Source organism: Gossypium hirsutum, chromosome A08, assembly GCF_007990345.1.
Source record: "Gossypium hirsutum isolate 1008001.06 chromosome A08, Gossypium_hirsutum_v2.1, whole genome shotgun sequence".
Lineage (NCBI taxonomy): Eukaryota > Viridiplantae > Streptophyta > Magnoliopsida > Malvales > Malvaceae > Gossypium > Gossypium hirsutum.
Genome location: NC_053431.1, coordinates 106,105,014 through 106,165,961, shown reverse-complemented (window position 1 = coordinate 106,165,961; position 60,948 = coordinate 106,105,014). Strand labels below are relative to the sequence as shown.

The 60,948-nt window shown below is 32.6% G+C and overlaps 3 protein-coding genes, 1 long non-coding RNA gene and 1 pseudogene across 6 annotated transcripts; 1 reads left to right on the top strand and 4 right to left on the bottom strand.

The window, feature by feature from the left end:
• Nucleotides 1–15,022: 15,022 nt before the first annotated feature.
• LOC121203466 (type III polyketide synthase A) lies at nucleotides 15,023–16,466 on the bottom strand. Its single transcript, XM_041074343.1, has 2 exons — nucleotides 16,234–16,466; nucleotides 15,023–16,109 (listed from the first exon to the last, which is right to left on the bottom strand). The coding sequence occupies exons 1-2, from the start codon at nucleotides 16,424–16,426 to the stop codon at nucleotides 15,142–15,144; spliced, it is 1,161 nt and encodes a 386-aa protein (XP_040930277.1). The 5' UTR covers nucleotides 16,427–16,466; the 3' UTR covers nucleotides 15,023–15,141.
• Nucleotides 16,467–16,664: 198 nt separating this feature from the next.
• On the bottom strand, nucleotides 16,665–19,890 carry LOC121204492 (pentatricopeptide repeat-containing protein At1g02060, chloroplastic). Of its 3 annotated transcripts, none has more exons than XM_041074341.1 (3): nucleotides 19,759–19,890; nucleotides 17,476–19,669; nucleotides 16,665–17,106 (listed from the first exon to the last, which is right to left on the bottom strand). In XM_041074341.1, exons 1-2 carry the CDS (start codon nucleotides 19,842–19,844, stop codon nucleotides 17,524–17,526), a joined length of 2,232 nt encoding a protein of 743 aa, XP_040930275.1. In that variant the 5' UTR covers nucleotides 19,845–19,890; the 3' UTR covers nucleotides 16,665–17,106; nucleotides 17,476–17,523. The 3 variants fall into 3 exon arrangements, with proteins under 3 accessions (XP_040930275.1, XP_040930276.1, XP_040930274.1); XM_041074342.1 differs by having other exon boundaries at nucleotides 16,665–16,977; XM_041074340.1 differs by lacking the exon at nucleotides 16,665–17,106 and having other exon boundaries at nucleotides 17,233–19,669.
• Nucleotides 19,891–20,602: 712 nt separating this feature from the next.
• LOC121204491 (probable helicase CHR10) lies at nucleotides 20,603–27,094 on the bottom strand (annotated as a pseudogene).
• A 25,908-nt stretch (nucleotides 27,095–53,002) lies between these two features.
• LOC121204490 (uncharacterized) lies at nucleotides 53,003–54,383 on the top strand. The gene is made up of 2 exons (XR_005899409.1): nucleotides 53,003–53,163; nucleotides 53,624–54,383. It is a non-coding gene; the product is annotated as an uncharacterized lncRNA (long non-coding RNA).
• Nucleotides 54,384–58,002: 3,619 nt separating this feature from the next.
• Nucleotides 58,003–59,155, bottom strand: LOC121204489 (uncharacterized). The gene is made up of 2 exons (XM_041074339.1): nucleotides 58,907–59,155; nucleotides 58,003–58,521 (listed from the first exon to the last, which is right to left on the bottom strand). The coding sequence occupies exons 1-2, from the start codon at nucleotides 59,152–59,154 to the stop codon at nucleotides 58,245–58,247; spliced, it is 525 nt and encodes a 174-aa protein (XP_040930273.1). The 5' UTR covers nucleotide 59,155; the 3' UTR covers nucleotides 58,003–58,244.
• Nucleotides 59,156–60,948: the final 1,793 nt, after the last annotated feature.

Below are 60,948 nucleotides of genomic sequence, written 5' to 3'. Positions count from 1 at the left end.
CTTCCACCTTTCACGTATCCCACTCCATGCATGTGATATGGCCACTTCACTTTTTCACTTAAAAATCACTTTTCACTTTGATATGTGAGACATGCTCATTATACCAATTTTCAATTAAAATCACATAGGCATGCTTAACATGCAAATCACATATATACTCTTTATATCAATATTTCACATTTTATAAATAATGCGAAAATCACACATGTCATAAGATCACCTAACATGAGAATTAGATTTTCATACATTTCATATGAATAATAGTCATCAAGATCACACAACATACTTTTCACAACATATACGGTTTGGAATCACTTACTTGACATAGTCCATATCGATGGGTTTTATCTCTCTTATTGGATACTTAAAGTATCCTCATCAAACATAATTTAAATAATAATAATTTTAAACAATATAGATTTTTTTTCTTAATGTTAAAACCAACACCTGATCTTAGATCCGATGTGCAACCACTCTCTAAGAACGCCCACACTTGGATTTAATAATTAGATTACCTATTCAATCAACAAAGGTGATCCTAAATTAAGACTACAATTTTTAAAGTAGATGCAATAAGTTTCTTATCGATTACCATTAACACTTACCCTAAAAATAATAACTCGGATTAGTGATTTTGATCCCAACGTTAATGGTCTTTCGAGTTAGTGTTGATCGACCTTTCAATAAACATGACATAAGAGATGTTAATACACGAGAAAATATTTCACTATGACCCTTTAAAGTATTTAGCCAAGAGAAAAAGTAAGGAAGAACGAAATATTTCTACTCAACCCTTACACTTACATTATCACAATTGGAACGGAATGATCAATAGATCATTTTGATCATGAAACGGAAGGAAATGAAGATCTAAGAGGAGGACTATTATGAAAATAAATCTAAGAAATAAGTTTAGGGTTAAGAATTAATTAAAAATAAATAGTGCAAATTTTTTTATGACTAAAAATAATAATGAAAGTTGAAAAAAAATAAAGAAGAGAGGAGGAAGAATCCCGACCATCGGGGATGGTGCTACGGCAACGCTCCAGTAACAAAGGCGGTGGTTCGACAGAGGAAAAAGAAAAGAAGATATGGGTTTCAGTCACTCACGAGGAGAAGAGAAAATAAGAAAAATGAGTGGTGTTGCACAGTGGCGAGCGATGGTTGCCACGGTGGTGGAAGGCAGCGCTAGGTGCGACATTGGAGAAAAAGTAGAGGAGAGAGGTGGCAAGGTGGTGGTTCAAGGCTAAGAAATGGTGGAAGAGAAAGAAAAGAGAGTAAAAATGGGAGGTTGAAGGCTAAACAAAAGAGAGAAAAGGGAGAGAATGGGGAAGAGTATAAGGTGGTACGATAGTGAAAGGGAAAGAATGAAAATTAGATGAAAAGAATTGTGGTCAAACATGTCTAGAGTCATTAAATCCCTTCATATGGCAAAGATGGAGATAACGGTAAGTTAGGGGGATAAGGGAGTGAAAAGAGGATCATGTCCTCATAAGTACGGTATGTTGACTAAAAAAAAAAAGGAAAGAGTCTTCCCTTAGTATGGTAAGAAAGATTGGACGGAAAGTGGTATTTAGCACATGGAAAGTTCACAAAAAATTAATTAAAAAGGTAGTGATGAAGAGATTTGAACCTAAGACATACAGAATTTAATTAAGGCTCCTAACCACTTTACCATATTACTCTTTGTTTTCATTTTAACAGAAATATTTGAAAAATGGGATGTAACCTTTGCTAAGGTTGGAAACAAAATTTTACCATATAAAAAATAATGAAAGGGGAGGGATTCGAACATTGATCATTAAGGACAGCTCCACTATTACTCAATCATGAAAAAATTCGGCTTGGCCACTCTACTAACTCGATTTTTGGGATGTGACATTGTTTTAGGTTCATTTTCATCAAAATAAATAAATAAATTGATTAATAATAAAGTCTCTAAAATAATATGGTTATTCTTAAATTACCTCTAGTCAAGTATTATTGTGAGTCAAGACAATAGAAAGTCGAAACTAATTTGGGGTTGATTGATGACAAGAAGTTGTCATGGATATGTGATATCAAGTCAATGCACGAGTATATGTTAATAGAATAGTGTATTAGATTGACTCGCCATGAGAACAATTATTTGATTATTATGCAATAGTCATAAAAAATTCTCATAGTAATAATGATGCACGTAATTCTAAGATTTGAGGTCACTATTGTCCCCAACATTAAGAGTTGGGTACTTTGACACAGTATGTCTTCAATAATTGGTTGTAGTATAAATATTGTTACTAAATATTACACAAACTATGTAATGAGATATGAGTAATCAAGATATAATTTGTCCCTCTTATATAATGTTAGCGATATCTAATCTCGCTGATAAAATTAGACTAGACAAGAAAAAGAAAAAAAAAAGATGATAGCTTTGTTTTATCTTTTATTTACTAAAATACTACTTTACACATATTATTAATCAAAAAGTTGAATTAAACCTTGTCCATAACTTTCCACTAACTTAATTATGGTATAATTACCATCTAAGTACATTAATTTACCTTTCCATAGCCATTTAACCCTTTTAACTAATAAAAATCCACTTTTGCAACCTTTACGATTTAGTCACTTTTTTCCTAATTAACCATTTAAACTTCAAAATTTCTTTGCAAAACTTTAGTACGACTCTAATATAATCTCATAAAATTTAAATAAATATTAAAATATTTAATCTCACATCAAAATTGTGGTTCTAAAACTATTGTTTCCGACGCCACTAAAAACGGGCTGTTACATACCAATTGATTGGTGACGTCACAACGTCAACCCTGAATTTTCAAAACTATACAATTTGGTTCTATTTCATTCCCTGGTCAAAAAAAGAGCTTTCGTAAGCTTGATTAATGCTTGAATTTTATTTTGTATTATAATAAGAATGTGTTTACGACATGTTTGAATGTTTAGTTGATTTATTTACAGTTTATTTGACAGTAGTTGCTCCGGGAAGGACTGTAGCATCCTATAGCCCAGACTCGGTGATTAGGTCAGACGAGGGGTGTTACATTTAGTGGTATCAAAGCTGAAGAGGTAGCTCCAATAAATTGATTGAACCATTGGTTCATCATTTGGAAAAAGGCATTTCGCACCTCACTTCCAGGCCCTTGTTAAACGGGCACACAATTAGCAGCTCCTTGATCGAAAGTAGGAATATTACTGTGATTCAATTGACATGGTTTTTCTATAAGAAAAGCAGAGCCAATTTGAATTAGAAGGCATCACACTATCACAGGTTATTGTGGCATACCGAGAAACACAACATGACTAGATCATTCCCAACTCCTCTGTCCAAATGGACCAGAGATTTCAGAAGTAAATCTTTCGCTACTGTAGGGAATATGAGAAAATATGTCCAAGAAAAATTATCCGAGATCACAAGCTACGTTAGTAGCTAGTGCTGGCAATGTCCAGAATATTAACAAACCTATTTGTAAGCATTGTGGCAAAAAACATTTCAAGGAGTATAGATTGAAGAAAGGATCCTATTTCAAATGTGGTTCTTTTGATCATTTCCTGAGAGATTTCCCAAAGAAAGTTGTGACTGGTTTAGAACAGGTTGCAAAATCGGTGACAACTCAATAAAGGGGTAAAAGATTGGGATCTGGAAATAATGCTAAAGCTAACTGTGGTGGAACTAGTTGTAACAACTCAAAAGTTAATGGTGTCAAAAAATGTAATTTCGGAACCCCATTTTTGTAAATTGAGCCAATAAATATTATTATTAAATATTTACGGAGTTATATTATAAGTGAATTGAATTTTGAATAGGTAATTTTGCTGAATTAGTGATTAATTAAGGCTCATAGACTAAATTATGAAAGTCCAATCGCTATAGATTTTTAATTAGAAAATGGCTTAAGGACTTAAATTGCAATAACCAAAGATCTAAAATGGCAATTACACCATGACAAATCAAGCATTATTGGACGATTGTGTTTAAAACTAATTAATTAAACAAATATTAACTTAATTATCATAAACCTTAATTAACTTAAACTTAAACTAAGTATAAAAACCAAATTAAAAAGTGAAATTAATCATCTTTCCTCCACCTACAAACCAAACAAAGAAAGAAACAAAAGAGGAAGCCATTTTCGCTAGGGTTAAGCTTTTAGCTTCAAAAATCAAGTAAGTCTTTAGTTATTTTCTTGTAATTTTTATGTTTTTGAGGTCATGGGAGCTTGGTTTAGCTAGCCTATGTATCAATTAAAAGTTTTCCATAGTTGAGAATTGAAATTTTTAGGTGTTAAATGGATATATTTTAAGCTTAGATATGAGAAATGACTAAATCTAAAGCTTAATTGATAGTTTCGTACATTAGGGACTAAAATGAATAAATTGTAAAATTGGTTGTATAAATGAGAAATAGGAGAGCCCTAATAGATAATAGTGAAATTAAATTTTGAATTGGAGTTTTAGATCAAAAGTTATGTTAGTCCTGATTTTAGGGACTAAATTGAAATTTTGTATAAATTGGTAATTGATTGTTATTGACTATTTATTGATAATATTATATGTTTATGTTAATCCATAGCTAACGTCAACTCGGATTCGTCGAGAAAAAAGGAAAACTAAAGTCGTCGACGAATAATTTATAATTTCTTATTTGTATTTCTATGATTCGGTACCCAACTTATTTATTGCATATTCAATACATATTGCATTACATGGTAATGAGGTGAATTGGCAATGACTATTCAACTTGATTCATCATGATTGAGATTGAATACCGAAATAGGGACTAAATTGAATAAGATGCAAAAATTCTAGTTTATATGTTTTGTAATAATTGATATGAAATGATACTGAAACATGTTATAAATATGTTATAAAATTGTGAAATCCTGATTGATTTTGGATATTGGAATGTAAATTGATATATATATTGTATCAAAATAGGATACCCTATTAGTTGTTCGGATCGAGTCGGATATAGTTGGCATACCTTATGGTTAGAATATCGTTGTTAGCCATCATTTTCAGGCAACCTAAGATGGTAGATTATATTTATTAAGTCATCATTATCGGGAAACCCAGGGTGACAGTTATATCAAGTTGAGTAGACCATCGTTGTCGGGTAACCCAGAGTGACGGATCTGTGTATTCGTTCTGAGTCTATGTTGGTTAATAGGGTTATAAACGAAAGAAAAGTTTGATTGAGATGTGATATGATGTATGCCATGATATTTTGATATGTTAAGTGAATTGAAAATAAGCCTTGAGGGCCGATGGTGTTATAATGAGTCGATAGACTCGGGAACAATATGAAGTATGTTATAAAATGAAATATATAAGAATATGCATGTATGTTAAGGGTGAAAAATGAATGAAATTAATGGTATCTATATAAAGTAAATGGATTGAACCTAATGGTCTATGAAAAGGTTAAAAATTTGGTATGTGTCATTGGTTGTATATGTGCTATTGTATAAATGAAGATATATTGCATGAAATTGTATGATATTTGGTTGGAATTGAAGATATGCATTTTGCATATTTGTATCTGTTTTATCTTGAATTATAAATTTAATACTAAGCAATTTGCTCAGCGTACGGTTTGTTTTCTATGCACAAGTTAAGTTCAATTTGAAATCCCTAGCATGAACTTCAGCATCTAATTAAATTATCATTATTACTATATTAAGAATTTTATTAAATTCAATTTAATGCCAGTAATTTTTTTAATAATAATAAATGAATTCAAGCAACATAAAATTATGAATTCATGTTTCAGTCAAACAACCAATTATAAAATAACACACTTTATATATGTTCAATATTTTGTTTTTCCAAAATTAAACCAATTCTAGTCTTTCAAAAATATTTAGATCTTACCCCTTTTAGTACTTGTTATTAATGTGTGGGAATCTCAAACAATAGGAATATTGAAATTTGAAGGATTTGTGTAGCAAGATGATAGTAAAAACAAACACGTGGTACCTTCATGGAAACATGACACACACAACATCACGACAATAACGAAAACAATGAACATGAGTATCGACTACGCAGACTGTAACACCCCATATCTGACTTGATCGTTGAATCTAAGATATGAGATGCCACATTTGTTGCTAAAGCAACTACAATTTTATTTCAATATTTAATAGACGAGTCATACAAGCAATTTAGTTTCTATACTTAATAAAACACATTATATATTCACATTTCAGTTAGCGAGCTTATGAAAGCTTTCATACTAATTTGATGGTGAAAAAGGGACTAAAACGTAAAATAATCAAAATAATGGTGTATTGTCATGACACCAAGGAGTAACGTCACAACCCTGAGTGTAGAAGCTTAATTTCATTACCTTAAAAGTAAGATCTCATCATCGTGAATTCAATGGGGGAACGTCGTGACCTTAAGGTAGGAGGAATTCAATATTGCGAATTTAGCAAGGGAGAGTCGTGACTACAAGGACAGAAGCTCAATGTCGCAACACCAATAAGAGAGTGTCGCAACCTTGGGAGCAATTTCCCCAAATTTGTACTTCATTTAACTCAACTCATTACTTAGCATTGTTGTCAAAATGACCCAAAAACTCTTACTTAGCATTGTGGTCATTAATTCAAATACTAATTAATCATTCTTAACATTTCAATTACCTATAAGTGCAAAGTCTCAAGTTTATATCTATTCATTCTAACATCACAATTACTAACTTTGCATACAAGTAATGTTCTAAATTTTAACCATAGTATTACATATTTTTGGATAAGGAAACATATCACCATACCATTAGATTAACATTCATGATTGCTACCAACTTAAATGATCATGTCCAAGTATAACATTTCTGAACATAAGTACCAAAACGACAACTCAAAACTAAAAACCAACTCAACAATAAGCATATGCCACTTTCTATTAACATATCAAATCTATACAAACTTGCTAAGTCAAGGATTGAGTCTGGATGTAGTCGATCACTTCAAGATTTTGAATTTACGAAACCGACGTACAGAAATAAACAAACTACAAACTGAGTGATAAAGCTCAATGGTACTTTCATGATTTAAACCAATAATCAATAGAACCAAGAAATCAATACAATTAATATGTGATTCAACTATAAGCTAAATCAAATTGAATTTTCATGTCTCATGTGCATAATCTTATACCACATTTTATTAGGCATGTCATATATGAACATATAATCTCATTTAACATCATATCACTTTTCATATGTATTATAACATGTCACAAAGTCCATTTCATTTTATCATTTACATATTGAATCCACTAATTCGTTTTATATCAATATTAGCCCTTAGAACTCATTTTAATCGGTTCATATAATCTTTCACATGTCATCTTTTGTTACTTTAACATTAACATGAAAAATTCATCATTCAATATTAGCATTTCATATCAAAAGTCACATAGCATGGTATATATTTCATAATCCCTATTAATTGGACACAGACTCAAGATAGATACACAAATTATCTAACCATCACACCAATATATTTAACACTTAATGTCTCATCGGAACATCCGAAGTATAATTTGCACTTTACACCATATCGATATAAGCCAAAGTAATGTGTGCTTCACACCTAATCGAAATGTTCAAAGTATAGTATGTGCTCTATGCCTCATCAGTATAAATCGATGTATAATCCCATACACAAATCCTATGTCATGCCAACTATACCTGACTATACTCAAGATAGTTAATAGGGTAACCACTGTTTTCATACATATTTATATTCATGATCACGTATAATAGTTTCATATAATACTCATTTATACCATGCTCGTCTCAATTCAATTCATAACAACTCATATAATCATATACAAACCAAATCATGAAAAAAGTAGGATACTTACCTCAAGCAAGCTAGTTTATAACAAGATATATATGTATATATATTGAATTCAAATCATGAATGTACAAACCGTAATCGGTACTTGTATACTACTCTCCACTTTCATTTCTCTCGAGATGACTCGATGTCATTTTTAGCTTTGATAATTCAATTATAAAAATGGTATTAGTTTCCACTCAATCACATTAAAAACATATCAAACATATTTTGCATTTTATTCATTTTAGTCCCTATATCTGAAATACTCATATTTCTCAATATTTAAAATAGGATCAAAATCCAATTCATATCCTCTCATTAGGGACCTTGCACCTTTAATTTATAGTATAGTTTCTTAAGAACTTTCAATTTATTCAATTTAGTCCCTAATGTCACAAAAACTAACTATTGAAATTAGTTAAATTTGTAATAAATTCCAACACTTTTCTCTAGTTTTCAACTTAGTCCTAACATGCTCAAAGCTCATACCTTAATTTTTATCAAAATCAAACTCAATTTCATCAAATACTTACTAATGGCAAATTGATAAACATTTAACAATTAGCAAATCTAAGGCATGGGTAAGCATAATCAAGCTTAGATCATAATGAAAACATAAAAATTTTAAAGGAAAAACATATTTACTTTAAAGGTTTTGAGACCAAATTGTAAAAGGAATAAAAAGGAAATTTTTCTACTTTTCTTAGCTTTGGCTGGTTGCCTCAGGAGAAGATGATGATTTCATCTTTTTCCACTCACTCTTAATATATATACCTAGCTTAGGTTATAAGTAAAGCTTCATTAACTTAAAATTTAACCTTTAAATATGTTTAATTTTAATAATTAACCTTACTTAATGAAACTAAGTCCTTAAACATTTAGGTCCCTTGATTAATTACCAATTAAGTCCTCAAACATTTTCTAAATTAAAATTAAAATTAAATAGCGATTAAAATTTTATAGTTTAATTCATATACTTTAATTAATAATTTTCTTGATTTAATTACTCAGTTGTTCATTGATATGTTTTCATATTGACTTCGTAAACCTCTCTATTAATAATTTCACCAACTTGATTTACAGAATTAGACTCCAAAACTGTATTTTTTTACACTATTTAAAAATCGGGTTGTTACATAGACAACATCCAAATATCCCTAAGATTTGTTAGAAATCAAAGGTTTAGAAAAATAAAATTGCTGCTTGAGGCATGAATATCACTATCCTTAAGTATATTTCGTGGATTTGCGTATCCCCAAACTTCAACAAGCACTTTTGTTAACTAGTAGGAAAACAGGAAATAAGAAAAAATAAACCAATTAAATATTCAACTAAAATTGTAAAAGGAAACATTTGAGAAAACAGAGAGTGTTTGAAAAGATAATGTAAAGAATAAACTAGTTAAATAATTGTGAAGGCTGTCATATAGGGTATTTATAAGAATTTCACTGGTTAAATATAGCAAATGTAAGTTGATTGGATTAACTAAAAATAGTTTGAAAATGGTTCAATGAATTTGGACTTAACTAAAAATAACTTCAGTTGGTTAAATTATTTTTAATGTGACCAAATATAGGTGTTACAAGTTAAGTTTAAGAAGTTTACTTTTATTGGAATCTCAAAATCCAGTAAAAAATAATTCCAAAAAGCGAAAGGACTTAAATGTACATTATAATAACCTTTTGGCCCTGATGCACTTAACTTGAATCATATTAGTCTAATGAAGTATAATGGCTTATAAACAAGGATCTCAAGATCTTTCTTCAGCAATCAGGGATTTAGGGATTTGTGTAATTCTTTCAAATATATAAAACTTCAAACATGTTTCACGGATAAAAATTGTTTTACTAAATTTATTAAATATAGTATTTAATAAATTTTGGTTAAAGAGATTAGTTTAGAAATCAAACAACTATTGATTCGAATAAGATATCACTTTTGACTTTTATTCCTTAATATCCTAATTGATTTTTGATTATTCAAAATAGTTTTGAATAAAAAGATAAGTACATTATCCTATCTTTGACTTACTTGAAATTCTCAAATAGCATACTAGAGATTTTCAAGGCAACTCTTTGAAGAGGATGACGTGGAAATTCTATTCATATTCTCCAAGACTGTACAGTAGAGGCTGAAATGAAAGTTACGGTTGCAATTTGATTTTGCGTTGAAAGTATCCTATCATATTCAACTTGATATAGTTTGACGCTATATTTCGAACCTTTTTTATCTTGGATCCAATATCTCGCACGTGGGTCATTGATGTGAGACCATAAGAATCTGTTTTTTTCTAGCTATGTCGACTATTCTCCAACGTCTTGAAACTGGATGCATAGTGTTACTGAAGTTTTCAGCTGTTGAGGAGAATAGAGTTCAAGAAAATCAATTGGAACGAGTAGCAACTAATATTTATTAGGGCTTTAGATGATAATTTGAGTGGTATAGCTTGGCAAATAAAGTCTTCAGATGGTCATGTCATCATTAGAAGGAACTCTAAAAGTAATGCCAAATTGAACATCATTTTGTCATTTAAATTCTCATCGATGTTAATACCAATAACCTGTTAAATAGTAAACTATGGGGAGGAAACAAACATGTTCATAGTATCATAAAGTAGTGTATAGATGGGCATACTAGTGGTATCATATATTGGTGTACGCTATTAGAATCATGGTCAAGCGGAAGCATCCATTTCAAGGGTGGCTCCATGATTTGGTAGTTGTGGGAATACATGATATGGAGCACTAATTTGACTACTGGACTAGGGTTCTTATTATCTTTTAGGCTTAACTCACAAATTGTCTTTTAAAATATACTGATTTTTTCAGTTTGATATTTAAAGAACTTTGCATAGTTCTTTAAGATTCAAATTTAGTTTTCTTTGTTACACGTTAAAAAAAAAACTAGTTATCTCCTCCAGCCAACTAGAAACTGCCATGTGACGCGTCATGGTGGAATCACCTTTTTTTTTCTTCAAAATCATTTAAAAATTATTTAAAAATTATAAAAAAATTAAAATTTAATTAAAATGTAAAAAATACTAAAAATATATAAAATAATTTTCACCATTTTTACTCACTTTCAAGCTTTCTTTGTTGATATCCACTTCTATTCTTACTTTTCCTCCTCTTCAATTTTTAATTTTTGCATTCTTTTAATACAAATAAGAGCAAAGAGAGAATGTGACTTCGAATATTTTAACAGAAAAATGTGAGAATTTTTTCTTAAATTTGTTGTTTTTATTTAAGGGTAAATTGTACCAATAGTCACTCAACTTTGGGGTAGTTGACAAAATTGTCACTCAGGTTTCAATTCAGTCACTCAACTTTCAAAAAATAATAAAATTATCATCACTAACCATTTTTCGTTACAGACGTAACGAAGCTACCATTTTCTGTTACAATTCCATTACATACTTAACCAAACTACCATTTTCCATCCCCCTTCAATCTCTCTCCCTTTTCCCCACCATCCCTCCCCTTACTCTAATTTTTTCCCTCTCCCCCATCATCCCTTTGCTAACCCTCTCCCTCCGTCCCTTTCCCTCTCTACAAAGAAAAATGAAACTGCACCTAAACTAGTTGTAACCATTGCTAACGTAAAAAGCATGATTATGGACACAAACACTTTGCCATAACTATCCTTCCAGTCATTCATTGCCTTGTTATTATCCTTAGAAGTTATGACTTTCTCTTTACAGTGCCATCTATAATAGTATCCCAAACATTTTTATGGGGAGCTATAATCTTTTGTGAAATTACATTTTGGCCATCTATTGTAATGCATTCAAGGAAAGAAATGGTAACCAATAAACATGGAAGAAAATGCTTGAGTCTAAATCGCATTGCTTTTTATTATGACCAAAAATCTATCATCGATAATGAATGTTATTGATTAAATAGAATTCATATAGGTGGGGATCAAGAAAATTAGAAAACAAAACCAATCAAATATGTTTGAAAACACACTTGAGCAATATAAGATGCAATTAAAAAGCATAATTTTTGTGAAAACGAAGCTTTTGTCAACCAAATGACTAAAACATATTGAACATTCAACAATGACAATGATCGAAATAAAAGGCCAAAATCAATTGAAACAACCTCCCCAAAAAGCTATAGTCTAATAAATTTGAGATGATCATAAAGAAACAATAGATACAATCAAAACGATAATCATTTTAAAAAATCAAAAATAAAAATTCAAAACCCTAATTGATAATATAAACAATTACTGTAGGCATTGTCCTCATTTGCACAAAAAATAACCAACCTTAGCAAGACGCAAGAAGCTTAAGAATCCACAATTCCAAAATGAAAAAGAAAAGAAAAGAAAAGGAAAAGATTGGTTTTATTTTGGTTCAAATTAAAAGCTAAGTAAACTCTAAAATAGAATATGAAAGAGTGAAACAAATTCAATTGTGGAAAAGGGGTAGGAAAGCCCTAACTTTTGAAGTAAAAGAAAACAAGAATTTAATAGATTTGATTAAATTGAAAATAAATTATAAAAACAAATAAAATTGATGGAGAATCGAAATAATATAAAAACGCACCAAAAGTGAAACTTGAACTGACTTGTTGGTGCAGGGTTCCAAACAAAAACGATGGTGAAGAATTTGTTGTTAGATTAGTTTAAAATTGGTAACAACAAGCAGAAAGATTGAAAGAGGAGAGGGAAAGGGACGGTGGGAATCAGAGTAAGAGGAGGGATGGTAGGGAAGAAGGAGAGGGATGGAAAATGGTAGTTTGGTTAAGTTTGTAACGGAACTGTAACTAAAAATGGTAGCTTCATTACATTTGTAACAGAAAATGGTTAATAGTGACTATTTTATTATTTTTCGAAAGTTGAGTGACTGAATTAAAACCTGAATGACTGCTTTATCAACTATCCAAAAATTAAATAACTATTGATATAATTTACCCTTTATTTAATTTTAGCACAAAACTCCAAAACCAAAAGAACATATAATTTGAAAAAAGCAATGATTTTTTGCCGTCATTTCTTAAAGATGTCGGCATATATGGACTTTTATCTTATATCTATTACATTCAAATATCTATTTTACATTAGACCCAATAAATAATACCTTTTATTAATTTTAAATTTTTTATTTCTAAAATGTTATGTTCATTTTTTTTCATATTATTACTAAAATTTATAAAAAATAATATTATTTAATATATTTTAAGGGTTAGTATTTGATACATTGGCAACGTACTTTTTTTATTCTACAAGCAACCTTACAAAATTGCAATGTGTCTTATTTTTGAAAAAAATATCATGTGTTTTTTTAATATTTTACTATGTCTTTATAGGACATTTGTCAACTTTTTGATTTTGTTTATGGAGTCTAAAAACTCCACTATCAAATATTATTTCATATTTTAATTACGATAAAAAACTATTTATATAAATATAAAGAAAAATATTTAATATATTGTTAATGAAGTTTTTTTAATTCCACAAATAGTGTTATATGAATGACAAGTGTTATCTTTGACTAATTTTAATTTTTTTAATATTATACAAGAAGACATGATAGTATTTTACTGTTAGCTTAACAATGTAGAAAATAATAATTCATATCTAATAATATATGAAAAATGTTTAATTTTCTAAACGGAAAAGTACACTAGCACTCACTAAATTTTGATTAAAATAATACTTCAGTCACTAAAATTTTAAAAGTGGCATATCAGTTATTAATGTTTTCAAAAAGTAACAAATCAATCATCGAAGCCCATTTTTCATTATAGACCTAACGGGATAGCTGAGTAATCCATTAGAGTGTCACGCTTGACATGACCGGATGTCCATTTAATGGATAATTAATTTCCACTATGTGATCCAAAACAAAATTAACTTAATGTGCCAAAAAACTAATTAAAACATGAGAAGAAACTGAAGAGACAAAAACAATTTGATTAAAGAAAAATTTTCGTTCAGGAGAGAAATGGAAAACGATTGAAATTCTTAGAGAATCTTTGAAGAAGGGATTGAAAATATTCAAAATTGGGAAATTATTGTGCAAAATTTCAACATTGCCAGAATGGTTAATAGAAGAGAACTAGTTGAAGGTGTTCCATCATTATAATGGGTAGGAAAACACAATTACAACTAACAACAACATCATCCATATTTTTCTCTCGCAACTTGCATCCTCCATTGTCTTGACTTTTTTCAAAAACCCAACAAGACAATTTGTGAACGAGCATTAATGGTGGATCAAACCAAGCGAAAAAATGGCTTGCATTTCGAGATCCACTCTCATACTTCTTGCACCGAAAAAACCTTCTATTTGGGTTGTCATTGGATCAAGAAGTCCTTAAATTGGCTAGATTTTCATAGTAGCGCCCTGGAATCACAGTGGGCATCTCCATTTCTTCTTCTCCGTCTTCTTCCGGCTAAGGTTCTTCTATTTAGCTGGTAATCCTTATAAACTGATAAAAGGATCTGATATGGACATCATGTCATATCCAACGTGGCACCCTAACAGGTCACGTCAGCTGTCCATTACATCTGTAAAAGAAAATGGGCTCGAGTGACTGATTTGTCACTTTTCGTAAACGTTAATGATTGGTTTATCACTTTTAAAAATTTAGTGACTAGAATATTATTTTAATTAAAGTTTAGTCATTGTTGGTGTATTTTCATTTTTCCAGAAAAATTTGATAAATCTGAAATACTAACAGACATTTAACAATATGGTACTGGCAACTTTGATTCGACCAACTTTAATTATAAACTACTATTATTAGTTTTCAGTAATAGATGCTTTCGCCGTTGACGTTTTGATCTCTTAGTTCATATCGTTTTAGACATTGAGAAATAAAAAATAATTCATTGTCAATGCATAACAAATTACTATAATACAAGTACTCATTTGGTTATTTTTCAATTCTTGCTATGACATAAAATAATTGCTTTTGCTATGTAACATGTGTTCTAATAAATATTCATCATCATAATTGGGGTATAAAAATAAAATACACATTCAGTTTAAAAATAAATTCAATAAATTATTATGGATGAAATAAAGAAGAAATAGATCATAGATACCAATTTGAAAAGTTAATTGAAACTTGAGAGGAATTGAACATATGGTTATCAAAGATAAAGAACTCAATGTCATTTTCCATGTCATGTCAACTAAAACAAGCACAATATATGAATATATATATATATATATATAGAGAGAGAGAGAGAGAGAGAGTTAACAAGTTGCTGTTGGCATTATAAAGATTAGAAAACAAAGTAACAACTTCCCAATATGAATGTCATGTAGTTACAGGCTGCGAAGAAGAATGCCTTCAAAAGTAATTCCAGGACCAAATGCTAAGGCAAGCCCCCATTCTTCTCCTCCTCCTCTCTTCAACTCTTCCCTCATGTATTCCATCACATAGAAAATGGTATTGCTGCTCACATTTCCGAAGTCCTTCAAAGCTTTCCTGCTACATTCTAGTTTCCCCTTGTTCAGTTTAAGAGTGCTCTCCAAGCGGTTAAGTATCGCCGGTCCTCCAGGATGAACTGCCCAAAACATTTCATTGAAATCTGTCAAACTAGCCTTTGACATGAGTTTCCTGCAGAATTCCTCAATGTTGTCTTCGATCTTCTGGGGAAGGTCTCTGCCAAGTTTGAAGTTTATGCCTTCTTGAGTAAGGCACCCATCGATGACACTCTGTGTTCCTGGCAGAAATTGTTGTACCGCATAGCTGAGTTCCATGAAAGGAGATTCTTTTCCCGTTATTGGATCAGTTCCAATGATGACTGCTGCTGCTCCATCACCGAAAAGTGCTGCACCAACAAGGTCATAAGGGCGTGCTTTGTTTGGAGGTCGAAAACCAAGGATGGTAGTCTCAGAGGTGGTTAGCAGAATACGACTTCCTGGGTTGTTTTCAGCTATGTCTTTAGCTACTCGGAGGCCAGTGGCACCACCATAACAACCAAGGAAATAGAGCATTACCCGGCTAACATCGTTTCTTAAGCCAAGCTCGCTGGCAAGGTAAAGATCACCCCCAGGTAAGCGTATTTCACTGGAAGAGACATAGATGATATGAGTGATATCAGTTGCAGGCCTCCCCCATTCCTCTATGCAAGCTAAGCTTGCTTCAAATGCCATCTCAACAACTGCCGGGTTTGCTATTTCAAGCCTTTGTCTGATAGTTGATGAACCCTCAGTTGCCAATTCTGGGTATTGATCTAAAATCTCCTTGCACATCACTGTGTACCTAGTCTTCACAGTAGTTGTTTTACCTACCAAAGAGAGCAAAAATAGAAACACACAGATTGAACCTAATTATATCATTTTTATCTATGCATGTAGCATTGTCTAAGACCCCCATTAAGGAGGTTTGAAACAGAGTGAATTTTTGCTTACATAAACGTTCCAGTTTCTCTTTGATGGAGACATCTTGGCAATTTGTATCGCGTATATAGCCCTCCACCAAGTATTCTTGAGGAATTAGTTGCCGTGGAAAGGCCTTGCCGATGGCGAGCACCGTTGCCTTCCCTGGTGTGGAAGCACGCCTGAGACGGTGCCATGGAGCATTGTTATTGTCAATTTTTGACATCTTTAGGAGGGCCCGGAAAGAAGATTAACTGATTATGCTTTTGAAAAATGTTAATATTGTAGGAATTTTTCATGAGCAAGGAATATAAAGGAGAGGTTGGCCTGTTCTTGGAGAAAGTTTGGTTTCAAGAAAGCCTATCATGAAAAGGGGGCTTCATAATATTTTGGGCAAAGGTTGTTAGAAGTCTGAAAGCTCCCAAAGACAGCAGTCTTTAACTTCTTTGGATAAAACTAACTAATTGTAATTTAAAACATCACTTGGCTTTTGGCATGAGTAGACAATATAGGAACTACAACTTAATATAAGGTAACCTTTCTTCATCCTCTTCCTATGAATAAAACAAGTAACAAAACGGAAATTCAGCCAAATCTCTCTAATCGTTTCTCCTCTTTACAATATGTTCAAATGAAATGAATTTTAGGCCTTGAAGTCGGAAGACTGGGCAACTTGGGAGAATCCTATCCTTCTTTGCATAATAATATGTGGATTTATGGAAGACTTCAACCATTCGCCATTGTTTCGTAGTTGGCTTCAATCGTGTGCTGGACTTCCTGCAAATTGATTCTCCTATATTACTGATTATGGATGAACTCTGTGCTGAAAATAATGAGGCCAACTACAACGTACAAAAGTACTTAAAATTTGTGGGATGTTTATCTAAGAAATTTTTGAATATGTACCTGCAAGTTATGGGGAGAAAGAAAACAGTGTTAATGATAAATTATATCTACACCAAAGCAGTAGAGCTCTGTACCAGTGAAACACAGGTTGAAATTACTTGGAGGGCATCTTAAGCAGGCACAGGATAATACAGTTCATCATCTTGTTGAATCAAGGGATTAAGGGTATCAACCAATAAAATCTAAATCCAAGAAAGTAATTTCTTAGTAAATGCATGATGTCCCACTTTATGAGACATAACTGAAACTGGTCCTTATATTACAGTTTTGAAGAACTAAGAAATGAATCCCATCTGAAGACTCCGCCGGTTTCAATGTCAATACTTCAGACGACCCAAAAATCCTGCAGTTAAGATGCTTGGTCTATACCTGTTTGACACTTTTGGAAAATGGATCAAATAAAGACATCCGAAGGAATTATTGCTGCTGAAATTTTGGCATCCTGGTGCTGAATTTTGACGAAGCATCATTAGCCTGCCACTGGTTTGGCATCCTCTTCGATACAAACTCAGCTTCATTTAGCCGTCCTCCAGCTTGTAATGTGATTTTCAAATTGTCAAGGCATCTCAACTCTAGATGTTTACCCCTCTCCACGAGCTCATAGTACAAACCAAATGCTTCTGAAAGTCTCCTGTTGTTACAAAGACCTTCTATGACCGTGCAGCAAATTTCAATATCAGCAGTTTGGTGCTTTTCCAAACTAAATTGTATCATCTTGCACGCCTCCAAAAGCATTCCACTCTGGCAAAGGAAATGAACCAAGTCTTCCATCTTAACCATATAGCCGTCATCATATAGTAATACAAGAACTTGAAAAGCTTTATCCTGCATCCGTCTTGCAAGCAGCAACTTTACAGTCTGTGTCGAGAGATTGATATTCAGTCTAATTCTATGGTCCAGCATTAGAGTTACCAAACTGGCTGCTTCTTGGGCACAACTCTTTTTCAGAAGTTCTGCAAGTATGGAATGAACAGAAGATGTCTGTGGGAGATGTGAACTCTTCAGCATCTTCTCCAGGGTCAGGCAAGCAAGAAGAGATTCACCCTTCAGCAAGAGACCAGTAATCAGTGAGTCATAGATCTCAAAACCCGGTTCAAAGTCTCTTCTCAACATCAAGACCAAGAGCTCATATCCAGCTTCAAACGTACCTTCCTTGCAGTGCCCTAAGATTAAAGTCTTGTAAGCAGGAGGGTCTTGTCTCCCCCTCTTCAATAGCTGTCTAAACACTCTCTCAGCTTTCTTAGTTTTTCCATTAGCACATAAATACTCAAACATGGGATTATATGCCGCAACAACAGGTGTACAACCTACATGACCTAATAATATCTCCTTTTTGGCTAGCTCATCAAAGAACTCCTCTGCTTTTTCGAAGTCCGCTATTTGACATAAACTCCTGATTATAACACTATAAGTAGCTGAATCTGATTGTACCTTCATTTCTGACATCCTTTTGAACACATTTAAAGCTTCATCCATGTTCCCAGCATTGCAGTGCGCATTAATCAGCGTGTTGAATGTGCATGTATCTGGAGTAAATCTTCCATCTTTTCTCATTCCCTCCAAAATTTCTTTTATCTTATCATACTTGTGCACCTCAGAGAGCCCTTTAATTAAAGTATTATAAGTGATCTTATTCGGTTTCAAACCTCTACAAATCATCTCTTGGAAAACAGCCAAAGCTTCATCAATATCTTGCTTCATACAATACCCTCTAACCAGAGTAGTGTAAGTAACGACATTAGGATTCAAATCCAAACTTTTCTTGCTCATACCTTTCACCACATTGTGGGCAATTCCAACCTTTCCCACCCTGCATAATCCATCAACAATTGTATTATAAGTGACAACATCAGGATCACATTTAAACCGCTCCATTTCCTTGAAAAACCTAAACCCCTCATCAACCATTGAATTCATGCCAAACCCTTTAATCAAAATGTTAAAAGTATACACATCTGGTGTAACCCCATATGTGCTAAGCATTTCATCGAACACACTCTTTGCCATATTCGTGCGTCCTCTTTTAAGCAAAATTGACAAAAGATTATTGAATGAAACGACAGAAGGAGACACGCCGATGCTTTTCATTGTTTCGAAAACCTTGATAGACTCTTGAAATAACCCCGCTTTACCATAGCTCCTAATCAAGCTGTTAAAGAACTTGTCCTCGAGCTTAACAGACCCATTAGACCTTTTCTCAATTGAAAGCGTTAAATTACGAGCTGCATAGAGATTTCTTTCTTTACCCAAGATTTCAATCATCAAGAAAAAGGATTGGGCATCGTGAGGGAAACCCATTTGTTGAACCCAGTTAAAGAATTGAAGAGCTTTAGATGGATTTTTAATGAGGCGAAGTGTTTGCAAGACGGTGGTTTTCGACAGAGAGGGAGACAGAGAAGAAATAGAGGATTCAAGCTCACTTGACCATGGCGTGGAGTTGATGACACGAGCCATAAATTTTGCCCCCTTGGTTTTGGTCGATGATTCTGCTTTTTCATCCAAACCCTGATTTCCTTCATTGGTGCCTTCGCCATGTATCTCGATTCGACCGCAGGAGAAGCACCTAATTTATTGTTTGAAATTACAAGAGATAAAGAAGAAGCCAAAGAAAATAAAGTGGAGGCAAAGAAAAGAGAGTCAAGAGATATCTACCGGATAACAAAACGAAGCGGACACTGGTAAAGAAAAAGTTGCTTGCCGACACCATGGTAAGAACGAGGACTAAGCACCATTTCCATAACATAATAAAAATACTACAAACAAATAATTTTATTTCTTCCCTGCTGCGGTTGAAAAAATAGTAATTTTTAATTTAAAATAATAATTTAAATAATATTTAAATAATTTAATTTAAAATACTTTTTAAGCAATTAAATAAATTATTTGTGACATTTAACTTAAATATATAAACTGTATTAGAAAATTAATTGAATAAAAACGATAAAATTAATTAAATAAAAACGATGATTAGCAAAAATAAACATATTAAAGAAAATTAATTCTTTTATTAATTTACATGCTCATTGTTAAATGCTAAGTAAAAAACTTAAAAAAATGATTATTTGAAAAATAAATATTATATGACAACTCATTAAATTTTAATTGGTTGGGATGAAATAAATAAAGATATTTTAATAATTTCTCTTCTTTTTTTAGCTTTTGAGATTGAATCTAAAAGTTTATTATTCCAAACTCACCTTGTCCTTTGAGACCAGAAGTGAATTTGGATCCAAAAGATAGAGTGGACAAGCCCTTATACAAGTTGGATCAAAGTAATTGAACCAAGAGAGGAACAGTAGTCACCATGTCAGAGTGGCGTGTTCATCTTCTGTTTTTAATGGCGGACTTATCAACAATGTTAGCGAGAAAAATTTCAGGCGCTTCGTCGTCTTTAATGGAACTGACTGTGATCGAACACGAATTGATGAGCCTTTGATATTAGTATTGCAAGTGCATTCTTTACTGAAAGAACAACAAATTCATCCCACCAAATAAATGGTCCAAAGGAAATTGTAATATACCCATATCATCCCATCAAATTCATATATTTACAGCATGCAGAATAATTCATTGTACAACACATTCAACCTTCTCTAAAATGTCATGGAAGGAGATAAGTATATGAGAGCTCCTAACTTAAATTTATGGCTGGCAGACAGTTATGAAGGTCATGAACATAACACACAATACTCCTTCAGCAAGTTACCGACGGTAATAATACCTACAAAAGGTAAATGAAATTAGTTGATTAGATATTCTTGCAAAGAGAGAGAGATAGCTGATAGGAGGGGGATGCATACACAAAGATCTTTACACCATAAATGGAAGCATATTTTCTCAGAAGACGTTCCACGGTGTACCACTGAGCACGATCTGATCGATCTTGATATCCAATTCGTGGCATGTGGATTGAAGCTGTTAAACGAAGGAATAAAATACATTAGATGGCTCCAAATGGTTGAAGCAAACGAGACTTGGATTCTTCATAGCTGTAAATGAAAATCAAAATGATGCTTCATTTCATAAGCTGTTGATTTGTTTTCTGACATTTTGGTGGCTGAAAGCAGTCTTACATGCATGAAGGCAAGAGATCAGCCAACTAGATTGAATCATAGAAGTAATTTACATAATGCAATGATCAAGTATTTAAGAGACAACAGAACAAAAGAGAGAGCATCATCTTACTTGAATGTTTTGAAGATGTAATATTAATTAATGATGATGGTGGTGATGATGTAAGATGGATTAACTTAAAAGTCTTTACCAGAATTTTCAGCTGCTGAGAATGATGCCTTTGACAAACAACGTTCCAGATCAGGCATAGTGATGTCACTACGAGGAACTTTACGTCTTGGATTATAAGATTGAACAACAGCCAAAGCAACCCATAATGGTGTATTATTTTCCTTGACATCCTCTGCATAGCAGAAAATGGAGCAAGAGTGAGAAATTAGAGACATGATTAAAACCCAAAAGGAGAATTCTTCAAGTTACTTAGCTGACCATTGACTCTTATAAGATGAAGATCACCGAGATGAAGGTCCTGAAACTCGGATGCTCGTTCGTATGCAACAGGAACACTAGCAGAAAGCTTCGCCAGAGCATCAAACATTCCACCATGACCCCAGTTTCCAGAATTATCAATACAACTGTCAAATTAACATTAAATCAATGATTTGAACTTCCTAGGCATTTAAATGTCTATACGTTCAACTTTCTGATGGACCTGTGCAAATAAGTCCATAGGGTAAAATATTAACATGAACATAATATGAAAAACATACATTCTAACTTTAAGTGACAAATGATGCATAAAAAAACAGGTGTGGAATCACTCAAAATATTAAGGAACAAACTCATTTTCAAATGCTACATAAAGTGCTCAAAAGAAAGTTGATGCAGATTCAGAAATGCTTCAAAAAGGAAGTTCGCAAATGAAATTCAACCAGAACGTTATCTTAGCCATTTTAGCAACCACGCAGCAGTGGAGGCTCACAATTTAACAGTGACTTAACAGAGGCCATTTGTTTGATCATGGAGGAAATTACCCACCATCATTACTCCTGTAATGAGCATAATAATGAGAAGGCTAAGGTGGATGTCTGCAAGAAACTAACCTGAATATTATAGCAGGCACAGAGGGACAAACTTTTGATGGATCAGTACAATCGCCATAAACAAAAAAAAACAGAGCCAGAATCTGACAGCATATCACCATCCATTGGACAAGGATCTTGGACAGACAGTGAATGGTATCCATTAGCTTCCCACTTAGCCACCTTTTTTTCCTCCGCCTTCTTCTTTGCAGCCTCAACTTTCAGATGCCTGTCCTCAGGAAAGTTCCTACTACTTTCCAACGCCATGATTTGATTATCACCCGACTGTGAAGCTACCTTGAATTTTTCAACCCAAGAAAGGTATGAAGCCTCATCAAGACCAGGATCATTGCTGACAGAACTCTCTCTCATATGAACATCATGGCCATCCATCAAATACCCTGCATTAATCTCAAACTAGCCGTCATTCTTGCCTAACATTTGTTCATAACGCATTGCAATTACTTTCTCGGCCATAGCACTTAGCTCGGATGTCTTTAACTCATATGCTTCTTCATTATTGGTCTGAGTAGGATCGAACATATGCAATCCAAATATGATGGATCGCAAATCACCCATTTCAGCTCCTTCCATTTCTTTCCCCTCCTGGTCCATGACATGATCTCCTACAACATTATGACTAAGCTGCAGCTTCCTTTCTGCTCTCCGCATAATTACCTGCATCAATACAGCCAAGTGCCAGGAGTAAGTATAGTGGCCTTCAATTTTAATTGGTATATAAGATCTCACCTGTTCCACACTATGTTCCGTAACAAGGTTTATGGACAACACATGATTCATTTGGCCTATTCTATGTGCTCGTTGCAGAGCCTGCTTGTCTACCTGAGGATTCCAGTCTTGCTCGTAGAATATAACCTGTGCTATCAAAATTAGTTGGGTCAAGAACATGTGAATATAGTACTGAGAATATAATGGAAACATTTAGGGTGTGCTTTAGAACAACTTTAGGAGGATTTTAAATCCAATTTCTCATCATTCATAATTCCTTAATTGAAACACAAGTTTCTACAATCAAATCTCTTACTATGGTTAAACCTACCCATAGTTGATAGTACTTTGCAAAGCAAAAACTGGATGAGGAGATTAAGGGAAAGAAGTATCCTCGCTCAAAATGTTAGTAACAATTTCATACAACGAAAATTGAGAAAGTAGTCATCCAAGAAAGGAATTGAGATAATTTACAGTATCAGCAGCTACCAGATTCAAGCCAACACCCCCAGCTCTAGTAGAGATCAAGAAAACAAAAGCAGCATTTTGGTCAGATTCTGAATTCACACTCCCTTCAGCTGATTGTTTGCTGAAACTTCTAATTGCAGCAAACCGCTCTTCAGCTCGAATGGATCCATCAAGCCGCTCATAGGAATACTTTCGTAACTCTAAAAAATCCTACATTGCAATTTAGATATACTATTACACAAACATTAGCAATAAAGCAGAAGCATTCCTGTTATGGATGACTAACCTGTAAAATGTCAAGCGTATGTGTCATCTGAGCAAAGAGAAGGACACGATGCCCAGAATCATATAGCTTCCAGAGTAGTTGATCTAAAACCATAAGCTTCCCACTGCCCTGATCAGGAAATTTTAAGAGAGTGATGGGTGTATTCTAAAACTAGAAGTTTACTCTTTCGCCCAAAGCGATAGGAGTGGTGAAGGCAAAAGAAGATAAGTTTTTGACATATTCTGGTTCACAGTTTTTGTTCTTCTACAAGTATTATAGTCTTTAGTCTTGAGTCTTGACACAACAAAAAAATTGAAAAGAACTCTTAATTGAATACCTTTATTTTAGCAAAGCTATATGCAAAAGTGCAATACCTGAACAAGGTGTTCACCCTCTTCATATGGCTCAGGCTCAATGCCAGGGAACAGGTAAGGGTGGCTACATGCTTTCCTTAGTTGAATTACCTGCCCGGTAAAATTTTAAACGTTTTAAAAATAGAGCAGAAGAATAAAGAAAATTGTCTGAAAGCATGTAGGGTGCAAAATAACTTCTGATGAGGAATAATAAGTAAGATGACTAAGTGTCAAATTAATCAATGCTTTTAAAAAGATTTAAAAGTAGGGGCATTGAAACATATAAGGAATGCCTTGAGAAATTGATGCCCTAAAATGGGTTATTTTCATCCAACAGATAGAAGAACTTAGAACTATAATTTTTGCAGCATCTCAAGGACCAGAAGCAGACTTATACAATACAACTGTTACATGAGAAAAGGCACCAGTTACTAGGGTTAACAATAGGAGTAGTTGGTGTTACATGAGAAAAAGCATCAGTACTATGGTTAACAATAGGAGTAGAACTGGTATTCTTGAGAAATAGCACTATTTAGAAAGTTAACAATAAGAGCAGAACAGGTTTACATGAGAAAAACACTACTTAGAAGAGTTAATAATCTGTAGCTCAATGATTAACATCAAATCATCATGTAACATAGTTTGTTGGATCTATCAACTCATTAGCTACCACTCTCCAAGACCTTGGTAAGTAGATTTTTCAGCAGTGGAATAATATTGGTCCCTTATAAGACTTTGATAACTCGAAAGGAAGCATAGTATATTGACAACTCCGATATGAACTTCCAGCATGAGACATGAAGCGATTTATATAATGCTTAAGAAATGAAGGAACGACAGCCTTGGTATTCATATTACAAAGTAAATGTAAAAGCTTATAAGTGAGCATCAAAGCTGAGAAGTTAGGAATCTAACATACAATATTTTGTAAAGAATGATGGCTACATGAGCCAGAAGATAAAGCAAGAAGTTTTGGAAGCTCCTTTCTTAATATTGAAGTATACACCTTCTTTTGCAGGCTAACTAATGGAGCCATCCTATAGAAATAAAATAAAAAAACACATTAGCATAAGAAACTTGTAAGTTTTTAAAAAGTCAACATAGAACTTACACAGTAATCTCAGTAAGAGGCGGGAGTACTAGATTTCCAGACTCAATAAGTTTAGCTTTTGTCCGTCGAAGCATAAAAGCTTGCAATATATACTTTAAACTCTTAAACAACTCCTTGGACTTAGATGATGTACTATCTGGTAAAAGGAACCCCAGAAAAGGTGTAAGATGTGTGCCATGAATCCCCTTATAAAGTCATTATGTCCATGTAAAAGCCAACATAAGGTAAGAAGGCAGCAATAGGCATTATGTAATAAAAAGGTCCTCAAAAGTCATAAATGCTTAATTTCAAGAAAGAAGCAGATATAAGAATAGATTTCAATCCATGAAAAAAAATGCCAGAGTTTTGAACTGAGGGAAGCAAGAATATCAAACCCTTGATTCAAAGATATACACCATGCTCTGAAAGGACAAAACGTAGATTCAGATGAGGCCTAAAGTTAAACAACCAATATAGTAAATACCAAAGACAACCTGATGAAATATCTCCAGCTTCTTCGAATAAAGAAAGAAACTGGTTTAGGGTTCCAAACACCGAGGGCATACAAAAGTGCATCAAAGCCCAGAGTTCAGTGAGATTGTTCTGAATAGGAGTACCAGTCATCAACAACCGTCTTGGCATAATAAACCTATCGTTAAGGACATTATACAGTACCTGTCAAGATCTACAAATTAGAATGTCTTATTTAAGCAATTATATCAAACTTACTTAGAAATTAATATATAAACTACAATACCATAAAAGAAATATGAAGAAGAACATTAAAAGATATATCTTGCTATCTTAACCATACGCTGGAAGGATTTTTAAGCCTTTGAGCTTCATCTATTACAGCATAATGCCAGGGTATTTGAGAGAGAAAATCTTGATCGATCAATGCTATGTCATATGTTGTTAAGAGCACATCAAAGGGTAAGGATGGAACCTACAACATACGGGAAGCTTCCTCAAACAAGTTGGTAAGAGACAACTGATGTTTCAATACACTCAGTACCAGAACAAAACAACTACTTTGGCGGACAGATTTCAAACATAATGCAAACACATAGCAAGAAACTCACATTTGATGATGACTTCTCTTTCACGTGCTCATATATAGTCTTAAGTAGACTTCGCCGGTGTTCTTTGTCACCGACATACCTAAGAACTTCTAATTTAGGCGTAAATTTAACTATCTCTGACACCCAGCCGTCTGTTACACTTAAGGGACAAAGCACCACTACAATATAATTTTGACAACAATGAGAAATCAAGGTATATATATATATATATATAAGCCCAGCCACCTCAAAATTCTTAAAATCAAACCAAAAGTTCCAACTCACAAAATGGCCCTGGTGACTTCTGATGGACCTTCAAATAGCTCAAGAAGGAAATAGCTTGAAGAGTCTTCCCCAATCCCATCTGTCAACCATTGTCAAATTACGGAAATTATTATATACAAAAGTTTAGTGGGAGAATTACCGCTATATTTACAAATTTTAATTCAATTTTGAAAAAGGAACAAACCTCATCCCCTGCAATATGAATTCAAGAAATAGAAAAAAAAACTTACATGTTAGAAGCTAAATTTTTCAATGGTAATGATTTCAGAACTAAAAAGACAAAAAAGGAGCTACCAAGAACGACGTTGACGCCAAGAACATATCTCCTAACAAGCCAAGACACTCCGTCGACTTGGTGAGGTTTTAGCGTCGCGGTGACTCCAAACTCTACACAATCCACCGTATCGTCTCCGGCGCGTTCATCGTACGCGAGGACGATTTTGGCCGCGGCTTTAAGCCTCTGTTCGTAATTCAAGAAGCTGTTTTCATCAGATTTGTTGTTTTGTGAAATTGGAAGGAGTTTCCGGGTTTTAGATTTGGCGGCCGATTTCAAAAAAAGGGAAAGCGTGGAAGGAAAGCTAAAAAGTTTCAACGGCGCCGATCCACGTGGCTGCAATCCAGGTTCAGCGAGTCTTAGGTGGAAAGCATGTTTTAAATGCTATAACGCCCGGCCCAAATATAACCCAGTAGAGAACAAATAAGAAAATTCCATAAAATAATAATATTTAGGTAGGTAAAATTTCCGTTTGTTTGGTTTTCGTAGTCATCACTAAATTCTTAACGGGTTAACTCTAAAATGCTTTAAGTTATATTTTAATTATTTATATTTAAAATATTATATTTTAATCACTTATATAACTGTGTTACAATATTTTAGTCATTGAATGTTGATTTTTATTGACAGTGTAATAGTAAGTTGATGTAACACGTTAAATTATTATTCTAAACAAAAATTTTAGGTTAAATCATACAATTGGTCACTATATTTTTTTGTTTTGAGCAATTTATTTTTTTCTTTTATATTTTTTAACTTTTTTTTTGTTCTCTTCTCTATCTCCCTCTGTTTTCCTCCCTTTTTTATTTTTTTAATGTAATTTTTCTATGTTTTTCATTTGTTAAAAATAGCCTCATACTTTTTTTAAACAATTTAAATTGGGAAAATCAATCAAAGAGACGGAGAAGCAAAAGAGAATGGAAAATAAAGAAAAAAAGAAGAAGTTAAAAGAACATAAAAGAAAAAATTAAATTGCTCAAAAAAAATATGGGGATCAATTGTATAATTTAACCTAAATTTTTTTTTGAAATGATGATTTAACTTGACACATCAGCTTACGATTACAGCGTTAACGATAATTAACGGTTCAATAACTAAAATATTACAACAAGTTAACGTAAGTGACTAAAACATTGTAACAGCCTAATTTTCAGTGGTGTCGAAAACAGTGATTCGAGATCACTAAATCTGACAAGTGAATTGAAAGTTTAATAAATTAAAATAAAGGAGCCAAGTGTGGCATTAAAAATATTTTTAAATTAGTGAATTTTGTGATTTGAAAGGAAATTATTAGGAAATCGGGTCAAAAACGAGGTATCGAGACCTCGAAATATTTATGGAGTGTTATTGAGTTAGTATTAAAGTTTCGTTAGAAAATTTTAATGTTTTGATAGTTAATTAATTAAAAAAGATTAAATTGTAAAAGGTGCAAAATTTGTTAAATAGTGATAAATAGCTTAAGTGCCTAATAAGGAGGGATTTAAAAGCAAATTAGACCCAAATTATATAGGCTGGACGGTTTGGACAAGAAAATTAGCAAGAAAGTAAGGTGAAATAAGGGTAAAATTGGAAATTTTGCAAATTAAACCAATAAAACAAAGACAAAATTGAAAAATCTAGAGATTTCATCATTTTTCTTCAGCAAAAAGTCATAGAAGGTCTGGAATAAGCTGGTTTTTCATATTTCTGCACCATGTGAGTTCAATTCTTGCTTTTTATTTGTAATTTTTATGTTTTGTGACTTTTACAATTAGGTCCAACTGTTGAATTCATTAGTTTTTGATTCTGTAAGTGAAATTGAAAGTTTCCATGGATAATTGTTGTATGTTTGTGATGAATTATCATGGATTTGAAGCTTTAATTTTATTATATGATGATTTTATTAAGTGATTTTAATAGAAAATGATTTTTAGGACCTAATTGTGAAAAATTTGTGAAAGTTTGGTGCTAAAATTATGATTTTCAAAGGTTTTGTAGTATCTTAGAATGATGAAATAAATTTTTAATTGATAAAATTTAGTTCAATTGATGGGTGAATTGTTTAGGGACTAAATTGTAAAAATTGTGAAATTTAGGGTAAATGTGTAATTTCAAAAATTGAAGGGCACAAATTGTGAAGTGAATTAGTATTGAATTAGGTGCTAATGAATGGAAAAATTTATGTTATAGATTGGGAATTCGAAGAAAAACGCAGAAAAGAGAAAATTTCAAACTAGTCCTTGAATTTTACAACTTCTACAAATTGGCCCAGGTAAGTTCATATGGTTGAACTTGTAGGATTATTTGTTAATTTAGAAATGTCATAATGACTTGTTTCATATGTATGCTATGGAATTTTGATTAATGCACTAATATAAAATCAAAGCAAAGTTCAAATTAAGGGATACGCAGGATTGAGTACGTACGTTCAATCAGTGATCAGTGACGAATTGACGGATAAGACCATGATTAAATTATTGCAAAGTGTGAAATGTAATACCATAGTAGAGTTATGGCATAATGTGAAAGACCATAACTAAGTTATGGCACAGTGAAAGTGAACGTAAGACCATGATTAAATCATGGCAGTTATATAAGTGTGTGCAAGTGCAAGTCCATAGCTAAGTTATGGCAAAGTGATAAAGTGTGCAACCATGGCAAGGCCATGATAGAAAGTGTGCTAGAACTAAGTGAAATGTGGCATCAAGTGAGCAACGTACTCAAATTCGTAAGACATTCTCTAATTTGACGAAAAATGGTAAGTGACATGTGAACGAAAGTGATAAAAATTAAATAGTTATTAATATTGAGCTCAATTATGTGATGTGTATTGACTGTGATTGTGATTGGCAAGAAATGATAGTAAATTATGTAGTTTATGATTTAATGTAGAATGTTTGGTAAGGTTTGTCTTTACAACATATGAACTTACTAAGCTTACATAAGCTTACTCTTGTGTGTTTAATGTTCTCTGTAGATTGACATGAGATTGGTGGGTCGGATCAATACATCAGATTACACTATCCAGATTACGCCGGTAGGTTTTATTATGCATCTTAAGGTTTATATGGCATGTATAGGGTTTAATTGAATGGAAGGAAGGTGTTATAAACTTAGTTATCAACATTTTGCACTAAAACAATTTTGGACAGCAGCAGTAGTTCGAATTTGAAAATTCACCAAAAATTGTGGAAATCAAAATAGAGGTTTAATAAAATATGAAATTAAATACTATTGAGTCTCTTTTACATAGAAGAAACTGTGTAAGTGTGACATCCCTAATTTGACCCTAGTCGAGATGTGGTTTTGGGACCACAAAATCGAGTTATAAAATTTATTAAATATTAAAATTCATATCTACTATGTGTGATAGTGCATGTGTGAAATTTTGATGCTTAAATTTTGTTAGTTGAATGTGAATTTTAGTCAAAGGGCTTATGTGAGAAACAAAAAAAAAAGTGATGAATTAATTTGAAGACTAATTAGTGCATGATTCTCAAAATGGGGACTTGCATGTCAAATTCCCCATTTTGAGAAGTAGTGGCCGGCCATAATGATTAGGGTGCATAGAAAATGAATTTAAGTAAGTATATTAATATTATATGGCCTTAATTTATAAAGAAAAGGATAAATAAAATATTTTGGGGTGAAAAAAAAACAAAGTTTGGTTCATTCTTCTTCTTCATTGCCGTGGTAAAGAAAGAATAAGGAAGTGAAGCTCAAATAATCGGCCATATGCATAGATCTAATTCTAAAGGTATGTAATGTGATTTTTGTCAAATTGATTATGAAATTTGGTTGTTAATGACATGTGGTAGATAACCCATGATTTTAATTCTAGATTAAGTGATCATAGGGCATTCGACTATTTAAGAGAAATGTGGAAATTTTGTTTTAAAGCTCGTAATTCATGTTTAATTGCTAAATGGAGTTTTGAATTGGTAGAATTGAGTTTTAATTTTAAGAAATAAGTGATGTTTGTAAGGATTTTCAAAGTTCATGTAAAGCTTACCTTCGGTCATATTAAGGAATGGTAAATTGGTTGTAATATTATATATATTTTGATAGTATATTAGATGGTTTGAGATTTGAGCTAGTTACATGTGCTATTATGAAGATTTATGGATGTTTTAGAATCGGCCTAAGTGTTTTAGTCATTAATATATATATTGCCGAATGTATGCTTAAGGAATTGGTTAAGTACATTGTTGTTAAATGCTTGTTGTTTTTGTATAATTGTTGCCTAGCTACTAAATGAACTTAGGGTATTATGGATAAGTTTAAGAGTGGCATAATTGAAATGAAGTTTGCTTGTGCCGAATGTGATTTTAGTGCATGAATTAGGAGTTTAATTTCATTCGGTAACTCATACCAAATTGGGAGATAGTATTAAACATTAGTATTATTTGTTAAATAATTGAAGTGAGCTTTGAATGGTTGTTTTGCTTATAATGGCCGAATGTGAACTTAAGTTTTGAATTACAATTGAAGCTTGTTAGTTAGTTGATGATGTCCTTTGATAGCCCTTTTGATATTCGGCCATTGTTAAGGAATTTTGAATTGGTTATAAATTTCTATGTTTTAATTAGCAAATTGAATTATTGAAGGTTGAGCTAATTATATATGTATACGTTTTATATGCACATTAATTTCTTAGTCTATGTTATTCGGCTATAATTGTCATGGTAGAATTTTTTAATTTGTAAATTTGTTAATCATTAGCTCAAGAGCATCAAGGACAAAAGTCGGAAAAAGGGAAGGCAAAACTAAGCGAATAGCCGTAGAATTATAGTCGTCGACAACTCTTAAGGTAAGTTTCTAGCATATAAGTTTAGTTATAATGAAGAATGATATGGAATACGGGTAAAGATGGGACTATGAATTGGTGTAATTACCTATAGTAAAATGATAAGGAATAAGTTACTTCTATGAGCCTTAGCCGATTGGTTATTAGAAAAGTGATATTTAAATTATGATTTGTATGTGATAATAAGAAGTACTTATATATGATGATATGTTTTAAACTCAAATGGTAAGTTCTTAAGTGTTTGGACTTGGAAATTTAAGAGCAAATTGTAATAATCTGCTTAGGACAGCAGCAGTAGCATGATTTTTGAAAATCACCATAAATTGTTGGAGTGGAATTAGAGACTGAATAAAATATGTAATCAAAGCTCAATGAGTCTAGTTTCTTATAAAATAAACAGTGTAAGCAAAGGAATTTCCTATAAAGAGATATTTAAAGTTGTGTGTGACAGTGTCGGAATGAATCTGAAATCCCCTATTCTGTTTTTAGAAAATCATTATAAATAGTACAAAAATTTTTATAAGATAAAATTTATATTCTTAGACTCCTTAATGAGTCTAGTTTCAAATGAAATAAACAATAACATATTTTGAAATCTGTACAATGAGAAATTTGATTCGTAGTGAAGAGTGGTCAGTATAGTCAAACAGTGAAATAGGGGAAACTTTAAGAAAATTCTGGTTTTGATTGGCCAAACCAAAAATCCTGAAAATTTTATGGATAGAAGATATATGAGTCTATAAAATTTACGGTACTTCATTTGGAGTTTCGTAGCTCCAGTTACAAATAATTTAATGATTGTTGCTCAAGAAAATAGCTTGTAGTGAATCTGTGATTTTGTTGTAAACATTGATGAAACTAATTGAGTTGCTTATAAGCTATTGCTGAATTGATGTATAAGATAAATATATAGGTGGTGAGGCCAAAATGGCTAAAATTTAAATGTGTGCAAGTTATCCGAATGGCTATTTTATAAACGTAAGCAATGTATATGTAATATGTGTTGATAGTTTTATAAATTGAAGGTGTAGTGACTTATATGTTGTTTAGCCGAATGGTTGTCATGAGAAGAATGTAAGTCATGTGTGTATTTTCTTATTTAGTTGGAAGATTATTGAAAGGGATATATACATATATAAATATGTATTAAAGTCGAATGATATTATGACATGAAGTTAAGGTACATGCTATATGCTTATATTCGAATGAGGTTAATGAATTACAATGGTGATAGTTTGTGTGAAATGTGGTAACATGTGATTAAATATACATGGAATTTGGAAAGTATCCGGGTTAAGACTCGCTGACTACGTGATGTGGCCTAATGGCTCTTGTGAAATGAGACTAGCTATATTGAGATACGAATAAGTTCGAATGAAGTGATACCTTATTAATGTGTTTCCGTGTTGGAAAGATCGAAGGTATGTGAATTGATGTGTATACAACTTTGTGAATTAACTATGATGATATATCCGGGCTTAAAGTCCCGCAGGCTTGGTACTGGTAACTGGATTCGGATTTTTTTTTAAACCTAGCAGACTATGGCTAAGTGCCTTGAATTATTTCAAACCGAAGACCATTTGTATATCTTTAAGATAAGGATTTAATTAGTTTCATAAAAATTTACTAATTTGAGTTGTATTCGGCAGGATGTGCAAATACAAGGTATGGACTGCGTTTGGTCATTTATGTATATGTGATAAGGAATATGTTTGGTCCTTTATATATGTATACAAAACTTTAATACTTGTCATGATTTGATTATTTGAAATATTAATGTGAATATGAACTAAAGAACTAAGCTCCTAAATACATATATACATTTATGTATGTGCACGAAATGAGTGCATATGATTAATTGGTTAGAGGTATTGAAAGATTGAATTGGTAATTGGTAACTATGGAAACGGTAAGTGTACAAAGGTTAAGTATATGGTAAGTGATACTTACTTGCTATGTGAACTCGATTTCGTTTGTATTACAAATGTACTTGGGGAATCACTTATGGGATGGTTATAAGTTATATTCAACGAGTATTGACTCTATCAAATTGTTTATGTAAGATGAAAACATGAATATGTGCTTCCAAATATGGAAACTGAATGTGATTATAGTGTTATGTTTTAGTTCGACTGATTAAACTAAAAGTAGCATTGATGTTTATAAATGCGAAGGGGTATATACTCTTAAATTGGGATGAAATAGATGAATTACATGTGCATACATAGGGTTTAATCTATTTGACCGAATGGTGATATATCTTGACATTTCAAAACGTGATTTGTGTAAGGCCTAATCTTAAGCGACTTAGTAATAAATCAACAATTACGGATGTTCAGCACATTAAGTTGGCCAGGTATGTATTATGTACTTGTGTAGGCTTATTAAGCCCACCGAGACTTCACTTGGATTTTGTGGAAGTTATAAATGTATTTAATCCAGCAAAGTTAATTGTTTTACTTAAGACTTACTAAGCCTTGAAAGCTTACTCTGTTGTTACGTTTCTTTGTTTTATAGATTATCAAATTTGGCCTTTGCTTGGGGATCGTCAACAACTCGCCACACTATCACTATCCACTGTTTGGTACTGCTATGTTTTGGATTATTTTATGGCATGTATAGAATAGACTAGTAGCGGAATAATATTCTGGTTAATGTATATAAGCCATGCGAAAATGGCATCTTTTGAATGTGCACTTATAGAAGTTTAATTTTATCCCTGGCTGTATTTAGCATTTATCTAAATGAATGATCTTTATTTCAAGAAAAAGTTTAAAATTTTACTGTTCTGACATGAGTTACAAGTCTGGTAATACCCCTTTCCTATTCCGACAACGGTTACGGGATAGGGGCGTTACAGTAAGCAAAAAAATTTCATTTTATGAGATATTTGAATTTTTGTGAGACAAGGTCAGAATGATTTCGGTTTCCCTTGTTCTGAATTTGGAAAATCATTAAAAATTGTATAAAAATACTTGGAGGTTTAAATTTATATGTTTAAATTCTTAATGAGTATATTTTCAAGAGAAATAGATGGGGATATCATCCAAATCCCGTACTAAGAGATAATTAATTTTTAGTAAAGAAAGGTCGAAGTTGTCAAACAGCAGAACATGGGTAAATTTAAAGATTTTACTGTACTCATTGGCTAAACCATAAATTCTGAAAATTTTATGTAGAAAGATATTTGTGTCTAGTTTCAAAAACATTAAGCAGATCTTAATTTAGAATTTTGTAGCTCAATATATAGATAATTTAGTGACTATGACTCAAGTGGACAGCTTTGATATGTACATAAGTAAATAGTGGAATTATATGTAATTATTCTGTAAACTCCAGTAACATCCTGTAACCATGTTCCGGTGACGGATGTGAGTTAGGGGTGTTACAAATATAATATTTTAAACATAAATAACTAAAATATAACATAAACTAAACAAAATGACTATTTTATAATTTACCCATTTTTAATTGTTATATTTTCATCATCGTTATCAATTTATAATAATTTAATCTCTATGTTATAGTTATTTGTTAGAGGTGTAATGAAAATATCATGGGGCAGAAAATATATAGCTGCTTATGTGTCTTTTACGCCATTATATTTATTTATTATTTTTAATATTTTTTTTATTTTCCCTCGTTTCTTTTTCTTTTCTTTTTCTTGCTTCTTTACTTCTTTGACTTAAAGTTCTAAAAAGCTCTCAAATTTTTAAAAAATAATAATTAAGCTTTATTTTTTTCTTTTTTTTATCCAGTTGGGTATTTAAAATTTTAAAATGTATCAATAAGGTCCTTAAACTTAAAAAAAAACAATTAAACCCATTTTTTTTACACTCGATTGGGTACTTAAACTTTCAAAATGCATCAAAAAGGCTTTTAACTTTTTCAAAAAAAGCAATTAAGCCACTACTTTTTCACTCAATTGGGTATTTAAACTAACAAAATGCATAAAAAAAGGTCATTTGGTCGTTAACTTTAATAGTTGACTATTAAATTTAACTACCCCTAATTTTTTTCAGTTAAAGGTATCCTGTGTCATGTGACAAAAAAAATTATAAAAAATAAAAGTTATAAAAACTATTAAATTTTAATAAAAATATAAAATATTTAAATTTTATTAAAAAAGTAGAAAAAAATATAGAAATCGTAAAAAAATATAAAAAATTGTAAAATCTTATAAAAATCATAAAAAAATAAAACGTATTAAAAAGACTTTTTAACCATTAACTTTAAACGTTGACCGTTAAAGTTAACGACCCCTATTTTTTTTCAGTTAAAGTCATCACGTGCCGCAACACAGCATGATATGTGGCGAAAAATGATAAAAAAATAAAAACCAATAAAAGTTATAAAAAATTATAAAATACTTCTTTTGGTACAATACTTTTTATAAATTTATTACAAATTTTATATTTCTTTACATTTTTTTTATAATTTCTTACGACTTTATAAAATTTTATATTTTTTTTCTATATTTCTGTATATTTTATAATTTTTTACAATTTTTTATAAAATTTATAAAAAATTTATATTTTTATGGTTTTTATGATTTTTCTAATTTTTTACGATTTTTATATTTTTATTAAAATTTAATAATTTTTATAAAATTTATTGATTTTTATTTTTTAACATTTTTTTGTCACATGTCATGCCGTGGTTGTGACATATGGTGGCTTTAATTGAAAAAAATCCAGGACAGTTAACTTTAACCGTCAATTGTTAAAGTTAACGGTTAAAGGGTCTTTTTTGTAATTTGACAGTTTAAGTATCCAATTAAGTGTAAAAAAAAGTAGGGATTTAATTATTTTTTTGAAAAAGTTTGAGAACCTTTTTTATGCATTTTGAAAGTTCAAATACATAATTGAGTGCAAAAAAAATGCCTTTATTACTTTTTTTGAAAAAAATTTGGGGGCCTTTTTTATGCATTTTAAAAGTTCAAGTACTCAATTGAGTGTAAAAAAACAAAGACTTAATTGCTTTTTTTAAAAAACTTTGAGAGTTTTTTACACCCTTCTTCTATTAATTCCCTTTCACAAACCCTAGTGTCACGGGTCGCAGTTCAAAGCCCGTGACCATCGCACCAAATACATCCAATAGAGGTCTATTATGTAGATGGGGATCATTTGGCCTACAAGAACTGGCCCGATTCGGTAACCTATTGGAGAAGCTTATCAAATTGAAGCCTGGTTGGCCCGATAATGAAGACATGGCAACTTAGGTTATTTTGGTAACTAATCTTAGAAGATTGATAGAATTATATCTTGTAAAGATTAGACTAGATTTGATATGGCATATTTTGTAAATCCCATAATTTAAGGGATATAGTTAATCTCACCCGTCGATGTAAATGTATCTTGATCATCGGTTTTTGGGGAGCTCAACTGTAAATAGAGAGCCTCCCCTTCATTTGTACTCACTCCATTCATTATTTCATTATTATTTATGAATAAGAGAATATTGAAAGTATTTACTCAAACACCTTGTGTGCGTTCTTTCTGTTGTTCTTTTGTTGCTTTTTTTGGCATAAATCACTTGAGTAAAACCTGACTTAAGCAAGTTTGGACGAACGGGTCGCCTATAACGCCCTGGATTTTGGGGCTTAGTAGTTTTGGGTTTTGAGTACAAGGACTGTGAGAAGGTTACACTTAAGTGATTAGTTGTGCAATTTAGTGTCAACATGGGCTTGCTAATCTGGTGGTTAAGTGAGTGTCAGTGAACTTTGAGGTTATGGGTTTGAGTCTTCGGGTGTTTATTTTTTTTATTTTTAGTAAGGTAATTTATTTTTCTTTGTTTTAAGTTAATGTTTTTAATAACTTTATTTTTATTGATTAGTTTTAATTAAATTTTCAATTCGGCTTTTTTGGACCGAATGCTAACCCATTAGTTTCGAGTTTTTAGTTGATGGAAGTGATGGGAATTCATCACTTTCTATTATATGTTGATAGAGTAAAAATTAGGGATGATTCCGGTGGCTTAGATGGCGGTTTTGGGCTATTTTGAGAGTGGTTTTATGACTTCCCTGAAGACTACACGGGTGTGTGCCGAGGCACACGACCGTGTAGATTTGAGAATTAGGGTTAAATTTGGTGCCACACGGCCATGTGGCTGATTTAGGGATTTTTTCGTTTCTCACACGGCTGTGTCCTTTGGTCCACACCGGCGTGTGAGTTTGGGGATTAGGGTTTCAAATATTTGGGGTCACACGGCTTGGCCACATGATCGTGTGACTGATTTGGGGATTAGGGATTCCACACGGACGTGTGTTTCAGAACACGCGGTAGTGTTTGATGGGCACACAGGTGTGTGAGACCCTCACACGACCATGTCTTCCTTGCACCTTATTTTAGTGATTTTGGGCAGTGAGTTACACGACCTGTCCACATGGCTATGTTCCTGCACCACACGGGCGTGTGCCGCTATCACACGACCGTGTGCTACCCTTCATACGAATTTTGGACCCCCACAAGGCCTGGATTGCTCCACACGGCCGGAGCACACGAACATGTGGCCCTATCTCGCTAAATATTGTTGTTAAGTCAAAGTTACTGGTAATTGCTGTTCTGTATGATCTAACCCTTGGTTAAGCTCTAATGAAGGTATTTACAACTCTGATCTAAGTTTGAATAATGTGCTATTTGTGATTGGGTATGTGACATGTTTGATTCTAAACCCGATTAATTGGGTGAGTGTTTGTGCAACTAGTTTTGTCTGATTGGTTGGATGTGAATGTCTACTTCTGATTAATTATCTAAGATTGGTATTCTGGTTGTGTACATCTGACTGCATACCTACATACATATGCATAAACTATTTTGGGCGGGATTGTGAAGAGAAGGAGTTTGATCTAAATTGGCAGCTGCTCTGCTAGTTATTCTGATAGCCCCTAATACCCAAAGGGTCGTGGGCGGTCCCAATACCCTGAGGGTCATGGACATTACTGATAATGATATAGCAAATTACTGCATTGCACTGCACCACATGTACGTTAGCTACGCTACGTACCACTATCCGGTCTGACAGTTATACTACACGCTTGTACCGCAGTTTACCGTATTACACAGTACAACTTATACGCTAGCTTTACTGCGTAATATATCTGATTTGGCAGTTCATACTACATGTCTGTACTGCGGACTTCCGCATGGCACTGTACAGCTTAGGGATAGCCCCTAATACCAAGAGGGTCGTGGGCAGTCCCATTTCCCTAAGAGTCGAGGACAATGCTGATGTCTTTCATTGCCAGGTAACCCGAGATGACATCATATGGAGTGTAGGGTTGGATGGATGGGTTGATTATATACCCACATGAAGTGGTCGATTGGATGAGCTTACAGCTCTATTGAGTTGTAATAGGGGACGAAGAGGTGTGTTGGCTAGATGGGCGGGTTTTCTTTAGCTCAACTGCACTCATATGCCTTTTATTGACTGTTTGAGAATACGACTGACAATTATACTGTTTGACCGATAAACGTTTCTGACACTATGTACTCTGGTTGTGAATTTCTGACTGAACTGTTATAACGACTGTGTGATTGAATGTGTTCTAATAAGTGCTAAATATTATTATCCGCCAGTACGACAGTTTAGAACGTACCAATTGTGTATAGTTTTGTAAGTATGTTCCGCTTCTAAATTGCTTCCAGGTTTTCTATACCTATTTTTGTAGTTACGTAGTTGATCTCACACTGAGCTCGAGTAGCTCACCCCTCTTCTTTTTTCCCTTTTAGGTACATTTCAGATTCTGGACGCTGGACCGGTACGCGGAGGTTTTAGACAGTGTTCGAGGAAACGAGCTATAAGTTTTATTTCAGTTTTTAAATCGCTATTCAGTTTTAGTTGAACTATAAATTTTTATAATATCGTGGTGCAATTTTTGTTTTAAGTTTTCATTCGTACATTTTATACTGTTAAACTTACTGATAGAATTTAAATGATTAAATGTTTTAGACTTGTTTCGGGATAAATGATTTCGGAAATAAAATTTTAAACACCTTGATTGTAACATTTTCTCACGATCACTTCGGTGATCAATATAACATTTTCGGATTTGGTTGAACTTTTAGACCGAGTTTGGGTGTTATATCGCCTAAGGCTGCACGGATCGCGAGACAAAAGATCTAACCCTGTGGTAAGTTGTATCTGAGCTATTGGTTCCAAGGCACCGTTGAGATGTCAAAAAAAGAGTTCGAACAAAGGTGGGCCAGAAAGTCTTTGAGGGAGATGCTATCGGCTGTTGAAGAACGCGAGGGTAAACTTGAGGAGTCTATGGAGGACGAGAAAGAGTCAGACAATGCGCTTGGGGGAAGCATAGATGACTTGAGGGAAAAGTCCAAGGACTTTGTGACTATGTGTCTCACTTCCAATAGGGATAGCATGCAAGAGTTGCTAGATTCCCAAAGGAAGAAGCTGATAGAGAGGAACAATGCTCTCTAGGCCATGGTGATGGCTTTGAAGGAGGAAAAAATAGCCACGACGATGGCTTTGAGCACAACAATAGAGGAGCTCGAGGGAGAGCTAGCCTTGTGTTGAGCAGCTGTGGGGAAAGGAGTCTCAAGTGCAGTACTCAGTAACGAGGATGTCCCAAAGCCGAAAGAGTTTGTGGTGATAAGGTCTACATGCGATGTGGACAATTTCTTGTAGAGGATAGAAAACTACTTTCGTACCAGAGGCATCGTGGATGATGTGGTTAAGGTAAACACTACTTCAATGTTTCTTAGTAATATTGTGCTTTTATGGTAGCGAGGCAAAACCACTGATAAAAAGGCAATGTGAGATTGGGACATGGCAAGAGTTCCAATGTGAGTTTAAATGACAGTTTTACTCAGAATTTTTCGAGGAAGAAGCTCGGGAAAAGTTGCAAAGGTTAAGGCAACGGGGCACAGTGGAGGAGTATGTTTGAGAGTTCAAGAAACTCATGCTCCAAGTTTCAGATGTGAGCGCGAAAGAAGCATTGCTTGCTTTTCAAAATAGATTGAAGCCATGGGTCAGACAGGAGGTGAAACAAAGAGGTGTCCAAAAGCTGTTGGAAGCCATGATGGTAGTAGAGTCCATAGTCAAGCTTAGTCTAGGGAAAGACAAGTTTGGGTCTTCCATGTAACAACCGTTTTCAGTAAAATCGAAACAGTGATTTTGAGACCATAAATTTGATACCGTAAAATTTATTTTTAATATTATTTTAGTATACAATATTATAATATGATAATAAAAAAATTTCGTTAAGAAATTTTATCGTTTTTATGCCCAATTTGTGAAAAATGACTAAATCGCATAAAGTGCTAAAGTTGTGTTCAATTAACTAAATTTATTAAATAGCTATAGAACTTTAAAGTGAAGGTCCTTATATACTAATTAGACCATTACAAGTGATAGTAGATGAGCATGGCTTGGTAATTTTGTTATTTTTAAAGTTAGGTAAGGTTAAAATGGTAAATAGGAAATAAATGGATAAATTAAGTAAAACAAAATATCAACCCATTTGTTTCATCTTCTCCACTGAAAAACACAAGGAAAATAGGGGTTTTGAAGCTTAAAATTTCAACCACTTAATTCCCTTGCATGTAAGTGATCCTTTATCCCGTTTTTGCTGATTTTATGTTTTTAGGATCGTTGTAACTTAATCTAGCTAAAGAGAGGATTAAATTGCAATATGGTTAAAATTTTAGGGTTTTTCCATGTGAGCATGTTAGTTTTTTTTTTAAGTTTAATGGAAGAAAATGAATTTTTGTTGTTAGTTAAACAACTTTTGTTAAGTGATTTTTAATGAAATTGTCAATTAGGAATTAAACTGAGAAATGCGTAAATTGTGTGGTAAATGTGTGAAATATTTGGGCTGCTATATGCATGTATAGAAATCAGCTAGGCTTGGGTATGGATGAAATTGCATGAATTTCATTTTACGAGCCTAGGGACTAAATTGTAAAGAAGTTAAAAGTATAGGTTTAAAATGGTAATTTTTCCATAACATGAATTTTGGATTAAATTGAATGGATTGAGAATTAAATTAGTTAATTTTGATTATTTAGATCAAGAAAAGCCACTTTCGAAATTAGATCGAGGCAAATATAAAGTAGTGGATTGATCAATCGATTTTCTTCGTACTAATTTGAGGTAAGTTCGTAGGTTAATAAGCATTAAATTATATGTGTTGTAAATACTTTGTCATTATAATTATAATGATTTGACTCATGGAAATACTCGATGAAGATTTGACGACTTATGGATTGGATCTCAATTGAACCTTAGGAATAGATGGGATAAAAATGACATGTCATTAGGGGTTACCATGTTTCGGGTACTGGTCTTGTATGTCCTACTGATGGCTAAGTTTCCGGTATGTGTTGCAGTTACTTGCCAGCTTGTGTAAGCAGCACAGTATAGCTATGTATTGACTGATAGCTTGTATGAGTAGACCTAGTGATGGCTCGAGAGTGAGCATTTATATGAGATATGAGATAGAAATGGTTTTGACCATGTATTGGCACTAAGTGTACGAGATACCTGAGTATTCGATAGTATTCCAAATGGTTCAATGGGTACAGTGATGATATAGGGTTATACGAGATTGATACGAACTAGTATAGGTATTCATGTGAAATACGAGAAGTGATTTATATTTGATATATAAATACATGGCTATCATGATTGTAATTGTATGATAGGATTTGTACTAAGTTAAGTTGCATCTATGCTTTAAAATTTTGTTTACCTAAATTGTGGTTGATTTGGTAAGTTGTATTTATTAGTTATACGAACTTACTAAGCTTAAGTTGCTTACTCTTTTTTAATTTTCGTGTTTTATGATTCGGAAGCTTGTTTAGTTTGGAAGTTGTCGGAGATCGCGTCACACTATCAAACTCTTATTTAGGTAACTTGGACTTTATATTTTGATATAAATGGCGTGTATAAGTATTTTGGCTAATGTGGCCTATATGTCTTGTTGTGTTTTGGCCATTTGAATTAGCTTGTAAAGAGGTCATGTATTTTCATAGGTATATATGTATAAATGGCCTTATGATATGTGATGTATATTTGCTATATGAATGCCTTACTTGTGAAATAGGGTGTTGTCACTAAATGGTTGGAATTTGATGTGTATGAATGCCAAGTTTTAGTCTCACTGTCTCATATATGAAATTGACCATTTAGGTGGACTTTAGAAATATATTTGGTATGTTTAAAAGTGGTCAAATGGATGTGCTTTTGGATATCATATTGTATGTGTGGATAGTACATGTTAAAAACTTGATATTGGTTGGTTTTGAGTGTCTATTTATGCCATGGTTAGGTGTAAATTGATGTGTATAGGTTGGTACCAAGATGGGTGAGGAATATGACTTGAAAAATGGTCTATTTTTGTCCACACGGGCGTGTGTCTCAGTCATGTGTGACATATGGTCAGGTGACATGGCCTTGTGTCCTCTGATACTTCTATAGGAATCAAGTCAGTAGCTTCACATGGCTTAGCACACGGGCGTGTGACTTGGACGTGTGGCACAAGTTAGTATACCCTCCAGATTTTACATGACCTAACACAAAGCCAAGTACACGGTCGTGTGGTTGGCCGTGTGACCTAAGTCATTAAGTTACACGGGGTTAGACACAGGCTGGGACACGGTTGTGTGTCCCCATTTTGAATGCCCACATGGCCTAGCCACACGGGCATGTGCCCCTTGCACATTGAAAAAATTTCAATGTTTTTCTAAAAATTTCTAGAGTACTCAGTTAAGTCCCAAACCATTTTTAATGTCTATTTGGGGCCTCGAGGGCTCGTATCAGGGACTGTATGAATGTATTTGAATGGTTCTTGATTTGATTGATAATTGATAATGAAATGTATAATTGTTTAAGTTATAAGTTCGGTGATGCTCCGTAACCTTGTTCTGACATCGGATACGAGTTAAGAGTGTTACATTCCAAGTCTGATAAAAGGGGTGTATATGAAAAGGATCATAAGGAAGATGTTGTTGATGGCAATGGCAACAGCGACAATAGTGGTAATAGGAAACCACGAGTTGGGAAGAATAAACCCGACAGGAAAAGGGACAAGTTAAAATGCTTTCTCTGTGATGGTCCACACATGTTGAAGAAATGTCTAAAGAAATCCTCGCTTAAGGAGAAGTCGGTGGGTAAGGCCTTAGGACTTGGTTCGAGCATAAGACGTGTCGAAGCCAATGAGGCCAAAAGCGAGAAGAAACCAGTGGAGTGCTTTTTGTGTCATAGTTTGCACAAGTTGCAGAAGTGTCCGAAGAAGTCTATCATCAAAGAGGACGATGGAGCAAATAAGGAGCCCAAGAAGCTTGGTTCTAGTAAGTGAAAAGTCGAAGCCAAGAAGGCAAAGATGAGCAAAAAGAAGCGAGTAAAGTGCTTCTTGTGCCGTGGTCGCATGAGTTGTGGAACTGCCCAAAGTAGGCCGTAGTCGATTGAAAGGCAATGTCTGAGCTTGGTGAGTCATCGGATGGGCTTCCACCCAAGGAAGAGGTGAGTTTGTCATCGAACTTAGATGAAAAAGTTGCGATGAAAATAGTGAAGCTGGGACTAATGAGGCTCAATTTGAGTGAAGCGTCAGAGTTGGCTGAGTCATCGACAAGGCTTTCCATCTATTGGAGAGGTGGGTGATGCATCGGTCTTCAAGGGAAAACAAGTGATGCAAGTGGGACAGTTGACCGGAGTAAATGCAACGAGTAGGACGGTTCGAGTTAAGAAGCGATGTAAGCCAAGACAAAAGTCCCGAAGAAAGGAAAAAGCTAAGACGTCGAGACGAGATCGAGGCGAGTCAAGTCAATGCCATTCGGAGTTGCAACGAGGGCATTGCGAGAATGGATGGGGGAGAATGTCATGTGCTGCAGTTCAAAGCCCGTGACCATCATACCAAATGCATCCGATGGAGGCCTATCGTGTATATGGGGTTCATTTGGCCAGCAAAAAATGGCCTGATTGGATAACCTGTTGGAGAATCCTGTCAGATTGAAGTCTGGTTGGCCCGCTAATGAAGATATGACAACTTAGGCTATTTTGGTAACTAATCTTAGAAGATTGATAGAATCGTATCTTGTAAAGATTAGACTGGATTTAATATGGCATATCTTGTAAATCCTATGATTTAAGGGATATAGTTAATCTCGTCTGTTGATGTAAATGTTTCTTGACCGTCGGTTTTGGGGAGCTCAACTATAAATAGAGAGCCTCCTCCTCATTTGTACTCACTCTATTCATTGTTTCATTATTCTTTGTGAATAAGAGAATATTGAGAGCATTTACTCAAACACCTTATATTCGTTCTTTCTGTTGTTCTTTTATTGCTTCTTTTGGCATAAATCATTTTCGCTATACAAGTTGGTGCCTTGGAGGACTTCTAATGGAATCATTACTTGAGTAAAGGTTGACTTAGGCGAGTTTGGACGAACAGATCGCCTAAGACCGTACGGATCACGAGATGAAAGATCTAGCCACTTGAAACTTTCAACCAATGAAACTTTCAACCAAAGCCACTGCAGTCTTTTCCCTTCCTACTTCCCTAGTTAGCTTCGTTTGTACGTAAACCAAAACGATAGTGTAGCAGCCCAAATCTGCCCGGGCCTTAAAACCAAAAACAAAAAATAAATGAATAAATGAACATTTATTTATTTTAAAAGTACGTTCAAAAGTCCAAACCCAATAACCCTTACAAACAGACCCACTACCCAAACCAATCTACTACAGACCCAAGTCACTCGGGCCTAAAAGGCCCAAGGACTTAAAACACCAGCAGGAAACCCTAGAGTTTCCTTGGAACCTCAGCACCGCAGGAGTAGTTCCAGAAGCTTCGCCACGTCAGAGTCGTTCCAACTGGGCTATCAATAGCCTTGTCCCTTCACGTCACCCCAGCTAGCCCTCATCAATGCTAGTCAGATCGATGGTCACCTCGCACGAGGTCCTATCAAAGCACTGACCAGAGGCTTTGGGCACTCCGAACGTCACCGCTGTTTGCCTCACAACGAGCTAGTGGTTTAAACATCACCACCATCTGTGCGCCGTGATCTCAGGCCTCACCATTGACCTTTACGCTTCCATCGGTGCCGAGATCTTCGCAGCAGAGGCTGTTCTGTGGTCACCAGGCAAGATTCGCATCCATAATGCGATCTTCGCCGGATTTTTGGTACCTGCAAGATAGAAAAAGGAAACCAACAGACACGGAAAAGAAAAACGGAGCAGAAAAGGAAACCAAACAGACAAAAATGGCAAGAAATAGCAGCAAATAAACTGAAACAAAGAAGGAAAGAAATCTTTTAATTTCTTTCCTAAACATGCATAGTCTAAAGGCTATAAAGCATTTCTTCAGATTTGTAATTAGGGTTTTTTTATACATACGAAATATATACAAAAGAGAACAAATATACGAATATTCAGAGAAGTTCAAGCAGTTTCTTTAAAAAGGTGATTTAAATTTATACTCTGTTATTTATTTTTCAACAAGTATACGAATCGTTTTTGCAAAAAAACTGTTGATATTTAAAAGGAAGAAGAGGTTACCTGTGTTTCGCTTGAAAGGACGAGGGTTTTTAACCCTCACACCACCGTGGGAAGTGGCGCGTGTGGCGCGTAGGCATGTGCTGCTCAGTGGCCGGAGGCCGAAGCTGAGGACTCCTCTCTTCTCCCTTTCAGAGAATTTCAAAACTTTTTTTTTAAAACCCATTGTAAAATGAATTTTGGGTTAGATTTTGACATATATAGCATTACAAAAACGGCGTCGTTTTGCTTAATTCAATAAACACTAAAACGACACCGTTTAAGTAGAGGATCCACGTGTTGACTCGTGACCTGGGGAAGGATCCGCGTGTTTTTGGTAAATGGGCAAATTGCCCAATTGATCCCTCCGTTTTTCAGAAATTTTTAATTTCATTTTTATTTTTATTTTAAATTGGCCCTAAATTTTTACGTGTATGCCAATTTAGTCCCAACATCCATTAAAATCTATTCTGAGGAATGACGTCGTTTTCTGGGATAATGGCTAATTGCCCAATGAGTCCCTCTGGTTTAACGCGCCTTTTAATTTGGCCCAAAAATTTCATTTATTCGTAATTAACCCTAAATTTTTAAATTAAATTAATTTTTTTTATAAATTCAATTTATCCTAAATACTATATATTTTTTTATAAACATTGGTTATATAAAAGTGTATATATTATTTTTCTTTGTATTTTATTTATTATATTATTATATATTATGTTACCTATATTTTATTATAAATATATATTATTTTATATATTACTTATCATATTGTTTATGTTATTATATATTTCGTTTATAAATTTTATTACATGTTATATTTTTCCATATATTATCTCTTACATCACTTTTATTTTATTATAAAATATATATTATTTTATCGCTTATTAATTACATATGTTTTTATTTTATTATTAAATAAATATGTGTAATATTAACATTTTGTACATTATTTTATTATTATATCCTATAATATGGTATATATATTAATCATTTAAAAAAAAAAGGTTTTCTTTTGTCATTCATATATTATTTTAAATATTTCTAAACATCTTTATTTTTATTTTATTTGATTTTTATTTTATATGTTTATAATTTGCTTATTTATTTTTGTATTCTTTTATTTTGATATTGTTTAGTAGGTTAAATTTTCATAGATTATTTGTTATTTCGTGTTATTGTTTTTATATATTCGCATGAAATAAATTATTTATGTTATTTTAAGTTACTACTGCATAAAATATTATCATATATATATATTGCAATTTATATTTGTTGTATTCATTATGCGCTATGTCGTATTTTGCATGTAATGATAATGCATGTACATTTATGTTATTTATGATTATATATGCATAAAATGATAACGTATATTGTATAATTTATGCCATTATTCTTTATTTTTTTATATATTATATTTGCATGGAAGGTTAAAGAAGGTATTATGTAAGTTAATTTATTAATCCTTTGTAATATGTTAAATGCATCATCACTTTAAAAAACTTTTATATTTCATTCGATCCAAAAAGAATTTAAAAAATAAGGCAATGTTTTTGGTAATTAGGAATTCGGGAAGTAGTGCCCTAACATGCTGGGTTGCAATTTCCCGTCTGTCTAAATGCCTAAAAAATTCTTCTAAATGAGTTTTGAAAATCACAAGATGATTTTAGTTATGAAAGTTTAAGAATATCGTGTCCAATCATGCTGGATGTGATATTTATATTCTTTTGAAATGAAGGAATCTTTTTTTTTACTCAAAATTATTACGGTTTTAAAAGATATCTCATTTTTAAGTTCTTTCAAACTCTTGACATTAAGACAAAATTATTCAATTTGGTACCAATTTTGGGCGTTGCGAGGGTGCTAACCCTTCCTCATACGTAACGACTCCCGAACTCACTTTCTCATAATTTCGTAGACCAAAATGTTTTATAAAGTGATCCAATCACACTTTAAAAGGTTGGTGGCGACTCCCGTTTTCAAAATACCTCTTCGCCTTCTAAAAGGAGGTTTCGACGGCTTGGCGACTCCACTGGGGAATTATAAGAGAGTCAAGCCAAGAAATTGATTTTTTGTGTCTTAATGTCAAAAGTTTGGAGATTTTTAAAATATTGATCATTTTACAGGTGTTTGCTGCATATGTTGTTACTTTGATTTCGCACATTACATTCGCATGACCGCTGTGGTCGCACCTTTAAGTGGGAGTGAGAAGCTACGCTTTCGTGAGGTTTTCACCTCTGTATGAGCTAGTGGATTGCTTCCGGGATACTGTACCTATGTCTTCGTGAGATTTTCATCTACGCTTTCTGTTGTTCTTTTGTTGCTTCTTCTGGCATAAATCATTTTCGCTATACAAGTTGGTGCCTTGGAGGACTTCTAAAGGAATCATTACTTGAGTAAAGGTTGACTTAGGCGAGTTTGGACGAATGGATCGCCTAAGACCGTGCGGATCACGAGATGAAAGATCTAGCCACGTGAAACTTTCAACCAAAGCCACTGCAGTCTTTTCCCTCCCTACTTCCCCAGTTAGCTTCGTTTGTACATAAACCAAAACGATAGAAAATTCAAAAAGTAGAAAATTCCAATCCACCATTGGATCAATGTCTCCAACCACAGAAAACTCAAGTTTTTGGATGTTTCTTGGAATAATTTCTCAATAGGGACGCCTTCATTTGGTGACTATTTAAGTTTAGGACACCTCGATGCTTCTACCAACAAGTTTTCTGATGACATTGGTCATGAAATCTAATCTTGTTTGAACTTAAACTTCTTGAATCTATTGGACAACTAGTTTTTTGGTCGCATTCCAAGTTTGCCAATATCCATATTGCAACATCTTTATTTAAGTCTGTAACAATTAAAAATTTAATGATCAAAACGTAAATGTAAATAAATATAAGTGATTATTTTTATAGTTTACCTAAGAATATAATATTATTAATCTTATTTCAAATGAAATGATATATTTAAAGATTCTGATTAAGTTGTTGGTTTGCAAATTAATTTAGGACTCGAACAAATTTTTTCTTACAAAAACATTATTGTTTTTGTTTAAATAATGTTGTAATTAGCCATTTTTTAGTAATATCGAAAATAGTGGTTTCAGTGTCACAAATCCGACAAGTGAGTCCGTAAATATTATTAGTTAATATTTACGAGTAAAAAAATAGTATTATATGAATTTTGATTTGATAATTTTATTAATAGAATGAATAGTTAAGTTCAAGTGGTTTGTCCCTAAAGCTAAGTGATTTTGGAAAATAAGATTTTGAGACCTCGTTTCTGTAAACTGAATCCGCAAATATTTATATAGGTGTATTAAATATTTACGGAGTTATATTTTTATTAAATATTTATGATTTTATTATATAAGTATATTGAAATTTGGTCCAGAAATTTTTACATTTTAATAATTAATTTAGTAAAAATGACTAAATAATAAAAATTACATAAATTAATCGCTATTAGTTTATAAAGGTTAAATGAGTTTAAATGACTCATTGGATTATTTTATTTGACAAATAAGCCATAATCATTTATGTTCGACGGTTTATTAGTGGTTTACATATAAAATTATATATTATATTATAAGTTAATAATGTTAAAAAGGTAATAAAAACAAAAACAAGTAAAATGGCCATTTCATTATTTTTTATTCACTTTCTTCAACCGTCCTTCACCAAAAGTCGTGGTTGAAGAACACTAAAGCTTCGGCTATCAATAAAGTCCATTGCATAGCAGGTATTTTTATTATATTTTTAATGATTTTTATATTTTTGAAATCGTTGTAGTTTAATTTAGTTAATTTAATGATTAATTTGTAAAACTGTTAAATGTTACGATTTATGTCATTGATAAATTTGTGATGTTTTTGAAGTTTGATGATAGGTTTATAAGCTTGATAGTTAAATAGGACAATTTTGTAAAGTGATTTTGGTTTATTTTTAAGTTAAAGAACTAAATTATTAAAATAGTAAAATTATATGAAATTCTTGTGAAAATGTAATAAATATGAGTTGTATAGGGACTATGGAAAATTCGGTCAGCATGATTTGAGTTTAATTATGTTTAATTTGAAGTTTCGGATTTAAGGATTAAATTGAATAAAAGGTGAAAGTTTAGGGTAAAAGTGTAAAATATTGTTAAAAGGGTAAATTAAAAGTATTTGAATGGAACAATTGAATTAAATTATTATATTTAGATTAAGAAATAGATCAATCGATTGATAATTGCAGGACAGGAAAAGTCGTCGAGTAATCGTTATTGAAGTGTTCGTAGCCATTGTGTTTAGGTAAGTTCATACAATATTATTTTGTGTATTTTAGTAATTTTATTATTAAAATCATGTAATTTGATGACATTGGTTATATCTGAAATATTACAATTGAATTGGCGAGAAATAGATTGAAATGTAAACTGTTATACGATTATGAGTATCCAGCTCGGATAAACATAGGATAGAGTACAATTGGCATGTCAATAGGTTATATTGTGCGCTGTACGGGATTGACTTGTGATGAGATGATTATTCCTCACTTATTATTATCCACTGAATATACTAGAGTCTAACATTTGTTGCAGACTATCGTGTTATATTTATAGTGATTCTGGCGTGTTACCGGGGGTGGATGTTAGCCTAAGGGATATGCATTTGGTACCCTTAGCCTACAGGCTAGGCACTTGGTGCCCAGACGTGTTTTTGGCTGGTTTGGCTTGTTTGAGCTTTCTAGTGTGTCTTGGGTGGATAACTGTGTATCCGTATCTGTTTATATCATTCATCAGGTAGATTTTCAATGGTTAAATGACTTGATAATGAATTATATAAATGTTTACATGAGTTCTGATATTATATCATGACTTGGTATTGAATGATCTTGTATGACTGATTAGATTATGTAACTCGTGTACATAAAACTCACTTGTGGAATGATTGTAGTTGATAGGATTAATGTTTATTAACATTGTTGTTAAATGTATAAAATAAAACATGTATATAAAACAGTTATATGGAATGAGCCATTGAATGGAGAAATTGAAATGCGATTTACAAAATGCTTGTGTTAAAGGTGTAATATGAAATGGTTATATGAGATGGTTATTTGAAATGTTTATATGGATAGATAAGTAAAAATGGAATTTTAAAATGAACATTTGAAATGTAAGGGTGAAATGTTAAATGAATTGGTGTTGAATGAATGATATATCTAATGTGTTTACTTGTATATGTTTTATAACATGATAGGTTATAAGTTTTGTATATGTAAACTCATTAACCTTGTGAAACTTGTGATATGTGTAGGTTAATAATGAACTCATGATCTTGCTTATAAATTTAATTGCAAATTGTTTAAGTTGCAATCTTTATGGTAAGTTAAAGTTTAAGTTTATTACGAACTTACTAAGCAAAAATTACATCATTTATGTTTGATTTCTTGTAGATCATCGGAAGTTTACAATGGTTAGAAGTTCAAGTCGGAGCTCACACTATCTGTTCAACGACTCGGTATAAATTGTGATTATTTTAATTTAGGTTATAAATGGTATGTACTAGGAGTTTAAGTTCAATTTCTATTAGATATGTTGTTTCATACTTTGTTATGTGATGTTGTAGTTGTGTTTATTTAACTCTTCTGGTATGTTTTAACCGTATGTATGTAAGTAGTATGATTCATGACTTTGTAAGTTTGGTTTTGATTGTGATTTAAGGTTATGAAATGCTTGATAGAAACATGATTTTTGGTTTGGGAAATGATGTAAATGAATTAGATTTTAAATGTTTGAATTGTGGTACCTATGAAGGTACAATGGTTAGGCACATAGGTTGAATGTGATTTGGCATAATTTTGACATGTTTTTGATGTGTTTTGAATAGGGTATAATTGGATGGAAATGGTATGGTTTGGAACCTAAGATATGGATGTTGACATAGTTTGGTTTGGAAGTCATTTTAACTAAACAAGGTCTATCACACAATCGTGTGTCACACACGGTCATCCCACACGGTCTGTCACGCAGTCGTGTGTCACACAGTCGTGTGCCACACATGGTCACCCCATATGGCTGTGTGGTCTGTTTGATTTTAAGTGCAGGATTTTTCATACGATTCACAAATATTACACAGTCTAATGCCGTGTGACCTTATTTCAAATTGTACACGGTACATGAAAAAAGCTACAAGTTATGTGTGTTTGAGACTTCCTCATTTGGGGAAAGGTCTTAGAGCCATGTAGCTAGTTATTTATTTTACTTGTCACAAACGAAAAAAAAATCTTTTTCTTTTCTTATGTATCCAAAGAGGACAATAAGGTTGCAGATTCAGTTGCTAGGTTAAGTTGGATTATTCTCTTAAAGACTGAATAGTTAACCCATGAACCACAGTTACTTCTTCACTTGTTGATCGCAAGGCTCTTTTTAAAAAATAAAATAAAATAAAATATTCGCAGGCTGTTTTATAACAATCTTTAATAAAATTTTCTGCATAAGGAAATTTTCAGTTGGCTTAACCATAAGTTTTCGTTTCCCAAGTACGGCCCGATCCACTCGGCTCTTTAGGCTTAATTAGTACGGGCCTGGCTTATTGGTAAGCCATATAAAGTTTTAGTACGGGCCTGGCTTATTGGTAAGCCATATAAAGTTTTATTCACATATTAAGACTTGTACAAACCAGCAGAGTACCAATTCAGATGTAGAAGAATACGGATCAGCCTGTAGGCTCTCAAACAAAATCAAAATGCATAGATGAACACACACACACACACACACACACACACACACACACACACACACACACACACACACACACACACACACACACACACCATGACATAAAAGGTTGTAAGGTTGTATAGCTGAAAGGACTGAAGCCTCGGTAGTATCCAAAAGTTGCGGGACCTAAAATAATTAATGACCCTGGATCAAACCACGTGTACGGCTGTGTACCTCTCCAATCATGATTTAAAATGTGAATTATATTAGTTTTTCATTAATAATATTGCAGTTTACTTCTCCTTCTCAATTAAAAAGAAAGACAGATAGCAAGAGTGGATGCTGCGATTTCTTTCTCTTCGCCAAAATTTTTATTTTCCATCTGGATTTCTTTGGCTGGTTTGATTCATCATCCAAAAATTAAGAATCATCTTTTTCCCAACAATGTTCAAGTTTTGGTATTTTTCTTTCTTTTTTTTCTATAATGTGATCTCTATTGATAATTTTTCTACTGATTTGTTTAGATAATTAGGTTTGAAATCTCTTTGTAATTATCTTTTTACTAGCTGAAGATGTTTACATGTTTGCTAATTGTTCAAAAAGATGGACAACTAACTAACTTTTTCATTCATACTTGAGATTCATCAAAACCTAAAAAAAAAAAAAACAGAAGAGACTATTCTCTATATGCAGATAACTTCATTCTTAAACATTTCCAACATTATTGAGTGTAATACTCTGAACTGGCTATCAATTTATACCACTATGTTTGAAGCATATTTTGAATTTTGGTCTTAGCTTTTGTAATACGTGATATATACGAGCTCAAACAACAATGAGTTGTAGGTATAGTTGAAAAGAGGGCTCGTGGCTTATAGAGGTATTCAACCTAATGTTATTATATTGAGTTGTTTGCAGGATGAAATGGATGAGGCGAGAAAGGTTTGTTTTGATGGTTAATCATGTAACACATGTATGGATGTATGGATATAGTGAAATTTATTGAAGATCATTCAATTAAATTGTCAATTTTCAAGCGTAAAAGATTAGTCAACTTGTAACAAATTTTTGGATGAGATTTTAGTAGTTACGGACTGAGATGTCTGTATAACATTTGAAGAGTTATTTTTTAGTTTCAAAATGCATTTTAAATCACTCGATTTTGAGCTAGGAAGCTCAAGTTATAACTATTTTATGAAACTGCATGGGCAAAATTTTTAGATGGAATTTTAACAGAAAATTATGAGTTTAAAACTTTAATTCGATTTTAAATCATATTAGATTCGATTTTTAAGTTTAATTTTTATTGTATGTGAGCCTAATATTGTATATATTAGAATTTATTTTTTTATTTACTTATTTTGAATTTTAAGATATTTTTAAGTGTTTAAAGTTGTTTAGAAGTTTTATGTTTCTTAATCAGCAAAAGCTTTACTAGGGTTCAATTTTAGAGGTTGGTTAGAGCCATTTGTTGAGCTTGTTGAAAATCATTCTCCCGAGGGTTTCATAAGACATTGACTTTTCATCGCCATTGGTTGTTTTTATTGAAGGTTTGTTCATCAAGGGGGACAATTTTTCCTTCTTCTATTTTATTTTTGTTTTTTCATTCTTCATCCTTAAATTTGTTAATGATTATTTGTTGGAGTGTTGATTAAATCCATTAATTAAATTTGTTGAAGTCTATGTCTCAAAAGGTTCAATTAAACACTTATCATCATGATTGTAAACTTATTGGGGCTTTTGAAAAAGAAATTTGTAGGATAAACGAAGTAGTAAAACTCAAATGGCTCAAATGGCGCTAGTTCCTGACAGTGCTACATACCCAGCACTTATGGTGGCTTGTTAAAAGTAGGGAGGCTCTTGAATGTTCAAGAACTCTTTGAGGATATGATATGAGTCGCTACATACAGAGCAAATGCTAGTGCACTTCATTAACAGACAACAGACCAAGCAAATGTTAGTGCACTTCATTAACAAACGCTCTTCACACTGTTTTAGGTTGGGGACCAAAACCCTCCCACACCAATTACCAATCGCCTTAACAAACAAATTCACGAGCGACAATTGGATGTTAAATATAATATACATAAAAGAACCTTGATTTACGGACATTGGGAAACAATACAAAAACAAGGGTTATATAGTTTTATCGAAAGATGTTAAAAAATTTATACTTTAGGAAAGCAAACAAAGGATCCGACAATAGCTACAGTACCATAACTGTTGATAATGCTTGCCATCGTCTTCTACTTTAATATTTCACAAATGTATATTAAACTTGTCAAACTATTTTTTGTAATCTCGATATTATATGCTTATTTTTTTGTTAAATTATTCCAGGTATTGAACCTCATTAATAATTTACTTAAATTTTCAATTATTTATTATATTATTTGACGTTTTAAAAATTTCGATATCTATATACTACTATGAAATGTTTGACTAAATTCTTGTTGAATTGCTAGAAAATTAAATCAAGTATTAATAATAAATAATAATATCAATTATATTTCTGTCTTTTATATATATATATGTGTGGGAGAGACCCACTACACGGGTGTAGTTTTGTACCGTTTTATTGATATTTTAATAATTTAATCATCAAATTTCATATTTTTCATGTAAATTATGTATTTCAAGTTTGGTGTCAACTAAAATGTTTTAACAATTTATTTTATGTAAAAGAATAATTAAAAGTTTTAGATCTATATGATAGAGATATCGACTCAATTCAAAAATTTATATGCATGATAAATACAAATATTTTGATAAATTCAAGAGTTGAATTGTTAAAATATTAATGGTATAAAAAACTATAGAAGAATGTGAAACCATTTTACTTTTACATTAGTTTAAATGAATCCTTCTCCTCTCTATATGTATCAAAACCAACTATCTACTCCTAATTTGATTTTTTTTTATTCTTCATAACCACATTTTATTAATCCTAAAAAAATGCGTAATCTATTTTTTTTAACCACATCTTATAACTCCTAAAATGGAGCTACCTGCATAATCTATTTTATAAGAAAGAGTGTACCAAATTCTGGTTAAATGTTTATAATTTTTAAATTTGATATTTACATATATAATATTATAAACGTATAAAATAATACACGCATCTTTACAATTATTTAAAGTTTTGGCTGAGTTGGTGTCGCCCTCAAGTTTCAATTTAGTTATAAAATTATCAAAAATTCAATATTTTTTATAAAGAAACAAATATACTTTTGAGGGTATTTTTGTATTTTATATACAATTTACGAAAAAAAAACATACAATAATAGGAGGTGAACTCAAAACTTTAAAATATTCTATTTTTCAATTTTACTATTTCAACTAAAATAGCATTTAATTTTATACCATTTTTTTATAGATTTATTAAATAAATATTTTCATTTTGCCATAATTTAATATAATTTATACTATTATAAAATCTCAAAATCAGTTAAAAAAGTAAATGAAAATTAAATTATAAAATAAACTGATACGGTAAGAAAAAAAGACATTTGATACCAAAATGCATTAGTACCAAAACAATAGGGACAAATTCATGTAATACAAATATTGACTAGTTACCTTGCATATATATATTTCCGGTTATGAACACATAAAAGGACACTTTTTTCTTTGAAAACTAAAGTTTTATTTTTTTCCAATAATCATCAAAATGTAAGGAATGATTGATATTTGATTGATGGTGTATGATTATAAATACACACTTTTAGTGAACTAGATTTCCTTTTTTTTTTGTCAGCAAATCTAAAAGCATTATTAAAATCCAAAGAGTTAAAAAATTAACCACAAAGTTAATAGAACACACTTGAAACACATACCAAAAAGAGATAACTTAAGCTCCTATAAACCCCAAAAATGTTAAAAAAAAAACCACCAAAATCAATTGCAGTGAACTTACTTTAATGAACTGGATGACACATCATTAAAAATGAAGACAGTGTGAAAAACTTTTGCTGATACAATATAAATTTAAGAAAATATAAATGAACTCATTAATGGTTTTGGGGACAAAGGAATATAACATATGATATCCAAGTGCAAATCAGATATGTGTGCTCACATGCAATTTGCAATCATAAGCATAACCTGGTTTTTTTAATGAATGAAAACAAATTATGAAACATCTTTAAATGTAGACATATAACCATAAATATTCGACAGTTGCATGTTAATCTTCAAAAGATTCTAGAATTCCAACTATTTGCTTGAAAGTTGGACAATGGAAGGTGGAGGAGAGAGAGCAAGTGAAAGCAGCAACCATGTGATAACTTTTTCATGATTGTTTGGAAAGAAAGGAAGTACATCCACAATTGAAAAATGGGTTAATGTTTGATATATTGAAAGATTATAAGTTTGACAGATAATTTAAAACTTTTAAAAGTAAGATGAGAGATTTGATAATGAAGAAAGCTTTGGGTAATTTATGTTACTTGGGTGCCATCAACTGGAGGTACAGGTCATGGCTTCATTTTCACTTCAATATATATATAGCCCAATAAGAAAGGTTTTTCTTGGTTTCTCATATATGGCCAAAAGCAGATACAGTGGAAGGAGATCTTATCAGCTAAATATTTTTTGTACTTGAGAGATATTTCATACAACTACGGGTCAACAATGCAGTACAATACAAACAGTAAGAAATATCAAAAATCGAATGACTTAAATGAATGGCCTAGGAGAGCCACAATCTGCTAAAAAAAACTCCGTCCTTTCCTGTCTCTGCTAGCTACTCTAGTAGATCAAGGCCAAGCTACATTTACCATGTGTTTCTCTTCTTCACGGAAGGGCATTTTGACATTTCTTTCTTTTCTTTTTTTTTTAAATGAAAAAAAAAAACTTATTTTGTAGGCAATTCTTTCCTCTCTTTTTTCCCTCAAAAATAATAATGGAGGGCCTAGCAATTAAAGCCTTTCAATGAATCTGCAGCTTTAGGTACTATGAATTCTTTGGCCAAGAGGCAACCATTGAAGTGCATTCAATTCTCCTTAAGAGACTCAACAAATTAGTGAAAGGAAATGAAGGTGCTGAAACTCATCCCATTAACCCTTATTGCGATGATGATAACAAACCCTAGCTAGATAAAACACTAGATCATATGCTTATCCAAATCATCCCGCTAGGTTACAGATGATCCAACATTTGTTAATGACTGTCAAATAGATTGGTATATTTTATTTGATGATCCAACATTTTCATGCACGAAAAACCTATATGAATATCTCATCTGTCATGCATCCATAATCTTACAAACTTTAGCCTAATTAGCAGTGGAACAAAGAGATCGAAAACAAAAGCTTAAAAACCTGTGCCAACGATCCAGTTTGAATATAATTACATTATTTTATTAACAAAACTTACCGAAAAAGTGAAAAAAAAAGCCATACTGCCAACAAATTCATCCATAACCCTGAAAAGAAACGCTGGATAACAACAACTTATGAACAAGTTTTGCTACTATCGACAACACACAAAGTTTTCTCGACACAAACTCTTTTCTTTTTCCTTTGGAAATTAAGTGTTTTTAACACATCACATCCTTGAGAAGCTTGTACCTGCGTGTCGTAGGCCTTGGAGAGGGCGTCCCACTGCTCTTTCCTTTCTGATCATCACCACTTTCGTCTCGATCCTGTAGCTTGATTTTGTCACCCGAATACTCGGATCGGTTTATAATTCCACTCTCGTTTCCAGTTGTTGGTTTCTTTGAAGACCTTCCTTGCCTCGAGTTCTTTGCTTCGCTTTGGCACCAATCACACAGTTCAATTGGTTCAGCGAACTCGCTGTAGTAATTACTGCAATACCTGCAGCCAGCATCAAGAGCTTGTTTAACTTTCGACCCATAAAATATAAATAGAATTTGAAAAAAAAAAAGTACATATGGCTATGATGAAAACATTAATATATTTTATATACGCTTTAAGAAGGAAAATATGATAACCCCTATGATTTCCATTCCGTCTAATACGAAACCATTACGTTTGGTGGTGGTTGTTGGGTGGTGCTTGGTGGAGATGGGTGTTATCTAACTGTGATGATGAACGATAAAATGAATTAAGGGTATCTAACTATCTATCAACCCATGATGATGATGATGATGGTGATGATTAGATATATGCATATATACACATGAAGATGGATGGACTATGATGATGGGGAACAGAGGAAAAAAAACAAAGAAATCCATACGAGTGTTGAAAGCGGTGGCGGCATTTGTTGCAGCGGAAGAGTTTGTCAGGAAAACCAACGTCGCCGCACATGCAGCATACAGTTTGAAGATCCACCATTGTTGATGGTGAAAAAAAAAAACTAAGAGAATATAAAGAGGAGGAAGAAGATTTGGTGAAAGAGAGTAAAAGAAAAAAAAAAAACAAAGAACAAGAGATAAATACGAGAGAACCATATGATCTATATATAAAGAAAAGAGTGATGGCCATAGAGTCGGTGTCTATCGAAAAAAAGTAATATATATTCACAGGTAGACCACAAGTTGCTTGCAGTCGTTTTCAGTTAGAGAGAGATGTTAACCTTAAAATTGATGTCTAAAAATGACTGTTATGTCCTGGGCTGGGCTTTAAACCTTTTAATCTATTTTTTTTTAAAATTTCCATCTTTTGTCCTCTTCCGGTTCTGTGCCTCCTTTTACTCCGCGCACCTCTTCTCTCCGGTCTCCCCACCATTATAACAAAATTTTGTGTTTATAGAATTTATAATTAAATTACCCTAATTTTATTTTTATTATTGTCTTTTATCTTCTGTCTTGTTCCACATAAATGAATTGGGTTTATGTTTACGGCATCCTATACAGTTAACTTATATTCTTTATAGTCTACGTATTTTATTTCGAAAATATATAGCTTGAGTTTTAAGATATATAATGTAATCGATAAAATAACCTACACAACAGGCACTATTATTAATTCACCTCTAAAATTATATTTATATAACTTGTTTTATAATAATTTATTATCATTTAACTCGTTGACTCCATATAATATCAAATATAAATAAATTTAAGATTTATACATTGTCAATGTATAATCATATGAAGTATCAATGAGTTATTAATAACAATTTTTTAAAATTAAGTTAAATGGTCGATTGAATCTTAACTTGATTGGCGTAGATTTTGTTGTCAATGTAAGAAGACGCAAGTTTGAGTGCGTTGAAACGTATTATCCTCCTATTTATGAGTTGGAGAGATTATGGATAGTTATAAGAATTGTGTTAAAAAGAACAGATACGATTTAAATCTATGATGAGGTTTATCGCTAGAGTAAGAGAATGTGAGTTTAAACATCTTAAAACGTGTTTATCCTTTTATCTAAAGATGAAAAAGAATTATAGGTAATTTTAAACAATTGTATAAAAAAACTATCCTGATAAGTTTTTCCTCAATTCTAATTTAGGTTAATACATATAAAAGATGTTAATGGCAGGGTTGTGCTAAACCTATCCCGTAAAGGCTTAAACTTTTTTGCTCAAACAAAAGGGGTTTTGAAAATTAGAAGGAAGGGAAAATCAATATGAACAGTGTTCTTGGACGGTAGATTCATTTTTTACTTAATTATTTGCATTTTTTATTAAAAAGAAAATAAAGGGTAAAAACTCCAAGTTTTGACTAAGTGGACTATGTCATGCGTGGGCACGTTAAGAGACTGGGTTGGCATTTTCGCATATGTTGGAAATAGTGAAAGGGAATGGGAAAATTGGTGATAAAGTACAAAAACTATTGAGTTTCATTTTTAGGCAGAAATTCAATGCAAACTTTCACCTCCAGAATTTGTTTGATTTTTCTGACTCCTCTTTCCGTAGCCTCCCCAAATAATAGGCTATCGTTTGTAAAAAAGAAAATATGATATTTCCAGTTTTTGTGGGTAAGTCCTAGCCCCTTTTATCAATCCCTCTCTAATTGCTAATCTTATTAACGATGACAGTTTCTCGCTGTAGATTAGAAATAAATAGGTATTGAGTGGATCGCATTGTTCTGATCCTCTTTCTGGTATAATATGATTTCCTAGTTCCCTATTCAGTATAATCGAGTATGACACTTTTCATCAAAAAAAGAGTATGACACTGAACTTATATAGTGCATTTTTATATCTACCTAAGCCATATCAAACCCATCTTTATCATCATTTGCCTTAGGAAATCCCATTGCACCCTATTATATGCCTTATTCGTATCTAATTTTAGTGAAAATAGACCATTTATGCTCGATCTTTCTGCTT

Bases quoted from the DNA above. Each gene is read 5' to 3' on its own strand.
- LOC121203466 (XM_041074343.1), bottom strand. From the start codon at position 16,426: ATGTCAAAAATTGACAATAACAATGCTCCATGGCACCGTCTCAGGCGT. The intron at 16,110-16,233 runs GTAAGCAAAAAT...TCTCTTTGGTAG, and splicing joins AGAGAAACTGGAACGTTTAT to GTAAAACAACTACTGTGAAG.
- LOC121204492 (XM_041074341.1), bottom strand. From the start codon at position 19,844: ATGGAAATGGTGCTTAGTCCTCGTTCTTACCATGGTGTCGGCAAGCAA. The intron at 19,670-19,758 runs GTAGATATCTCT...ACAATAAATTAG, and splicing joins CCGCTTCGTTTTGTTATCCG to GTGCTTCTCCTGCGGTCGAA.
- LOC121204489 (XM_041074339.1), bottom strand. From the start codon at position 59,154: ATGGCCATCACTCTTTTCTTTATATATAGATCATATGGTTCTCTCGTA. The intron at 58,522-58,906 runs GTATGGATTTCT...TGCTGGCTGCAG, and splicing joins CGCCACCGCTTTCAACACTC to GTATTGCAGTAATTACTACA.